This window comes from Saccopteryx bilineata, chromosome X (genome assembly GCF_036850765.1).
Source record: "Saccopteryx bilineata isolate mSacBil1 chromosome X, mSacBil1_pri_phased_curated, whole genome shotgun sequence".
NCBI classification, from domain to species: Eukaryota; Metazoa; Chordata; class Mammalia; order Chiroptera; family Emballonuridae; genus Saccopteryx; species Saccopteryx bilineata.
The window spans coordinates 131,115,279-131,187,367 of record NC_089502.1 but is presented as its reverse complement, the minus strand read 5'-3'; positions in this window follow the sequence as shown (position 1 = coordinate 131,187,367).

Here is a 72,089-nt window from a genome sequence, read left to right as displayed (position 1 = left end):
CAGTGTTTATCCAATCCACTCTTCTCTTCAAATTCATCTTCTGCCTTAGCTCAGGCCCTTATCAGCTCTCATGTGGCCAGTTGCTACCACCTTCCATTTGCCTTCCTGCCTCCATTCATTCTTACCTCTAATCTGTCCAACACTGCTACCAGGCTGGGGCAGTCTTTCTAAAAGGCAAATCTGATTGGTTATTATCCAGCCTAACCTAACCCAACAGATCCCCAAATACTACTATATAAAGCCCCAACTTTTTAATATGGTTTAAGAACCTTTCTGCTCTGTCCCTGCTTAACTTCCCAGCCTCATCTTTTGCCTCATCCTGGATTGCCAGCCATTCTCCCAGCACTCGCCTGTTCCCAAACGTACCGTTAACTTTCACATCTTCATGCCTCTTTGGTGATGTGCTTATTCTTTCTCTGGATTAAGTGTAAATGTTTGTAAGATTATCTTTTATGCGTTTGTGGTTTACTGCTTAGGTATTTTGATCCATGTAACAGCATTCACTGAAAAGTTTAGAAGTTACTAGAATGCAGAATGCAGAAAATCTGCATTCTGACCTACAAAATACTTTGTGGTGATTCTGACATCTTCGATAATGATGAATTATAGCAGTAGGTGTTTACTTGACTCATGGCTCCCTTTCTCTATCTTCAAAGCCAGCAATGGGGGTAGCAGTGGGGGAGGGATAGGAGAAAGGGAGTAGGTCTTTCTCACATCCATCTCTCTGATACCCTTTCAGCCTTCCTCTTACACTTTTAAGGATTCATGAAATTAGATTGGGCCTACCCAGGTCATTCAGAATTAATTTCCCTATTTCAAGGTCCTTAACTTCAATCACATTTGCAGTATACTTTTTCCCATATAAGGTGATATTGACAGGTTCTAGGAATTATGACATGAACATGTTTCTGAGTCCATTATTTTGTCTGCAATCATATCTAATGTTGAATATGAATGTATTTAACATATTATATTCTTATTACTTCCAAAGGAGGAAAAACAGCAAAAAAAATACTATAAAGAGGTTGCTCCTAGGGATGTAACTGTCGTGTGTGCTTGTGGGTGGGGACAGAAGATTTGAAATAATGTAGTTGTCTGTTTTGTTAAAAAGCCTCTAAATACTACTTGCCTTTTAAAAACCATGTGTAAGTACTACTTTGATAAAAATTAAATGAAATTATAAAATAAAGGGAAGGCTTTCCAATTACCATTTTAGGAAAAACTAAAAAGGAAATCAGGTTTGAAAAGAAGGATAGAGTTTTGAAGGAAATACGCAATGCCTCAGTTATATATAATGACCCAGCTAAAATTTAGGAACATGCATGCTTCTATGTTTTTGCTATGGCTTGTAGGGAAAATCTGATTCCTAGCTGTCAGATCTTTCAAATTTATTTATCCACGCTTATGAGTAAAATGGGGTGTTTGTGCCTAGATGCCATATCCTAATGTAGTGTATTGTAAAAACGTATGCTTCTTCCCCTCCCTGCTATCCCCAAAGTCAAGTTTGGAAGCTCTTCCTATCAAGCCATGGAGTTCATTTCTCCTCCCTCTGAATCTGAGTTATCCTTGGGATGACTCATTACGGGGATGGAGCAGAAATGAGATTGGTCATCACTTTTCGGCCTTTTGCCTAAGATCAAGTGAAATGACATTGGTCAGTTCTGAGCCTGGGTCAGAAATGGTGATGCTTTTGATCTCTCTTCTAGACTTTGCCCTGCAATATAAGAGCAAACCTGAGCTACCCTAAAGGAGAATGAGACGAGATGGAACAGAGACAAGGCATGCCAGCTCAGGCTGTCCTAGATCAGCCTTCTTCTAGAGACCTGGTAGCTAACTTCAGACACGAGTAAGCTCAGCTAAGACTGCAAACACTGCTCAGCTGAGCCCAGCCCAAATTGCCAATTGGGAGCTAAACAAATGGTGGTTTTCTAAGTCAATTTATTTTGTGGTAGTTGGTTACACAGCAATAGCTAAGTGATTTGGCAAAGTATCGCCATATTATAATTACAAACTATGTACTAAAGTGAAAATAAAACCCTATTTAGCTTCAGAATGGAAATTTATAAAGCAAAAATGCCATTTTTCCCTCTTGAAATGTTTTATCATCAGTATTTTATTTTTGGTAGCATTCTATTCTTTTGTGAGTTTCTAGAACAATTCAATATTACTTTTATTATAGTACTTTTTCTATCCTCTCAGAAACCAATTTGGCTTTCTAAATCAGAAATTCATATTCAAGAGATAAAGAGGAGCTTTTTACTAGTGTAAACCACAGTATTATGAGAGCAGTAGAAATATGAGAAATGTTTGATTATCGCCATAACCACATAAACTAGCAGTACTAGCTCAAAGAGGAATTTACTTTTCTTTATGACGTGAGGAAGAGTTAAAAATAGAAGACAGAGGGTTTTTCCAGGATTTTTAGTAGCACTTTTTGGATAATAAAATTATTACATTTCTAGAAAAATATAAAGAACATAACAATCACTTATAATTTTGTTTCCCAGAGATAGTTAACATCTTAGCACATTCCTATCCATGCTGTAGTATAATTTCACAGTTTTGAAAACTTTTATGTCTTAAATGATTCTTTTCCCGTAACAATACATAATAGGCAATTCCCCACTGATTTTTTCATTAAAATAATTTTAATAGCTTTATAATATTCTATGCTATTCTATACATAATTATTACTTATTTTAGTTTATAATCCAATAAAATAATGTATAATTTAGGTTCCCATCCATTGCAAATTGACATAAATACTATGTCAATAAACATTATAGTGTGTAAATCTCTATACATACATTCATTTTTCTGGTTATTTTAACAGGGCACACGCCTAGAAGTAGAATTACCAGCAAAGAGGAGATTAATATTTTTAAGGCTCTAGAAACATAAAATTCTTCTCCCCAAATGATAGCATCAATCCCTATTCCTGGCTGTACTGAATAAGAGATTCTTTCAATGCACCTTCACCAGTATTAAGTATATTTTTATTTAAAATCTGGGCTATTTTGATGTTACCTTTTTAGAGTCTGACACTGAATTTGGACTTTCTTCTTCTTAAAATTTTACCAGAGGTTTGTCAATTTTATTAGTCTAATAAAAAACTTTGACTTTGTTGATTCTTTTAAAAAATTAAAATAAAATCTGGGCTATTTTGAAACATAAAAAAAATCTTAGTCATTTATTTTGTATTTTTACTACCAATAGTGTGTCTAGTTTTTCAGGTATTTAATACCAATTTTCATTTTCATTTTGGAAGAATTTTCTGATTATGTATATAATTTCCTTCATTCATTGAAAGCATTTTAATTCCAGTGAGCTCTTTGTAGATTAAGGATTTTAATCTTTGTCTCTTACATTTCTTGAATATAGTATTCCCAGTTTATTATTTGATTTCTAATTTTGATAAGCAGAAGTCTTACATGGCTAAATAGACATATCTATTTCAATATCCACTTGATTTTTGTTTGTTACTTTCCAGTTTAGTATACTTTATGCTGAGATTAGATAAGTATTCATCCATTTTCTTCTTCGCTTTTATGTTATAATTTTTTTTTCTGCTTCTGAATATTTAATCATTGGATCAATCATAGCTTCTAGTTATTATGTATTTAGGAAGAATGAATTACCCCAGGTGAACTGTGGTAGATGATTTTTTTTTATTTCTCTTTTTAGGGAATATACATTTATAAAATTATGATGAAGTAAAAAGATTTAGTTTAAAAAAAAGATTTAGTTTAACTTTGCCAGATGAATTTTCTGTCATACTGTTAGATTTTTTTCTCTCTAATCCACAGAGATACAGCACTATCTCCAAGAGAGATGACCTAGATTCATTCACTGTCTGACGAAAGCCAGTTGAGAGGAGTGAGATCTGTTTCTATATCAGTGATCAGTCTAACCATAGTGATGAGAAATTGGGAACACAAGAACATTAAAGAGAGTGGATGGACAATATAGCATGTGAAAATTGGCCTTGATGTTTTTTTGTTTTAATAAAATCACTCTAAGGCATGAAAATTTTCCTCCTCTTAATTGCTTCTTAATGGCTTCCTAATATAACAAAGGACTTTATTTTCTCAAAATATTAGCTAAGCCTGTTCTTTATTGCAATATGCTTGGATATCACTGCAATACAATTTGAGCTAGAGTAACATAACATTAACAGCATTGGAGGTTGTATAGAAATTATTATGTATTCTCTACCTACTTCCAAACCTAGAGCAGTTTACAAAAATTTAGATACTATATAAATCCAACAAATCTAAATTATTAAAGGGAAAGTACCAAGTAACAAGAACAAGGGTTGGGACGAAGGTGGGAAAGACAAGAGTGGAATAATTAGAGCAGAAAGTGGAGCCAAGGGAGGTTACTGCTTAATGAATCTAAATCTCAACATCTTGGAAGCCAAGGTAAAAAGGAAGATACAAAGGTTATACAGCTATCCAACAAAGGGAGACACACAAAGTCACTAGGAGAGACCAACAATATCAGAACTCTGAGAGAAACAGAACAACACATGAGTTGGGAACTGAACAATATAACGAACAGTATCTTCAATAGCAATGCTACAACTGCCGAGACCTTCTTTATATGCCCATTTTTGTATTGATCCTGTATTTTAAAATGAGGGCATAATGTTAATAGTAGTTTTGTGAAGGCATTCTTGAGAAGGCAATATTTAGCACAGGGACAATTTGGAATGAGAATCTATAGCAAAAAGGAGCTGCAGGTGGGTGGGGCTACTTAGTAGAATTAGGATTTATGAAATCAATTAATTCAGTAGCACATTTACATGTTATCTGGACATCATGGAAAGAGAGATAATGCCAAGTTGGGGGTAGGGGAGGTGAAGAAAAACAGTAAGATTTACAATGGCTGCAGTATCCACCATGTTCTTCCATATAGTGCAATAGTCTGCATTATTAATTAATTAATGACTATCTTTTCTACTCTTCACACCAGGAAGAGCTAGGGTCCCTCTGTCTAGGCAGGCATTAGGAAGGAGAGTTGAATTGAATGAAGAGAAGTGATTTATGAAAGAGAACATCTTTTAATAGAGATGGAATTTTTAGTTTGGGTACCCTCCTAATTTCCCTGGATTACTATCTGAACCCACTTCTCTCCATTTCTCCTTTATTTTATGGCAAAAATAGATACTGTTATTATATATGTAGAAAATGAAAGGAAATATTCATAATTACATGACTTAAATGTAGTTCTATATTCAATTTGGATAATCTCTTTATATTAATTTCTTTTTAACTTTTTATTATGGAAAATTTCAAACATATAGAAAGTAGAGGGAAGGGTATAATGGCTATATTAACTGTCCCCATGCAGTACCAGTCATTGACATTTTTGCCAAGTTTATATCATCTCTTCCATTTCCCACTCTCCCTAATATTTTATTAAAAAATTTTCATATATAAAGTGAAAATTATAAAATTAACCCTCATCTGTCCACTATCTAGATTCTACCATTAATCTTTTCCTACATTTACTTGTTTTATAACAAATCTACCCATCCCTTCATCTATCTATTCACCAATCTCTCTTATATTTTGATATATTTCTAAGTAAACTACAGACATCAGTATGTTTGCTCCAAATACTTCAGCTTACATATTAATAATAGATTTCAGCATTTATTTACAGGTCCTTGTTTTCAAATAAATTGTACTTACATTAAAATTCACAAATCTTAAGTATCCCATTAGAGAAGTTTTGACATATACCTACACCTGTGTAGCCCAAACTCTATTAAGACATAGAACATAACCATCACCCTAGAAAATTCCCTCATACCTCCACCCCAACTCCAAGAAACAACCACTTTTCTGATGTTTTGCACCCTAGATTACAGGGGGCCCTCAGGTTATGACAGTCTTGACATACGATGTTTTGAGTTTATGATGCTGACTCATAAAAACTTAAAAAAATTGAGACATTACTCAGTTTATGCTGTTAGTATCATACTTATGGACTACGTGGGTGGACTAGTTTGGTTGCACGTGGCAGAAGAATATGCGGTAACGTGGTGTATGAGTGAGGGAGTTGACGTCCCCCAGTACGCTTACCTATGCCATTTTGAACTGTTAAAAGCTCAAGTGTTCTGTTTGTGTTAGGCTAGAATATGTTTCGCCTTACATCAAAATTCAGATTACATCACTGTCATAGGCATAGAACTGTGTCATATATGACACAGGACCCCATTTTAGTTTTGCCTCTTTTAGAACTTCATATAAATAAGACTATATAGTATGTGCTCTTCTGGGTAAGGCTTCTTTCACTCAGCATGTTTGTGGGATGTACCCCATGTTATGTATATAAGTAACTTATTTCAATACCCTAATTATAATTTTTGATGCAGTATTTTAAAGAAAATCCCAGAGAATATCCCTTTGCCCAATAATGCTTCTATTTTACCTGTATTCGTATTTGTACAAAAGTGTACTTTGCCTCTAGTTTTTCCCATCATAAGCTTCTCACTTGCTTCCTTTTGGTAAGCCACAAGCACCTAATAGTTTTATGTGTGTGGCCATGCTACTAACACACTTAAGCACCAAATACTTTCCGATAGTAGGATGAATGAAGAAAATTGCACTTGCAATACTCCTTGCAATAAACATTTTTTTGTTATATTATTCTTTTAAATTTTTTCTAGAGAATCATTTCTTTTCCCTCCCTAGGTCTTCCAAGAAACTTTCTGTCCATTGGTTTTCACACCCCAATTTCTGTATGCATCACATCCTAATCACTGTATTACTCCACTCATCTGTGCTCCAGACCTTCTTTTACATGAAGGTCCCTGTTTTCATGGACCATTCGATTCTGTTATCCACAGATGAAGAAAAATCACAGTAGGTAGAGTAGGAAATCACAATGGAGTAAGAGCACAATTTTATTCTACTTGAAAGGTCCTCCTTTTCCTGAATATTTTGGTTAAAAAAACCTTTAAAAAGTTGTTTTATACTTTCTGTCAATTTGAAATTATTTTACTCTCAAAATTCCAGAAATAAGCTTCTGACCTAAACTACCAGCACTTTAATTGTGGGACTAGGAATGAACAAGGTTAGTCTATGTTCTGCTTCACCACAGATGTCAAGTTAATTAGTAAAAAGCCCAGAAGGAACAGTTTGGGGATTTGATTTTCATCACCCACTGGAGGGAAAAACATCAGCTACCAAAAGAGTGTTAGTATGTCTGCACCCTGTTATTCCTCCACTTAAAATTTGACATTTAGAATAAAATGCAACCTCTTGGGGGATCACATGTGGTGCTGAACACATTTACTTCCTCTTTTGTGAGAAGCAGAAAAATGCATGTGACTTGCTTAGTTCTAAAATATATTGGCATCTAAAATTTTAAGCAAGTATACTATAAAATTAAGATTATATTTTAAAATGACTCTTGTATAATTATATACTGCATTACATAGTATAAATAACATGTACTTTAAGCAAAAAAAATTAGTACATTCTATGAAAATACAATAGTTTGAACCAACTCACCATAAAATATGCTAAAATATCTAATCTGGAGACATTTATAAAAATGAGCTTCCCGGGACTTGGTAAGTTTTCCATTCCTCTATATAGAAATGGCCACAACAGGGCATGTAACAGCACAGAATTGTTATGATAATGGCATTCCACTTTTACATAAAAAGAAATGTCTGTTGAATATAAAATCTATCTACTCTTTTCCCATATTTTTGTCTTCTTTTCCCACAGCATTTCTGTTGTGTACTTTAGCAAATTTGTTGAAACAATAAGTATAAATAAGTAAAAATTGTGTAGACTGAATATAAAATGGTCCCAATAACCTGGGACTGTCATTTAGGAGTCCACAGAACATACCTAGGCTCATTGTCACTTTTGATGTGTTCAAAATTCATTTAGTATGTGGAACAGATGAGGCTCAGTGATGTTCAGTGACTCATCAAAGGTCATACAGCCATGAAAATCAGGATTCAAACTTGGTCACCTAAGCTTACATCTAGTTCCCTTCCCCTTATATCAGACATCTCCATTAAAGACAGAGACATACATACACACACATGTGATTACAACATGAGAACATAGACAATGTATGATGTACATGTAATATAAGATTTGACTCATCATGATCAGGTGGGATTATCCGGAAGCATTTCTGGATTATGTTGCATCAGACGTTGCTTATTGACAAAGAAGAGATTGGCTGAATTTCTTTCCCAAAGTACTTATGGCATCTGCATTTGGATTCAAATGAAATGTGCAAATGTTTCAGGTTTGTGTGTCCTTCTTAAACGTAACTTCCTGTTGGATTTTAGGCAAATTCTAAAATGACTTAAATGACTTCCTGGGTATTAAATAGCTTCTGAAGAGCAAGATCTTGATGAATTATGTGTAATCAAAGATAAATCCAAGACATGAATTTTAAAATTCCCCTCAAACACACATGCTTCCAAGCAGCAGAGGGAAGATAAATTCATAGGAAAAAATATTTTGGGGTCTTCCTATTCCTGAAATGGTCATAAATCTGCAAAATAGCAAAAGTCTAACAAACAATATTGCCTGTTTATGCATTTTACCCCCAAGCTCACTTGTGAACAGAATTGTTAATCCTTTCAAGGTTTTAAGCAAAGAATAGCTAGCCCCATCCTAAATGTTATTCCTTTTTTAAAAAAAATTCAGTTAGAGGAGGGGAGGCAGAGACTGACTCTATCCCGCATGTGCCCTGACTGGGATCCACCTGGCAAGCCTACTAAGGGGCAATGCTCTGCCCATCTGGGGTGTTGCTCTGTTGCTCAGCAACCAAGCTCTTCTTAGTACCTGAGCCGGAGGTCATGGATCCATCCTCAGTGCCAGGGGCCAACTTTATCCAATCAAGCCATAGTTGCTGGTGGGGGAGAGAGAGAGAGAGAGAGAGAGAGAGAGAGAGAGAGAGAGAGAGAGAGAGAGATGTGAGAGGGGGAGGTGTAGAGAAGTAGATGTGTGCTTCTCCTGTGTGCCCTGATCAGGAATCGAACCTGGGACATCCACAAGCTAGGCTGACATTCTACCACTGAGCCAACCAGCCAAGGCAATGTTATTGTTTTTTTAAAAAATATATTTTATTTACTGTCTTTAAAGAGAGGAAAGAGAGAGAGAAAGGGGTAGGTAAAAAGCATTATCTCATAGCCTTGATCAGGCAAGCCCTGAGGACCTCAGCATTCCAGGTCAATGTTTTATCTACTGCACCACCACAGGTCAGATCTAAATATTATTCTTGAAATAGGGACTGAGGAGTCACTGCATCAAGTCCTCTTTTCCAGAATTCATAATCGACTCATTATCATGGGATACTGGCCTCTAGGAAGTGAAGTCATTGGGCTTCTGTAGCTGGTACCCTTGTTCTGTAGGTTTCTCTATAGGAGGGCAAACAAAATAAGAGCTCAACACCACTAACAGAGAAACATTGTAGTAAGCCTGGAATTGTGGCCAGAGGTGGTTTGCTTTGATCACCTCTATTGATCCTCCTCAAAGCATTGCTTATGGCCCTTTTTTATTCTCTTAACCCTCCAAGGGGCCACCTAGCACCATGGAAAGTTCCTTTACTGATCATTTTTGCCTCAAAGCCCTCTGAAAAAGCCTTCTTTCCCCTGCACAGCAATGCCCCAGGGGAAACTCAGCCTTCTCAACTCTCCACAACAATTTTATCAGATGTAAATCTAGCTCATTAGCTGCCTCTGTGGACCTCTGTGAACCTCTGTGAAGCTTGTAAGTGCTGGCAGGCACTGTCCTCAAGCCCTTATTCCAAAGCTGGCACAACAAATAGGAAAGGAAAATCAGATAGTTAGGAGAGAGAGAAATAAAACAGTTAAAATGATGTAGGAAAAGTAGTAAGATGAGAAAAACTATCAAGCTGTGAGCAAGAGGTAAAGAAGGACAACAATGAAGCTTATGTGGTGAGGAGATTTCACACTGCCTCCTGGGAAAATGCTTCTCTCTGTATGAGTTCTTCAGAGTCTTTGGGGATGCTCAGGAAACATTTGTTGTGCACATACCTCAATGGAATAAATTTATAAATTTTTTTAAGTGAGAGAAGGGGAGATAGTTAGGCAGACTCCTGCATGCACCCTGACCAGGATCCAGCCAGCAACCCCCTCTGGGGCCGATGCTTGAGTATCAAGTTATTTTTAGTACCTGAATCTTCTCAGACCAACTGAGCTATCCTCAGTGCCCAATCAAGCCACTGGCTGGGGGAGGGGAAGAGGTAGAGAAGGGGGAGCTGGAAGGGAAGAGAAACAGATGTTCACCTCTCCTGTGTGTCCTGACTGGGAATTGAACCTAAAATGTCCATACACCAGGCCAACACTCTATTCACTGAGCCACTGAGCCACCAGCAATGGCTATAATTCATAATTTTTATTCCACTTATATTTGGAAAAAATAATAATCTTGAAGGGTACCAAAGTGATCAAGCTTCTTAAGTCAACAGGCTAGCATTTTACAATAGGCAAGTATATAAGGATACTAAAATATGTACTTTTATGATAATCAACCTCTAGTTGTTGGTTATCATAAAAAAGATAGCCATCTATCTTTTCTTTTTTTATTTACTCATTTTTAGAGAGAGAGAGGAGAGAGGAGAGAGGAGAGAGAGAGAGAGAGAGAGAGAGAGAGAGAGAGAGAGAAAGAGAGAAAGAGAGAAAGGGGGGGGGAGCAGAAAGCATCAACTCCCATATGTGCCTTGACTGGGCAAGCCCAGAATTTTGAACTGGCAACCTCAGTGTTCCAGGTCGACAGTTTATCCCCTGTGCCACCACAGGCCAGGTTATATTTTCTTCTTATAGTAGAAAAAAATCTAATGTGGTTGGCATTTTTCAGACTTTGTATTTTCCATATTTTTAATCATCTTTATTAGGTAGCAATCATCTCATGGCCAATATTATTCTATAGCCATTCTAAAGCTAAAAAGGGGTAAAATGGATATACATTTGCTAATTTTTATAACTGATAGATTTGGTAGGCTGATTTATTTTATTTTGCTGGCATCTGTCTACTTAATGTTTTGTATGACAGTGAAATATTATAATAGAAATGAATACATTCCTGTTTTTCCTTAATATTTACTATAAAATTGATATGTTCCTGGGGAAAACAGCTTGAGGTTTCTTGTAAACCCTACTTAAATCTAATGGAAATCGTGTCTCTATGATGAAAGGACCAAAGAGGATGCTTTCACAAACAATGCACTTAGTTCTTATAGCAATCTCTTCCAGTTAGCTTTATCCTTCTTCTACTATTGAGAAAATGGAGCCTCACATTGCAAAATAGTCACAGAACCAGTATCTGAAGTTTTATGTTTCCAATTCCAAAACATGTGGCTTTTTCACTAGACCCTATGATGTTCTTCTACAAAACAAAATGCGCTGTTTGTTTTTAGAAAAAAACTTACGTACTATGCCAAAATATTTCTACTTTTAGGTCTGTCTAGCAACCTGGAGAGATGCAAATCAACTCCTGTATGTGCTTCTACTCACAGTGGAACGATCATTTAAAGCCCTCAAGCATTAACTATTCCTTCTAAAAGCATTTTTCTTTTGTGGTATTTAACACCCCTGGACAAAACTTCCACAATTATACCTTTATGCAAAATTCACATTAAAAAGTATATTTATACACAATAAACTATTGTGACTAAAGATATTTTATCATTATTTTGATTGTTGTTTGTGGCTCGTTTTGGCACAATGGGGTTTCCTTTAAGGAGAGTAAATTCATATTATTACATTTGTTTGATAGAAAATGAGACACAATTTTGGAGGGGTTGCCTTGTAATAAGATTGCCAGAGAGTTTATGGAAGAAATAAGCTGCAAATAAAGTAGGATACTTGTCAACCCATACATTGCAACCTTAGATATAAATTAAGTTTCTGTAAAAGATGACTATTATGGACAATTTAATATTAATAGTGTTGTAATTTAACTAAAATTCCAGAAATATAAAAATAAGAAATATTGGGACTTAAGTAAAGGAATACATTTAGACAATTTAATGCAGCTGCTCACTCTATACCATTTTCCTCCTGAAATTGCTTTTATAAACATAACAACTCATAGATCTTTTTTTTTCTCCATGGAAACATAGTTTTTTCTAACCATAATTCTACAAAGCTAATTACTTCCACAAAGATATGTAGTGCAGAAAAAGGTTCTGGTCTCGACAATCTTGAGAAAATGAAAGCATTGAAAATGTTTTGTAGAGAGCTGTTGGTCTAGGTTTAATTTGTGTGGGAATGTTTAAATATGCTATATTAATATGATGCAAATAGGTGAGCACTTCCGGACTATTTAGTGTGTCAAATGCTTTGAAATAGCCAGTTGCCCACACTTTTAAGTTGGAAGACATAATATGCCCTTTGTGAGAGAGGCGGTTATTCTTCAAATAAGAAATAATTTCTCAAGTGTTACAGGTGGACATATGGTTGCATTGATCTGAAAATGCTTAACTGACTTAGACATCCAGAAAGTAGGAAAATAATTATTCTGGTCAAAGATTAATTTGTTGTACTGCAATATTTGGCAACAAGAAGTATATTCTAATCAGTTTTTGGTGCCACAATTGTGTATCAAGCCCAGCAGTGTGTGTGCAGTTGATTATATGCCAGTGGCAGGCTGCTGAAATGCTATTTCAGCTGGGGCCAGCTTGCAGTTATTATAATGACTTGAAACCTCTGCCCAAATTTAGTGTCAGGAAAGTTAAAATATCATTTCTGAGGAAGTTTCTGAGATGTGGGGGTTGTACTTTCTGAATTATCACTTGTTAAGTTTAATTTTAGATCAAAAGCTGCATATTTATTCCAGCTGTATCGGTTCGATCCAAATATTTATCAGTGGTCATGATCACACACGTTTCTGGAATTTGGTTGTTGTTGTTGATAAGGGTCTCCCTTTGGAAAGTGATGAAAAAAGGTTATATTACTTTTACATAGAACACAGATTCATTATTGTTTGGTGATTTTGGGGGAGGAGTGCTATTTCATATTATTATATTTTACCTCCTCTTTATAAAATAGTGATAATCCAAGTTCATGAAACCCTATAAATTTTCTAAGACATCACCTTCTCAGCGTAATTTCCATAATGTAAACCAGAACCTATCTTATTGACAATGTTCCTTTTTATTCTTGAACTTCTTTTTTATTATGAGTTGACTGAAAAAATAAGAGCACAATGTATCTGTCCTTTCTCTCTTCCTGTTCCCCCATACCTACTCTTGCACTCCTCCCTATGATCACTTTGCACTCCTATATTCTGATAAAATGCAAATCTGATTATAATTCCCCAACTTCTCAAGCAACAAAGCCCTCCTCTCAAGAAAGAGGCTGGGGAGACTGATGGCCTTTGTCTAATAGCTAATTGGAAAATTTCACAAAGTAATTTCAAGCTTTAACCAGGTCCTAGTGTAGCTGAGTGGTCATTAAGAGGTATATGACTTCGTAATGGGCTATTTCTTATTCTTGGCAGGCTCAAGGAGGTACAATTTGAGAGAAGGGGATAATAGATAGGAACTAACAACTCTTTGCATAATTATGTACTGTACTAACTCCATTGCAAGAGAGGTGACCTTGTACATTATGGAACCTTAGGAAATTATTGTCTTTTCCTTCTTATGAAGCTTGTTTGTGCTGTCTCTGTCAAATAATGTTTGTCCTATGAAGACTATGAGGGTATGTGGATACATGTAAGTATGCATTCCAACAGTTAACCATTGGGCAATCAGAAAAATATAGACTTGTATGCAACTCCTGCTGGTGGAAGGAGCTCGAATTAGAATATAAGAGTGGTGTCAATGCATACATGGATGTTTCTATGGGATTGGGGTGTCAAAGATTAATAGAGACTGTCCTGATAAAGCCTAGGTCACAATTATAGGCTGAATAACTCAGATCTAGGGAAACTTCTGGGACCAGATATATTCTGGGCTGAGAACAAGACCTGTGTGCACTGGAGAGATGTCTTGAAAAGTCAGTGAACATTTACAAGATGATATTCGAAGAAGTTTTTCTTGCAGAGGAAGTGAATCTGAGAACATGGGTATGGAAATTAAATATGCCTACCCACATATTTACTGAATTGTTTTCCTTTGGGTTATGGAGATAAATATATTTGCTATGCTCTTTTAGATTTTGTTCTTTCCTGATCTACTGTAATTCTGAACAATTTGGGGAATACTAATACTCATACAGCTTTAAAGGGTGGAATTATTGAAATAGTGGAAGGACTAAAATACAAAAATGTGCCCTGCTTCATTTCATTGGGGGCATATGAAAATGATACAGCCCATTAGGGAACTCTACCTAATGTCAAAGCTGTAATTGCAGTAAACTGAACAGGAGTGACGCGGCATGGAGAGGTGGGCAGCAATTGACAACACTGAGGAAACGCTTATGTGGACAACTCAGGAGCCAAATCAGACAAGCCCTCCTCTCTTCCCAAAATGTGGAGGAAGTGAACACTTACTGAAAATTTCACTGCCATTTGCATTGATGATTTTACCTTCTGATTAGTGTGGACAAAAAAGGTACCATATACTAAACTCAGGGGAGGTTTGCATGGAGGGCCTTACAAACTCAGAGACCAAAAGTAACCACATAGAATGGTTTGAAATTAAAATTTCTTAACTAAGCCTAACCAGATGGTGGCACAGTGGATGGAATGTTGGCCTGGGATGCTGAGGACCCAGGTTCAAAACCCCAAGGTTGCTGGTTTCAGTGTGGGCTCACCAGCTTGTGTGCGGGGTTGCCAGCTTAAGTGTGGGACCATAGACATGACCCCATGGTTGCTGGCTTAAGCCCAAAGGTCATTGGCTTAAGCAAGGGGTCACTTGCTCATTTGGAGCCCCCCCATCAAGGCACGTATGAGAAAGCAATCAATGAATAACCACAGTTATTCATTGATTGTGCCGCAACAAAGAATTGATGCTCTCATCTCTCTCCCTTCCTGTCTGTCTACCCTTATCTGTCCCTTTATCTGTCTCTCTCTCTCGCCCGCTAAAAAAACAAACAAAAAAACAAACAAAAAAACACCTCTCTCTGACACACACACACTGCAGCTATGTTTCCTCAGTCTTTATTTATTTAATTCCTTCTTTTTCATCCCATGTGTTTTGTTTATCTTTCTGACAGCCTGGTGTTATTTTTTTAATTGACCCCACATTAGGCGCCAGATGTTGCTGTGTTGCTGGTAGAACTTGGGCTCTTTCACAGTGTCCTGAGAAAAGCATTTCTGGAGACCCATGAATGGGAGGATGAGGTCTAGTGGTAAGGTTTCATGCACAAGCGAAATCAAAGGACTGTCCTGGGTTCAGCTCCAGTGTTTCATCTCCGTCCATCTCACTTGGAAAAAAGTCCAACCTTGTCTTCATCAAGCCCAGAACAAAGGTCAGCGTCCAAAAATTCTGTGCCATTCGATTCAGTCTTTGTCCTCATTTGCCTAGTCTGTGCTCTAAGCTGCGCTTTGGCTGGTGCTATGTCCAGGCCCCCACCTGGAGCCCAAGTAGTCTGCCATGGGCTCCAGGCGGCTGCTAGGTCCACATGGCTGCTATGAAGAGAGAACACGCAAGCAAACAGGGCAAGCATGTGTTACAGAGAAAGAAAGCTTTGTTAGCTTATATCAGGAGTAGTCAACCTTCTTATACCTACCGCCCACTTTTGTATCTCTGTTAGTAGTAAAATTTTCTAACCACCCACTGGTTCCACAGTAATGGTGATTTATAAAGTAGAGAAGTAACTTTACTTTATAAAATTTATAAAGCAGAGTTACAGCAAGTTAAAGCATATAATAATAATTACTTATCAAGTAATTTATGTTGGATTTTTGCTAAGTTTGGCAGAATAAATCTTTATAAAACAACTTACTATAGTTAAATCTGTCTTTTTATTTATACTTTGGTTGCTCCGCTACTGCCCATCATGAAAGCCGGAATGCCCACTAGTGGGCGGTAGGGACCAGGTTGACTACCACTAGCTTAGATTATCGGGGGCTTGGGACAGACCGGGTGCTTCTTCACACTAACCAATCCATTTCCCAATCTTTCATAGGTTTGTGTTGGGTCCTTCCCCAACCAATCCATTTTCTAGATCTTCCAGGGTTCTGTGTTCCCTATACAGTACAATCCTTTTCCCAGGCTAGGCTCTGCCCCTTGTGGTCACCTTATTAGTTCCTACTGCACATGCTTCAAAGTGCAAGCACCTCCCACTGTGCATCTTGACTTCTACTAGACATGTGCCCAGCAGAGGAATTTCTCCTGCTGTTTTAATTCCTCCCTCGGTTATGACTAGTAACAATCCTTCCTGCCTCAGGAGTCTCTGACGCAGCAGTCCCCTGGGGAGCCTATGAGTGCTGCAACTTCCTAGTGAAGCAGACTCAGTTGATTCAGCTCCCCAGTTGACAATGCATAATGATGTCTGATTCCTTTTGCTCCCTTCCTTTATTAATATCTAGCTACTTATGCTAACAATACTAAATTTACATACAGAAAAATGCACAAATCTTAAATGTATATGTAATGCCAGTGGCCGAGGTCAGGCAGGTCCGGGTGGATTCGGGCAGAAGGTAGAGAAACTGCGGATCCAGAAAGCATTGGGCCATTCCCATTTAGTAGTCTTGAAACAGCGGACGAGCAAACAGGCAGGGGAAAAGAAACCACTTCTCACAGCAGCAAGTGATCAAACAGCAAAATGGCCCCTCACAATGGCAGATGGGCAATCTACCATTTGCCCTCTGAAATCCACTTCAAACGCAAGCACCCATAGCCTTACATAGGCCATGCACAGGTGCCTCTGCCACGTGCTCAGACACCAAACAAACTGCTTTCAGCCAGTACACCAGCAAGCAAGCCTAACACAGCTATTTTCCCAACAGTATAATTCAATGAGTTTTAACAAATATACATACCTTTATATTGTAAGGTATACATATTTTTCTAAGCAATAGTTTGGCTACATTCCACAAATTCAGATATGTTGTTTTCATTATCACTCAGTTCAAAATATTTTCTAATTTCTCTTGTAAATTCTTTGATTCATAATTATTTTTAAAAACCCTTCAATATTTGAAGAATTTCAACATTTCATATTATTATTTATGCCTAGTTTAATTCCATCATGATCGGAGAATAGAACTCTGTATGATTTCAATCTTTTGAAATGTATTTAAACTTATTTTATGCTCCTGACAACAGTTTATCTTGGTCGTTTGCCCAGTTTTTAGTTGGGTTATTAGTCTTTTATTTTTTACTTGTAAGTATTCTTTATACATTCCTGATAATAGATACTAATTAGACATATATTTACAAATACTTTCTCCTATTCTGTAGGTTGTCTTTTCACTTTCTTGAGAGCCTTTGAAGCATGAAAGTTTTTATTTTGACAAAGTTCAGTTTATATACAGTGTGTCCGTAAAGTCATGGTGCACTTTTGACCGGTCACAGGAAAGCAACAAAAGATGATAGATATGTGAAATCTGCACCAAATAAAAGGAAAACCCTCCCAGTTTCTGTAGGATGATGTGGCAGCATATGCGCATGCGCAGATGATGACGTAACACCGTGTATACAGTGGGACAGCCCATGGCCATGCCAGTCGAGATGTGGATGGTACAGAGGAAAGTTCAGTGTGTTCTGTGGCTCGCTAAATTCTAATCTGTGACCAAGGTGCAACGTGAATATCGGCGCGTTTATAAGGAAGCACCACCACATAGGAATAACATTACTCGGTGGGATAAGCAATTGAAGGAAACCGGCAGTTTGGTGGAGAAACTCCGTTCTGATAGGCCATCAGTCAGTGACGAGTCTGTAGAGGCTATACGGGATAACTACCTAAGGAGCCCTAAAAAATCTGTGTGTGAACCCACATCAAACTGCACTGAATAGGTATGAAACTGGGAGGGTTTTCCTTTTATTTGGTGAAGATTTCACATTTCTATTGTCTTTTGTTGCTTTCCTGTGACCAGTCAAAAGTACACCATGACTTTACGGACACACTGTAGTTCTTCTTTTCTTGCTTATGCTTTTTTATAACTAAGAAACCATTGCCTCATCCATGATCATGAACATTTACCCCCGTGCTTTCTTCTAAAAGTTTTATCATTTGGGCTCTTAACATTTAGGCCTTTAATCCATTTGACTGAATTTTTATATACAGTATGAGGTAAGAAACAAAATTCATTCTTTTGCACATGAATATCCAATTACCCCAGCACCATTTGTTGAAAAGATTATTTCTTCTCCTATTGAATGATCTTGGCACCCTGTTGAAAATCAGTTGAGCACAAATATGAAGGTTTATTCTGAACTTGCAATTCTATTCCACTGATCTATGTCTATCTTTATGCCATTAATACACTTTCTTCATTATTGATGCTTTGTAGTCAGTTTTGAGATCTTGATATGTGAATCATCCAATTTTGTTCTTTTTTCAAGATAGTTTTGGTTATTCCTGGTCCCCTGAATTTCCATATGAACTTTTAGATCAGCTTGCCAATTTCTACAAAGAAGGCTACTGGGATTATGATAAAGATTGTTTTAAATCTGTAGAGAAATTTGAGAAGCATTACCATCTAAACAATGTTATACTTTACAATCCATAAAAATGATATGTCCTTCCATTTGTTTAGATATCCTTTAATTTCTTTCAATAAGTTTCTTGATTTTCAGAGTACTGTATATATTTTACACTTATTTTGTTAAATTTATTTTTATTTTATTATTTTTGATACTATTGTAAATAAAATTGCTTTCTTGATTTTATTTTTGGCTTTTCTCTGCAAGTGTATAAAAATACAATTGATTTTTGTACATTGGCCATGTGCTCTGCAAATTTTCTGAATTCATTTATTAGCTTAATAGTTTTTTAGATATTCTTTAAGAATACCTATATACAAATCATATCCTCTGTGAATAGAAATAATTTCACTTCTTCCTTTCCAACATGGATGCCTTTTATTTAATTTTCTTGTCAAATTTTCCTATCTAGAACCTCCAGTGCAAAGTTAAATAGAAGTGGCAAAAGCAGATAATCTTGTCTTATTCCTGATCTTAGTAGGAAAATATCAAATATTCCATCAATGTGTATTTTGTTAGCTATGGTTTATTGTAGGTGCCCCGTATCAGTATGAAAATGTTTTCTTCTATTCCTAGGGGTTTTCTTTAGTGGTTTTTTGTTTTCATGAAAGTGTGTTTGATTTATCAAATGCTTTTTCTACATCTATTGAGATGATCTTATAGTTTTCCATGTTTATTCCATTGATATGGTATAATACTTTAATTATCTTTTGGATGTTAAACCAAACTTCCATTGCTGGAACATGTCCCACTTAGTCATTGTATATAATTCTTTTTATATGTGGTTCAGTTTGGTTTGCTAGTTGCTGAAGATTTGTGTGTCAATGTGCTTAAGAGATTTTGGTCTGTACTTTTCTGATATCTTTGGATGGTTTGGGAATCAGGGTAATAATGGCCTCATAAAATGAAATGGGAAGTGTTCCTCCCTTTCCTGTTCTTCAGAGAGGAAAGGGGAGAGAGAGAGACAGAGAGAGAGAGAGAGAGAGAGACAAAGGGGGAGAGAGAGAGAGAGAGAGAGAGAGAGAGATCAGAACCATCTACACATTCATGGGTTGTCTCCTGCATGTGCCCTGACCAGGGATTAGACTCACACTCACAACCCCTGGCACATTGGGTTCATCCTCCAACCAACTGAACTACCAGGCCAGGGCCCATTCATTTTTCTTAATTATTTTTATTTATTTATTCATTTTAGAGAAGAGAGAGAGAGAAGAGGTGAGGAGCAGGAAGCATCAACTCCCATAAGTGCCTTGACCAGACAAGTGCAGGATTTTGAACCGGCAATTTCAGCATTCCAGGTCAACCCTTTACCCACTGCACCACCACTGGTCAGGCCTCATTCATTCTTTTTTAAATATTTGGTAGGATTTGCCTATGAAGCCATCTGGGCTTGGACTTCTATTTACAGATTTTTTTTATTTAGAAAATTAAATTTAACAGGGTGACAATGATCAACAAGTGTACATAGAGTTCAGGTAAACATCACTACATCATTTGAATAGTTGATTATGTTGTATATCCATCACCCAAAATCAAATCATCTTACATCACTTTATCTTTGTCCCTCTTTACACCGTTCACCCAATCCCCTCACCTTCACCCTCCCTCACATCTCCCATAGATAATTTGTGATTACTAATTCAGCTCCTTACTTGTTATCCATGTATACTTTTCAAATAATATGTATTATGCTATTGTTAGATGTAGTGTTCTGCAAATATAAATTAGACCAAGTTAACTCGTAGTATTGTTCAAACATTCGGTATTCTTATTGCTTTTTTTGGGGGAGGGGACAATGGGGTGTCTACTTATGCTGAAAATTACTGAAAAAGGCTTGCAAAAATTTCCAATTTTAATGTCTGATTATGACTTTTTCCATTCTCCCCTTTAGTTCTGTAAAGTTTTGTTTTATATATAGTGAAGTTTTGTTATTAGATGGATAACCCATTTGAGATTGCTATGCCTTCTCAATATATAGACGTTTTCCCTCCAGATAAAATGTTCACTTTATCCCTGGCAATACGTGTAGTCTACTTTGTCTTCAAGGAGTCTACTTTGTCTGACATCAGTATAGCTACACCAGGTTTCCTATGCTTCCTATCACTTTTTTCTTTTTTTCTCTTTATGACCAAAAGCCTAGAAGAGATGTTTAGCTTCATGGAATTTGTTAATCAGTTACCCTAGTAGGTCTTATTTTATATAGTACCAGTCAAGTCTTCAAAACACTATAGAATATTTTTGCCCACCATGGAAATGAGCTTTCTGGTTACTGCTTCCCTTAGATTGTGCTAAGCCTGAAGATGGTGACTAGAGATATTTACTTGATGGAATTTGAATGATGTTTCATTTAAATAATGTAATTTTCTGACTAAGATCCAAAGAAAATCTATATGAATAACATACAGAACACTTCTGGTGAGATTCAGCACCACAAAATGAGGGGCTAGAGAAGAGTCCTCCTTGTTTTTAGTTACTTCGAACAAACAACTGTTATCATGATTGGTATCCAAGAAAGTGACTCTAAGGTCCTAGAGGAGAAAAGTTTCAACATATATGTATGTTTTGAATAACGGAGAACAATATTTTTGGTGTTAAGTCACAAACTTGAGTGGTTTCCTTCTGCTTAGGCAAAGATAGCTTGAAGTCAGATTCACTCTAGCATGACTAATGATGTGGCATTGTGATATAGTTTGTTTTCAATTTATATACTTATTGATGTATAGCCACAAATGAAGAACTTTGATTGTAATGATAGCTTTATATCTTAAAAACCTCTCAGGAAGTTAAATGTGAATGCATTGTCTATTCACAAGGCATCAATTGGTACCAAATAACAGTCACAAATCAAATCTGTGAGTCTAGTGACAAGACACAACAGGCCATAGAAGAAATTTTTAAACATGTTCATGATTATATGGATGCAAGAAGAATGGCTAGAAAAATGAACACTGGAGTTAGGAAGAAATGCTTTTCCGTCTAGTTGTGCACTCCTGAGCACAACTTATTCTAAGACTCAGCTTTCTTATCTGTAAAATAGAAATTATCATGATATCTGACAGGTTTTTAGTGAGAATTAAAAAAGACAAACCATTTAAAGCACTTAGTACAGTCCCTAACACATTACTTTTATTATTATTATTATTATTATTATTACTATTATATGCTTAAATGATATAATCACCAATTTCATCATTAAAAGAACTTATAATAGATTTTCTTCTGGGGGAAAGAAACACAGAAATAATATATTAGATGAAAAAAATGCTGAGCATATAAAATTATCAACATGTAGGTAGAACTAAGTATATATTGATATCAATAGTATATAATTTGCAGGGTTAAAATTCAAAATAGAATTATGTGGTTGTATGCTCAATAAAAGCATAGGAGTTATAAGTAGGGAGTTATTGGCATTTAAGTTTTAAGGTCCTTGTCTATTTTGAAAAGAAGATAACATTATTGATCTACTTTAGACTTGATAAGCAAGTATATGAAAAATTCAAGGGTGATCACAAAAGGAATAAAAATAGAGTATATCTTCCAATCTACTAGAAGTAGAAAACTAGAATCTGAGGAAATAAGAGCAAAAGTAAATCTCAATCAATGTATATGAAGATAAGAAAGGTGAGCTCAAGGACATTATACTTATATGTACTACTTTAGCCAAGTGAACAAGACACTTAATAAAGGTTACTTTTTTTTTTAAAGAGTAGGGAATATTGAGTAAAGGTGGTTTGGTTCTGAAGTTCAAGAATTAAAGGTATATATATAATATTACTCAGCCATAAAAAGAATGAGATCTTACCGTTTGTAACAGTATAGATGGACCTAGAGGGTATTATGATAAGTGAAATAAGACAGTTAGAGAAAGTCAAATACCACATTATTTCACTTATATATGGAATCTAAAGAACAAAATGAAAACAAAAACAAAATTGAAACAGTTTCATAGATACCGAGAACAGATGGATGGATGCCAGAGGGAAGAAGCTTGGGGGACTGAGTGAAAAAGGGGAAGAAAGTAAAAAGTACAAATTAATAGTTACAGACTAGTCATAGGGATGTAACATACAGCATAGGAAACATAGTCAGTAATATTGTAATAACTGTATGGGGCCAGGTGGGTACTGGAAATATCATTGAAACCACTATGCTCTACACCTGCAACTAATACAAAATAATATTGAATATAAACAGTAAATGAAAAATAAATGTACTCTTAAGAATTAAATATCTCATATAATTCAGATATCTGGTTCATTTGCAAATTAGAGCCCAGGAAATGATGTCCTGTTCCGCAAGCTGTCCTTCACCTGCCTCTACCAAGTGGACAGATCTTGCTCTAGCTTTTGAGGAAAGCAGACTGAACTAAATTGCATCCAATTGAAACTGAAGCAGTCCAGAAAGTCTGGCTAGGCTTGGGCCAGAAATTCCATCCTCTTAGATACTATATACAATGAAGGCTTAGTTTTAAGATCCTAACTAGAACCAATTCCTAATTCTCCCTTAGAGAAGCTCTAAATTATTTCTTTAGATCCAGATTCCCCAGTCTTTCCAGAACAGCAGATAGTTGGTGAAATGCAATCCCCTAAGCCCCCACTAGAATGTAAGATCCATAAGAATGGGGATTGTTGTCTGTTTCATTCACTGTCATATTCTCAGCCTATAGAATAGGGCCTAACACATAGTAGGTGCTTAATAAATATTTTCTACCTGGCCTGTAGTGGCACAAGAGGTAAAGTATTGACCTGGAACACTGAGGTTGCTGATTTGAAACCCTGGACTTGCTCAGTCAAGGCACATATGAGAAGCACCAAGTTGATGCTTCCCACGCCCCCTCCCTCAAATCAGTAAATAAAATCTTTAAATGCCAGTAGTTTACATTGCCAAGAAGTTGGCCAAAATAGTCTTCCTGAATGAGTTTAATCTATACCATGGTTCTGATGACCACATGGATAATGAGACTTCACTCATGGTTTTCTTTAGCAGACCCATCCCTGGAGCACCAGATCCATGCATAAAAATGTGCTGACATTTCTAGTTAGATGTCCCACAGACACCTAAATACAACATTCCAACTGGTCTCATTAACTGCTGCTTTTGAGGGTAGTGATGAGAAAAATGATATAGAGCATAGTTGATTAACTATAAATCAAATCAGTTTTTGGTTTTCTTTTTTCTCATTTTGGCTGTCAAAATATATATTTCTTGCACAAGCCTTGAAAGGTTGGCCTATTTATGTCTTATTTCTATTCCAGCCCATGTTTCCTAATCCAGTTTGTATTTCCCCTGGTCCTAGTGCTTTATTTATTTTCTTTATTTAACTATTTTTTCCATGTATTTTTTCCAAACCACTTCAAGTCCTTTGTGGAATTAAACACAGTAATTATCTCTTCCTGCAAATTTGTTCCCCTTCTTGTACTTTCTATTTTGGCTTTGACATTCTTCTCCTTTTCTGGCTCAACCATAAGAGCTTTCCCACTGGCCCTCAGGCCTCTCCAGAGTCTATATATACATATGGAGAGAGAGAGAGAGAGAGAGAGAGAGAGAGAGGCAGGAAGAGAGAGAGATGAGAAGCATCAACTCATAGTTGTAGCACCTTAGTTGTTCATTTCTCATATGTGCCTTGACAGGGGGGCTCCAGCAACCTTGGGCTTTAAGCCAGCGACCTCTGGGCCCAAGCCAGTGACCATGGGTCATGTCTATGATACCACACACACTCAAGCCAGTGACACCACGCTCAAGCTGGTGAGTCCATGCTCAAGCCAGCAACCTCAGGGTTTTGAACCTGGGTCCTCTGAGTTCCAAGCCAACATTCTATCTACTGCACCACTGCCTGGTCAGGCACACCTGGTTTATATTTCATAAAATTCCCAGAAAAAACTTCTAGAATATCCTTGGTGATGATTCTTTTCTGTCCTAATTAATGATCCTCTACTCTCTAGGAATGAAATCCAGATTCCATTGTGTGGCAGTTAAGGCCAGTGTCTGAAGATATGCCTCTGAATGGTTCTCTTCCCACAATCCTTATCTAGACTAAATCAAACCTCTTGCACTTTTCTGGAATGCCCCATGATGTTTTATATCCACATGCTTCCAATGAGTTATCCTTTTTACATGCAAACCTTTGACTAATCAAGCTCTACAGCCTTCAGGGTTCAGTTTAAGTATAACTAATATCTCTTGGGAAGCCTTCCCTAAACCCACTTTACCCTATTTTTTTATAGAACCTCTGTATCTTCTATTTTTCTTTCATATAGCCCTTACCCACAGTAGCACAATTATTTATGTCCAGCCTTTTATATTGTTCTATGAGTTCCTCAATCACACTATTCAAAATTTATAGTTTCCCACAGAGTACCTAAGGCATTGCCTGGCACATAGGAAGTGATCAATAAATCAATACTAACCACAATAGCCAATATTTATGAGAATGTACTGTGCACCAAACACTATTCTTCTCATAATAACTCTGGAAGACAGGTATTATTCTTAAACTCGTTTTGTAGAAAAGAAACCAAGGCAAACCTATATTAAGTAACTTCCCTAAGGTTATACAGTCAAAAGCTGCTGGTACTGGGATTCAAACTCCAGAGCCACTGCTTTTAAACAGAAGGAGAGTAAGAGCAATGATCAAGATGAAGAAACTGGAGTTCCAGAGAATTTAAGGGCCATGTTCAAAGCCAATAATGAATCAGTGATAAATATTCTAAGATAAACATAGATTCATTTTAAAGATCAATGATATTGTTGGATGATGGTTGTGATTGTGGGCTCCAAGTTCTGACTCTACCAGGGTATTTAGTAGTTGTGATTATATGTAGACTTCTTCAGGAACTCCATTCAACATGAAATATCAAAGGGATTTTAGTTTAGGTCTAAATAGAACCCTGAAAGGACAACCACAAGGGACAATGGTTTCTTCTGGTTTCAGGTCTGCACCTGAATTTTGGCAAATGTGGTTATACACATCACTTAACCTTCAAACTCTTGGGCACATTATGAACTATTTGCGTTAGTTTGGACCTTTAGAGAAACAGATACCAAGATGGGATTAAATGTTCAAGAAATTTATTAGTGGACATTCCTGTGAGAGAAAATGGAGAGTCAGCTAGGAGAGGCTGGAGGAGTCATTAGACTACAATTCAGGTCTAAACCCAAGTGAAGGACACAGGGAAGAAAGTAAGTTTGGGTGGAAGCATCTTAGTTTGAAATGCAGTTTTAAGAATCTCACAACATTTTAGGGGAGTCCTTAAGCCTAAGTCAGCCATCATAGGACTCCTGCATCTTCTAGGAACGTGCTTGCTTTTTTTTTTTAAGAAGTGAGAAGTTGGGGGGGGCAGACAAACAGACTCCCACATGCGTGGGACCGGGATCCACCAGGCATGCCCACCAGCGGGCGACGCTCGGCCCATCTGGGGCATTGCTCCACTGTAACTGGAGCCATCTTAACGCCCGAGGCAGAGGCCAAGGAGCCATCCCCAGCTCCCGGGCCATCTTTGCTCCCATGGAGCCTTGGCTGCGGGAGGGGAAGAGAGAGACAGAGAGGAAGGAGAGGGGAAAGAGTGGAGAAGCAGATGGGCACTTCTGTGTGCCCTGGCCGGGAATCAAACCCGGGACTTCCACACACCAGGCTGACGCTCTACCACTGAGCCAACTACCCAGGGCCCAAAATGTGCTTGCTTTAATTCCCTTGCCGCAGTCAATCATTAGCTAGCCCTGCCAAGCTGCCATTGCCTGGGAAGTGTGGCTTTGGAGCAAAGCACAAATGGATTTCACAGTGCACCAGCCCAGGCTGCCAGTCAGTTGAGCTCCCTAGAATAGAAGATCCAAGAAATGCATTCTCATGGCCACCACACTAGTTCATTAGCCTACTATTTTAATATCAATAAAAGTTTTTGTTAAGTTTTGCTTTGGAGTTATAAAAGTGACTTACCAGCCCTGTTCTTCCAAGTAACATTTGGTGGGGGGGGCGGAAAAATATTGTAAGGTTGTTTTTATTCATAACACATTAAAATCAATGGAACTGACTGCACCAAAGGAAAAAAAAAACCCACATGATTTCAGAAATTTAATTTGTGTCCCTTTGGGTAAGTTATGTAATATAGTTTTATACTATACTGTTTCATTTTAATTTAAGTCATATTATAAAGTGTGAATTTCCTGTAATAGTTCCTAAAGTAGGGGAGATAGGTGAAAGAATTGGTGGAGTACATTGGGAACCAATACTTCCATAAACACCAATGGAACTGTTGGCATTCTGCTTCTAAACAAGAGCACTTTCTGAGACTTGTCTTCACCTCCTGCTCTCTGATCCCATATTTTATTTCTTTGCTCTCTTATCATGCAAGTGCTAAATGTGGAGAACCTTTATAGAAACACAGATAATTCAATCAAGCAATAGTAAAACAAGATAAAATTTTATGACCTCAAGATAATTACTGTAAATATTTTGATGTGGATCTTCCTAATATTTTCCAATGAAAGTATAGATGTAAAACCAGAATCATAGTATAATTACTATTTTTAGTATAATTTTCACTTTGATTGCATGAACATTTTTCTATTAAGTAAATGTAGTTATAAGTCATTATTTTTTATGGCTGCATGGTATTCATGTTTTATATGTATGTACTGCAATGTATTAGAACAATTCACTGGGGAACAATTTTTTTTCATTTTCTGTTGCATGAGGTTTTAGAAATGTTTTTATATATTTCTGTATCATTGATTCAAAATCTGAAATCCATTTTTTGGTGCATGCTCTAGTTTTTATGCAATTTTAATTTTTTGGTTACAGTTAATGGCATGCATTGGTTTTTAAATTGGAGTTAAAGGGCAACAACTCTTGGATTGAACATAACCACAAGGCAATTAATGTTTTACAAACATCACTTTTATATAATTGTAGTTGTTTTTAAATGTAAAAAATTATTATCTGATAAATACACCCTCAAATTCGAACCCTCATATGTAATGAAGAATTTGCCAGGAAGATGAATAAGAAGGAGAAAGCAGCATGGCAGTCTTTTGTGGCAGTTACAGAGAACTTTCTTGGCAACAAAAAAGCAGAAAACTATGAACTCTTGGTTCAAAGGACGTGACATTGGATGTAACATGAGCGTTAAGATTCACTTCCTGAACAGTTACCTTGATAAATTTCCCGAAAATCTGGGAGCTGTTAGTGATGAGCAGACTACTGCTGGAGCATCAAATGAGATTGTCCTCAACAAGTACACAAACACAAGAGCTACAAATGCAAATTTTTGCCTGAATAGAATTTAAATAAGTTTTGCACAAATTTTATAATTAAAATAAGTTCTATTTTGAAATTGTAGACAAATTCTGATACAATCATATCTTTTAGTGTATTAACTGCATTATATAAATTATTATATTTTCACAAAGATGATGCCCAAGAAGACATTCTACTTCATGTTAAACTAAATGTTGAAAATTTTACAAGATGAAAACCTTAAATCTTGAATTGCAAAAAAAACTGTAGCTTACAGAGAAAAACTAATGTCAGGTTTGAGATCAGCATACTCAAATTAGGTAAGAATAAGTGTTTCTGTGGATGCAACAAAAATTTTGTTCCCCAGTGTTATCTATTTTAAGACCTTCAGATGTTTAGACTGTTTCTAGTTCTTCACAATTTATAAACAATGCAGTCATATCTTTATGTATGTGTATTTTAAAACTTGTCAGGTTACTTCCTTAAGAATGATTCCTCAAAATAGAATTGCTGGATCAAAGATTATAAAATTGTTTAAGGAAATTTACTGGGATATAAAGGACAGTGAAGTTATGCCATGACTGGTGGTAACACTTAGTTTGAACTGTAAATTTCCCATTTTTGAAGGAACTCAAAGGATTTAGAGCCACCTTATTTCATTCTAAATATGGCCTTTCTTTTCCTTTTGGCGTGCCAGGGGAGGATTCTAAAAACCTCAAGTGGGCTTGATCTGTGGTGGTGCAGTGGATAAAGCATCGACCTGGAATGCTGAGGTAACTGGTTCAAAAGCCTAGGCTTGTCTGGTCAAGGCTCATAAAGGAAGCAACTACTATGATTTGATACTTCTTGTTTCTCTTCTTCTTCTTCTCTCTCTCTCCCTAAAAATAAATAAATAAAATTTAAAAAATAATAAAAAAGAAGAACCTCAAGTAGATATACTTCTTCAGTGGTGAGCTAGAATGCTGGAGAAAAAGAGCATTGTAGGAAGTACCAAAGTGATCATAGGAAAAGAGAAAGAAGATTGGGGGAGCAGAAAAAGAGAAGACAAGAAACCATCTCAGAAAAAAAAAAAAAAGAAACCATCTCAGATCCTGTATATACTGAAAGATAATCCAAGGTACGCAAGTAGTTTCCACCTCTGGGACTCTGCACTTGTGACCATGTAACAGTTTTTTCCCCCCCTAGTGATTGTTCCTTAATCAGTTGCCAGACAAAATAAGTGTAACAAAAGTATTAAAGATTGTATAACACACTGGATATTTGTTCATTGTTCACCAGCACTCATGCTTTCTTCCTCCTTGTCACATGATGAAACTACATTTTTCCAAAATCCCTTGCAATTGAATTATGGCCAGTGAAATATGAGCAATAGTGATGTATTCAACCTCCTGCCTGACTCCTAAAAATTCCCATGGTTTTCCATGTTCTATTCTTTTATCTGGTGCTGGAGCCACATGATAGAAGAAGCCCTTAGTCAATTATACTCCCTTCTGTTGAAGATCTGAAAGGTATATTCTCACAGCCACAATAAGAGAGTAAGGACAGTCTTAATAATTTCACCAGGTCAGCAGGGGTAAATGAGAACTGCTCTAGTCAAATAAGGATATTAGGGTACTTTCTCTATGGCCAACACTTTAGAAACATAATGTGTAAGAGCAGAAGCTTTGTTATGACATGATATGTCATGTTATAGATATGCTATGAAGCAGTTTGCAAATTAGCCTCGCTGTCACTGGTTCCTTGGGAAACCTAATTAACCTCACTAAATTTCAGTTTACTCACTGATAAATGGTTACATAACCAATATAACTGCATTGCCAGTATGTTGTGCGGAGAAAATAAATCATATATATATGAAGCAATTAACATAAAAAGGACTCACTCGATGATACTATTAGCATTTTTCCAATTTATCTAGAGAGATGATGTACACTAAAAAAATATGGTGAGGCAAAAGTAGGTTTACAGTTGTGAATACACAAAACACAGAGTTTATTCTTGTATGCTTATTTATTCATTATTGTATTATTTTCCATATGAACAACCGTAAACCTACTTTTGTCCTACCCTGTATATTGTTCATGCCTTCCAGCTCAAAATTGTACCATGCAACCAACCCATGAGGTGCCAGCATTGCAGAATTCAGGACTGAACAATGGCAGACAAACCTCTTAATCAGAAATTACTAGCTAGAAGAGTTAATATATGACAAATGATTAGCAGAGCAACCTTACCTCTATGGAAGTGGAATCATTTTAGGGGTATAATCAGCTTTTTAACAAAACTGACATTGATGGGTTCTCCAAGTTAGGTCAGAATTATTTTCTAACCTGAATCAAAAGTGACTAACCGGCTTTTTAATTAGACTCTCCCCTCCTCTTCCCATGTTTGAGTACAAGAGACAGCACTTTTTGAACCCTCAGAGTATAGACAATGGCTTCAGATAGTAGGCATTTTAAATCCTTCTGTAGCAATACAAGAGAAATAAAATTAATGGAATTATCTATAACTCTGTTCTTTAACTATATGTCTGAGAGATTTTTTATTTTTTGCTAATGTACATGAAATCAGAGAAAAGAGTTAAAACTCTTTTTTTTAAAGTTGGAGGTAGGGAGGTAGAAAGACAGACTCCCGCTTGCACCCCAACTAGGATCCAACTGGCAAGCACTCTATGAGGCAGTGCTCTGCCCATCTGGGGCTTGCTCTGTTGCTCAGCAAACAAGCTATTTTAGTGCCTAAGGCAAGGCCATGGAGCCATACTCAGCACCCAGGGCCAACTTGCTCGAGCCATTCAAGCCATGGCTGTAGGAGGAGAAGAGAGAGAGAAAGAGATAGAGAAGGGGGAGGGGGAGGAGTGGAGAAGCAGATGGTCACTTCTCCTGTGTGCCTTCTTAACCAGCGATTGAACCTGGGACTTCTACATGCTGGGCCAATGTTCTACTGCTGATCCAATAGGCAAGGGCCTTAAAACTCTTATTATTTTTAATTTACAAAAAATTGAATTTTGCCTGGCCTGTGGTGCAGTTGATAGAGTGTTGACCTGGAATGCTGAGGTCGCCAGTTCAAAGCCCTGTGCTTGCCTGGTCAGGGCACATATGCCAAGCAAGCAATGAACAACTAAAGTGAAGCAACTATTAATATTTCTCACTCCCCCTAACCTCTTTCTGTGTAAAATCATTAAATAAAATCTTTAAATTGTTTTAAATTTTGCACTAATGTCATAGTTAAGCCCACTCTGAAAACATATATACACCATGCTACTAAACCTGACAGATTTTTATAATCTTAATTAGCTAAGAATGCCCTTTTTGAACTTGGTTTAATTCCAGCTATTAATTTACCCCCTGGAGAACAAATCTGACAAACATTTTCATTACCTGTTCCTGTGAACAAGTAATTCACCCATCAGCATCCTTGTCACTCTCTCTACCAACTTTTGACTTCTCCTCTACCAATGATCCAGATGTATCTGATAATGGAGGAACTTTTTTTTTTCCTTTATGTAAGGCTTTTTATTAGTCTCTTTTTCAACAGCTTTATTGAGATACAATTCACATACTACACACTTCATCCATGTAAAGCAATAAATGTCTTCTAATATCTTCACAGAATGGTTCACCCATAACCACAATTAATTTTAGAACATTTTTTAAAATTTTATTTTATTTTATTTATTCATTTTAGAGAGGAGAGAGAGATAGGGGGGAGGATCTGGAAGCATCAACTCCCATATGTGCCTTGACCAGGCAAGCCCAGGGTTTCAAACCGGCAACCTCAGCATTTCCAGGTCGATGCTTTATCCACTGCGCCACCACAGGTCAGGCAGAACATTTTTTTATTCTAAAAAGAAACCTTGTATGCCTTAACTGTCACTCCCTATTCCCCCATACCTCCAGCCTTAGGCAACCACCAATCGACTCTATATCTTTATGGACTTGCCTATTCTTGACATTTCATGTACATAGAATCATACAATTTGTGGTCTGTTGTGACTGACTTCTTTCAACTATCATAATGTTTTCAAGGTTCATCCTGGTTTTAGCATGTATTAGTACTATATTTTTATTGTTTAATATTACACTGTATGAATAGACTACATTTCATTTTCCATTTTATTAGTTGATGGGCATTTTGGGTCATTTTTCCTTTTTGGCTTTTAAAAATAATACTGCTATGAACATTCAGATACAAAATTTTATGTTTTCATTTTTTAGCACAGAAGTCAGCCTAAGGGGGCAGACCATCGTGAGGGAATAATGGAGGCATATGTGGTTACAAATGCATTATCATCAGTCCCAGGTATACAGAGGATTTCAATGAGAAGTGAAGTCACACACACAGAGGGAAGATCTAGGAATAAGGTCAAGGAAAAATGGCCATAAACAGGAGTCAAGGCAACAATAGTCAATAGTGCAGGCTTGAAATGTCATCATGGGCATGGGTCAGGGAAGGATCAAATAATAAGACAGTCTGTGGCTTGAATAAAGGACCGAAGTCAGTGATGGAGCCAGGCCTTGAGAAGGCAGCAAGAGAAGTGACATTCAGGTCTAAGCTGCTTCCTTTAGTTACTATCAGTTCAGATCCTTCTCTAAGTTTCTATAGAGTCCAGGCTTCTAGTATCAGTCAAAGTTCAATCAAAAAAGCAGAATCAGTAGAAAATAGAAAAATATCTATTTCTGTCTCTCTCTCTCTCTCTCTATCTATCTATCTATCTTTATTTCTATCTCTATCAGCTTCTCTATCGTTATCTCTATTACTATCTCTTTCCCTATTGTTATCTCTATCTCTAGCTATATTTTTGTATTTCTTTTTTTTTTTTTTTTTTTTGCATTTTTCTGAAGCTGGAAACAGGGAGAGACAGTCAGACAGACTCCCGCATGCGCCCGACCGGGATCCACCCGGCACGCCCACCATGGGGCGATGCTCTGCCCACCAGGGAGCGATGCTCTGCCCATCCTGGGCGTCGCCATGTCGCGACCAGAGCCACTCTAGCGCCTGAGGCAGAGGCCACAGAGCCATCCCCAGCGCCCGGGCCATCTTTGCTCCAATGGAGCCTTGGCTGCGGGAGGGGAAGAGAGAGACAGAGAGGAAGGCGCGGCGGAGGGGTGGAGAAGCAAATGGGCGCTTCTCCTGTGTGCCCTGGCCGGGAATCGAACTCAGGTCCTCCACACGCTCTGCCGACGCTCTACCGTTGAGCCAACCGGCCAGGGCTATTTTTGTATTTCTATCTACATTCACAGACAGCTATATTAGGGATCTATTATAGGAATTTTACCATATGTAATTGTGGAAGCTAATTATACAGACTATGTGAGGCTGTTGCTTCTGAGTCAAGTCTGATTCTGGAGCCCAAACTATCAGGGCTGGCCCTCAAAGAGGGAGGACAAACATGAAGTAGGGGAAACAAAGGTAAATTGGAATCTGCAAGGCTGAGCTGGAATCCATACTGATAAATTGGAACCATGTTGGACACTCACCTTGACATTTAAGCCTCCGGTTTTGGTAATGGGGGTTTCCTACAGAAGTTGGCATCTGTTATCTCAGCGCTAAACACCCAACTATTCCAGGAGGTGGAAAAGCTGTAGGAGGCAGGAGCTAGAGGATCTGGAAGCCCAGCTGTTGCCCCACACCAAAAGGGGGGAGGCAGCAGATAAGAGAACTTGTGTGAGCTGCAATAGCACCTTGTACCTTGTACTGGTATTTCAGGAGTAAGAGAAGATGGCTCTGCTTCATTTGTTATCTTCCTAATCCAATATTAAACATCTCTGAGGCCTACCCTAACCCAGAACTATGCAGGGAAGGAAACTATGGAGCAATGTAGGTCCAGTTTAGTTACATTGACACTGAATGTATTTATCTATAATGTGTGTCAACGCAGATCACGTTTTCTCAGAGAAAAAACACCTCCTTATTCTTCCAAGATCATCTTAAGGAAAAAACCATCACTCTGTGGGGTTCATGTTTTCAGTGGATGAGTAGGAATTACTTCAAGACCTTCTGGAGTGAGACTCTTGATATTTGGGATCTCAACTGGAGCCCTAAGAAGCATTCTTTTTTTCACTTAATGAGCTACCTTGAAAGGCTACAGAAATAGAACTAAAAGGATGAAATTTCTTAGTTCAACTACATCAAATAGGTCTATAACTCATAGGGTACAATCTCACACGCATTTTAACCACAAGCTGTCTTCCTGGGAAATTTATTCTTATCATCCATCTCAGACGGGGCTCACTGGGTAGATCCTAGTCAGCGTACATGTAGGAGTCTGTCTCTCTATTTCTCCTCCTCTCACTTGGAAAAAGAATAAGAAAAAAAAGAAAGAAATTTGCCTTTAGGTAATGGGGAATGAAGCAAATAAAGAGGGAGAAGGTTGCTTGATATTTATAACTGGCTTTCTTTAATGGATGTGACCACAACTCTCTAAATAGGACTAAGAGTGTCTTGTTGAAGAGCAAACAGATGTAAAATGGTAGGACTACCCATACTCCCCTGAAAGCAAATGAATTATCTTCCTTCAGGCATTGAGTTAGAATATGTTTACACTGCAACAATGAATGTGCCCAGCATTACCCATTTTTTTCTTTCTTGTTTTGCCTGTGATCATTGTTAATGAATGAAGTTAGAAAAGCACAATAAAAAGAAAACAAAAATACTGGCTTTGGATGGTTACATAAAACTAGTCTAGAGTTTAAAGAGATTTCAAGAATGAAAAGAATTATAGGTTAGCCTTGGAAACTGTCAGCTGCCCTGGGCCAAACATGATTTATGTACGCAGTAAAGGTTTCAGTTTGTTTCTTGTTCTGCTCTAGGATTCCATCTTTCTTCTAGTAAATATGACATCCTTCCTTTACACACATAAACCCTCATCACCAGCGACTTTGAAACAGAAGAGTTTGGCAATGTTTGGATGTTGTTAAATTTTCTGTTTATTTTTACCGAATGGCCTGGATGTGTTTTCCCACTGAACTAAAAACCAAACATATTTTGATTTCTTCAAGAGGTAAGCTTCTCTTAAACACAGTGAACAAGATATGATTTATTTATCACAAATGGAAAATATATTTTTCATCAAAATCTATAACTGGTATCATTCTCTGGAGTAAGTAGCTATGATAACTGAATGCCTGCATTTTTTTTTTTACTCCTTTGCTACATAATTCTCTTTGTTAGGAAAATCTTTGGAACCAGAATGCCCTATATTCTTAATGATTTAGACAGCCAGAAGTATCTCTTTAGTTTTATCCTTGTTGAAATCCCATTAGAAAAGATGCTCTATTAATACATTTCCAGTGAAAATTGCACACCTGATATTTCAGGACATTTAATAATTAAATGAGCAGCATGACTCCCAAGTAACTGCAAAATTACTTGATGGCAACTGACAAAGGCCTATTTGTTAGATCCGATAGCTTCCAGTCTAAGAGAAAAAAAGGTACCAACATCCAGTCAAAGAATTAAATGGAAGGGGACACTACTGAAATTACTACAGATTGAAGAAAACCAGGCAGTCTCTAAAGGCCTTCTCTAAAGCTCTCTTATCATTGGCAACTGAGAATATGTTACACTGATTTGAAATGCTACTCCTGTCTTTTTGACATGTGCCATGTATTAATATCCTAGCCCAATACCTTTTTTGACCTATTTGGGGTGGAAGAGGGATATGTTTGTCTGTTTGTTTTATTTTGTTTTGTTTTTTATTAAAAATCAGTTTCTGGTGAGAAAATATGGTTCTTAATTTTAGAAAATACACATTCTAAATACTGGGCTAATGGAAAGTCAAGGATGGTTAGAATTAGCAACCGGGCTACTATCCTTTCTAAACTGATGCTAAATCCATACCGACTTTTCTTTATTGTATCTACAGTATCTTCTTTTTACCCTCCATTTGGAAAAAAATACTTATGACTTTATTTTCTTTACATCTCAAGTAAATGAGCATTGGCTGGTTTGTGGATTTTGCCTAAAAAGGCAAAACTTGACCTTATCTACATTTCAGTAGTTAGTAGCAATAGTTACCACAGTTGTAACCTTTTCAGCTATACATGTTATACACATTAGGACATCGCTCCATTGAAATTCAAAATAATAGATAATCTTTCCTACCTACAGAGAAACCAGCAGTTTTATTATACCCAACACAATGTATTGTGATAGGAGTTGGATTTTAGTGAGGGGAGGACAGTTGGATCAAAGCCTTTTCCAAGAACCATTGTTATCTTATTTTTTAATATAATTTAGGAATTTTGCTTTTCAATTTTAATAGTTTATAAAAACCAAGAATAAAATTAGTCTAATAATCACTTAGCTCTGGAATAACATTCTTAACATCCATCCATATAAATTCCACTTACCATTAAGATCAGCAGTGACTAGTTTTTCATTTTCTTTTGCCAGAAAATCAGTGGTTGGGAAAGTGGCAATTCAAAAAAAATTAAGCCAATGGAGTGGAAATTCTTTAAAGGAAGTAAAAAAATTAATATGGGCTCACAGGGTCCTCTTCTTTCTTGATACCCAAAGGAAGAAAAAATATACTAAAAAGTATCTGGGTACAAAATTGAGTACTGGGCTTAAAAGTTTGCAGACTCAGCTGTGCTGTTAACTATATAGTTAAAACCTTGGATTATCCCAAATTATGCCTATGTGTATAAGTTTTCTCTTTTGAAAAAGGGGGATGATCTTTGCTTGGCCTGCTTCTCTGTGTTTTGACAGTCCAATGATAAAGGACAAAGTACTTTGCCAGCAGCAGAGCATCATATGAAGCTAAGATGTTACAATGTGAGGCTGCCTGTACATGACAAGGCCGTTGTGAAACAGGAACACCTCATGACAAACAAATCATTGGCCATGGTTTTCAAAATCAATAATTCTCTGCCCTGGCCAGTTTGCTCAGTGGCAGAGTGTCGCCCAGTGTGGAAGTCCTGGGTTCAATTGCCGGTCAGGGCACACAGGAGAAGCAACTATCTGTTTCTCCACGCCTTCCCCTTTTCTATCTCTCTCTCTACCTCCTGCAGCCATGGCTCGAATGAGCATGTTGGCCCCAGGTGCTGAGGATGGCTCCAAGGCTTTGCCTCAGGTGCAAAAATAGCTCGGTTGCCAAGCAATGGAGCAGCAGGCCCAGATGGACAGCACATCAACCCCAGACAGGGATTGCTGGGTGGATCCTAATAAGGGCATACGCAGAAGTCTGTTTCTCTGCCTCCCTGCCTCTTACTTGATAAAAAATAATAAATAAATAAATAAATAAATAAATAAATAAATAAATAAATCTCAACTGTAGCTTCAGAGTAGAGAACTCTAAAAAAGAACTAATGCTGGCCCTGGCTGGTTGGCTCTGTGGTAGAGCATCGGCCTGGCATGTGGATGTCTCAAACTTGATTCCTGGGCAGGGCAAAGAGGATAAGCACCCATCTGCTTCTCCACCCTTTTCCCTCTCCTTTCTCTCTATCTCTCTCTTCCTGTTCCACAGGCTCCATTGGAGCAAAGTTGGCCCGGGCACTGAAGATGGCTCCATGGCCTCCACCTCAGGTGCTAGAATGGCTCCAGTTGCAGTGGAGCAATGCCTCAGATGGGTAGAGCATCACCCCCTGGTGGGCATGCCAGGTGAATCCTGGTTGGGCACATGTGGGAGTCTTTCTGCCTCCCCACTTCTCACTTCAGAAAAATAAAATTAAAAACGACTAATGTCTGGGCCCCACTACCAGTGACTATGATATCATTTGTCTGGGGTTTGGCCTTGGTATCTGGACTTCTAAAAACTCCCAGGTTATTCTAATGTATATCTAAGCTCAGGAAACAATTGCAGAGTAAGGACTTTTGGATGCCTGATTCCTGCCTACACCTTGAGCTGCATGTCTGGCTTAAATACAGAGCTGTAGTGATATCCTACTGAAGATCCACTGGACTCAGCCATAGGAGGTAAGTCATTGGGATAGGCCCAGAAAATTTACATGTGAGTCCTGCATGCGTTACCTTTAAGAAATCAATGATTTCACTGATATTAATAGTATCAGAGCTAGTATCTATTGTACACTGGCTATGGACTACTAACTAGTCTTGGTAATCATGCCTAGTCCCCAATAGCAACACAAAATAGACATTATTATACTATTTTATAGCAGAGGAAATAGGGGCTTACACACATTTAATGACTTAAGGGATACATTTTTCCTTATTTACAAAATGGTTATAATAATAACCTGTCATACATAACAATCATATAAAATAATATACACAAAATCCTTTGTGCATTAAATTACTGTACGTAAAGTTGGCAAACATATAGTCGTGTGGAAAAATATGAGTTTCAGCTTCAGACAGACTAAAGTTTCTATCTCAGTTCTTTCCATGTAAGAACACTGTAACCTTAAGCAGTTTACTTAAGATTGTTTTGACTGTGTTTTCAAAATGATATAATAGAAATAACATTACTTTTTTAGGGTTGTTGTGGATTACAGATAATGTCCTTAAAGAAAAAAGCATAATTTTTGGCTCTACAGCTCAATCAAAGCAGCTATTGTCCTTTCAAACTGTTTGCATATCTAAGATCAGGTTGTTCCTGCTCTCAAACTGAAGATTAATAGCTATTGAATCTTGAAATCATTTTTTTGCCTTTGTTGTTAGTATTATTGAAATTCAATATTTTGGTTATTCCATTCTAAATTTTGAATCATTTGGGTTGAGTTTATGACTTTGTATAAATTCCATCTAAAAACCTTACTATTTCTATAGTTAAACAGAACCTATTGTTTGGTCAATGTCAAGTCAGTAAAAGAGGACTGATGATGCATCTCTACCTCTCTGTGGCCTGGAAAATCAGTTCTCCTGGAAAATTAGCCACCACAGTCCTTATTGTCCTGGTCAGAGTGTCCCCAGGGGATTCAGGACTCACACCGAAATTTGCAGACCCCAAATCTTAGCCCCATTTGGCATAGGGGGATTCAAACCATGTCTAACAGTCATTAGAGAGAAGTCTAAGCCCTTGTCCCATTCCTTGCTCCTTAAAAAATAAATAAGTTTTTTAAACATTTCAACCAACTGAGGCAGATTACTTCTCTCTAAAAAACAAAACAAAACAAAAAATCATTTAAAGGCCAAAAGGTCAAAGGTCAACATTATAGGTTAAACTAGCCATTGGACAAGCAATCATCCCCTTATGTGCTATGGGGTAGGTAGGTGACTCACTGTGGCACTCCTGAATGATTAAAATATTTTCTAACATATATGGCAAAAGAGAAAGCAAGGAAAATGGTGTATATTTACTCCTCTCTATGTCTCTCCCTTTTCCCCGTATTTTTTCTCTCTCACAGAACAAGGCCAATTGCTAAACCAAGTAGAACTCTGAAGAGAATCAAAACATTAACTGTTGGCTACCATAGGAACTTGCCCTGCTCTGAAGAGATGCACTAGCCTTCTACCAGGTATACCCAGCATTATCTGCCTCATATCCAAGGCAGATAATGGATAGCACCCATGCTACAGGTCAAACTTCCCTCATCATGGTGTTATATAAAACTACTCACAATGTGGGGTCTCTTAATGCCATACCTTCATATCTTGATTGTATCACTGTGCTCCCCCCCAATACTCAGACTTGTAACTGTTCCTACATCCATAGAATGGAGGCCTATAGAGTGACCATCAGCCTCGGCCCTGTCTGTGTTTAATTTTGGCTTTGGACTGACTGCATGTCTTTCTGTTCCTTCCAGCTTGGCCTGAGCACATGGCCTGTGACTGGCTTTGCTTCTGTGTCCAGACTATACGTACTTTCCCTTCTTTCTACATTTATTGACTTCCATGAGCCTCCAGTTATGAGTCTTTTCTTGGCTACCCACTTTTCACTCACAATAGCACCGATGGCTCTTATTACCACTTCCACATTGGCCATTTGTAACTTTGGGTCTCCATCCCAAGTCTCTCTCCTTGTTCCAGATCTACAGAGCTACCTGCTGGCTCGATAGCTCCATCTGGAAGTTCCACACAATTCAACATCAACCTACCCCAAAATATTTCTTCCCTCTCCTCCCTCTCCCAAATTTGTTCTTTTCATTCGCTTTCTCAGTCCATAGTGCCAAAATATACCTGCCTAACTTTGTTAAGATTTGTTGTGGCTGTGACTAACAGAAACCTAGAATAACAGTGGCTAAGACAAAAATGAAAGTTCATTTATTTTTCGCATGTAAATGAGAGTACTTCAGGACTGATTTGGCAGCTCTTCAATTATCAGGTAACCAAGTCTTTTCTTTTTTATTTTTTTAATAATTTTTAAAATTTATTTATTTGAGAGAGAGAGAGAGAGAGAGAGAGAGAGAGAGAGAGAGAGAGAAACATTGGTCTGTTCCTATATGTGCCCTGACTTGGGATTGAACCAACAACCTCTGCACTTCAGGACAATGATCTAACCAACCAAGTCATCCCGCATGGGCGCATGTAAAGCCAGGAGGCAGAGCCAGGGCCACCATCACAGCCGCCATGCCCATGCAGGTTCGCACTGGATTCGGACAGTTGGTAAAGAAACAATGGAGCCAAGAACTGATGGGCTGTCATCTTTAATTCTAGCTTGCACCCGGCGGGCAAGTAAAAAACACACACTGGGCTTCAAAACCCACTCACATTCAGTGCTCACAAAGCTACTGACTTATCCGAGTTTCCTAGAATCAAAGGTTTCTAGCTCACCAGCCTTATTCTCCTCAGTTCCCCATCTCCTTCCTTCTCCAGCGTCAAACTGCACAAACTGGCCTCTCACTCAATACTCCGCCATCTTGGCTGCTTCTCCTGGCCACATGGCCTCTTTCTGCTCTCTGCTCTGCTCCCTCTGCTCTCTCATGCTAATCATCCCAGGAACCAAGAGAACAAGCTCTCGTTCTGCCCCCATTTTATAGTGTAGATTCAAAAACCTTTAATCCAACATACAAAATAGGGAAGTCTCTAATACAAAGTCACTTCTCTGAGGCATGATTGGATTGTACCACCCCACATCAAAACAGGTGGGAAAGGCTTAATCCCAAAACCAAGCCCCAGGCTACAACGATCCTGCCTGCCCCCCAACACACATTAATATCACCTGGGCAATGGCCTCCACGTGGGCAGCGTTATCTTTTACAAAGTGAGCATAATACATTTTATCTGCCCAACAGCGCAAGTCCTTTCAATCTGGCTGTTTTGCCCTCCTCAATATGCCGTTTCTATCTTGTGTTCCAAAATGGCTGCTCCACCTTCAGCCATCATGGTTGCATTCCAGTCACAAAAAAAGGAGGAAAGCGAAGGAAAAGGGTATAATCATTTTCATTGAGGACTCATCATAGAAGTTTCACATACTATGTTCATTTACAACCACTGGCCAGAACTTATAGTCACTTGGCTACAAAGGAAGCTGGGAAATATGGGTTTTATCCATTCCCCTTAAAATTCCAGGCTTCTATTACTAGGAAAGAAGGGTATAATGTATTTCTTGGAGACAATGAGCTAGAAATATGGGAGTCATTCTTATCTCCTGCCTTTCCTCATCTGCTGCCTCCAAGATCAACATTTCCTAAAATTCCATCTCCTAAATTGCTCTCAAGTGTATTCAAGCCCCATCATTCACACAGACTATTATGAAAACCATCTGAAGGGGTTCTCTGAGTTCAGTCTCACAGTCCCCTAGATATTTAATCCATTCGCCACAGGTCATTAAAGTTTTCTTTCAGACATGCAACTTTAATGATCACTTTTGTTTGATCCTCTATTGCCTTCAGGACAAAGTCAAAGCTCTCACTAGTGGTGTAAAGCCCAACTCTCCTTGAATTTACCCTATCTTCCAGTTGTAGAAAACTTGTACTTCCTGGAAGACAGGACACTGTTTCATGGCTGTAAAGCCAGAATCCACGGACTGGGCCACCATCAGAGCAGCCTGGCCCATGCAGGTTCGCATTGGATTCGGACAGTCGGTAAAGAAACAGTGGAGCCAAAAACTGATGGGCCATAGTCTTTAATTCTAGCTTGCACCCGGCAGGCAAGTAAAAATACACACTGGGCTCCAAAACCCAGTCACATTCAGTGCTCACAAAGCCACTGACTTATCCGAGTTTCCTAGAATCAAAGGTTTCTAGCTCACCAGACTTATTCACCTCTGTTCCCCATCTCCTTCCTTATCCCAAATACAAACTCTACACAAACTGGCATCTCACTCAGCACTCCACCATCTTGGCTGCTTCTCCTGGCCTCCTCCACGGGGCCTTTCTCTGCTTTCCTCTGCTCTCTCTTCTAATGATAATCTCAGGAACAAAGAGCGCAAGCTCCCTCTCCGACCCCATTTTATAGTGTAGAAATCCAAACCCTTAATCCAATATACATAATAGGAAAGTCTCTAATACAAAGTCACTTCTCTGAGGCATGATAGGATTGTACCACCTCACACCAAAAAGGGTGGGAAAGGCTTAATCCCAAAACCAAGCCCCAGGCTACAAGGATTCTCAACACACATTAATATCACCTGGGCGATGGCCTCACGTGGGCAGGGCCATCTTTAACAAAGTGAGGATAATACATTTTATCTGCCCAACAATGGCCCTTAGCTTTTTCATGCTGTTCCTTTAGCCTAGAATGTCCCTCTTCCCTTGTCTTGACAAATAAACACCTACTTCTCCTACCAGACCCAGCGCAGACTCCACTGCTTTGTGAGGTCTCCTCTGACTCCCCCAGGCTAGACTGCATGGGCCCATGGCACATGCATCAACCTCCATAAAGCACCTACCTTGCCATTTTAGCTTTACAATTCTAGAATGTCAACTCCAAGGCTGTGCCTTATTTATCTTTGAGCTCTTAACTTCCAAGAATAGTGTCTAGTCCATAGCAGGGGTTCAATGAAGGTTTATTGAGCAAATGAAAGAAGAAAATAAAATACTGAAACTTGTTAGAGTAAACAGGCTTTGAGAGAAGGTTTTAGGACATTTCCTGTACGTGAAGTGAAAAACTTAGTATATAAACTTAAACCATTTATTTGGAGTTTTTGATCCTTTTTGCTGTCTGATTGCCAAGCATGCTATGGGTAGTTAATATCATTAGATATGTGACTTCTCAGTTTGGAGTTATTTTTATAATACACTCAAAATTCAATGTATAGCATATACCACAAAAAAAGAAATATAATTCTCACCTGGAAGTCTATTGATGCACATCTTGGGCAGGAGTCAGGCAACCTTCCTCCTAGTACTGGCTCAGCAACTAGCTTCAACAGGCCAGTGAAATTTTCAGGGTTTTGGTTTTCTGCAAATGAGAAATTTGAAAAAGATGATGTCTAGTTTCTCCTCCAGCTCAAACATGCTCTAATTGTGTAAAACCATGCTCTGAAAAGATGGTTGATGTGTTTTGCATTACAGGGTATCTTCTGTCTTGGATATTTTATTCTGACTTGGGAAAATAAACTCAGGATCTCTTAAAAGAAAGATCATGAATGCAGGGGAGTTAGGTCAAGGTAAGGATGATCTTAAAACAGGAGAGCAACAGAGTTGTGGTGAAAATGAGGTTTGTGAACCAGCCTGTCTTTTCTCCCTCTATCCACACACTGTCCTATTTATTTTTTAGGGCAAGAGATGAAAGTAGGTTGGACTGGGAGGGGGATGGGCAAAGGGGCATCCTGCAGCTGCTGTTTCCTTTTATGTCTCCTTAAACCTGGTGACAGGGTGGAGGAAAAGCTAATTGAGGTGAGATGACTTCCGATGTGCCTGAGGGTCCCAACTCCTTTCACCTCCCCTTTCCCTCTGAACATTTCAAATATGCATAATGACAAACACTAAGACTGCAAGCCTGACTGGGCTGGGCTGTGAATTTTTTTGTGGATAAAATGTGCTTTCTAGTCTCTGGGGCCTGGGGGCGTTTGTGAGGGGAGACTGAGGACTCTGACTTCCTCTCTGTCTTCTACATGAAAAGGCGGCTGCCTTTGGAATTTCCATGTTGGTGGTTTGACAGACATGAAGGTGGAAATCCTGTAATTGAGAAAGCAAATGAGAGGCTGATTTCTCCTAAAAGAGATGGGAACTTCGCTCTCTGAGGAATGCAGTGTGACGTGGGAGTGTGTGTACTAGTCCCCCAGAAGGTTCTAATGGGATTCTATTCTTCAATAACTTTCTTAAGCCTTGAGGCTCTGTCATACAAGGCTACATTTTGCTGACTGAGTGTGCTCCTGAGAAGGTTAACAAGTAACTATTCTTAGCTCTTAACAGTCAGGAGTTTTCAGTTGTTTCCACACTCCCCTTACTCTCTGCTTCCTTTCACTCCTCTCCAGGGTGTTTGGGTTCTTGGTTGTGTTTTGTTTTGTTGTTGATAGTTTATATGGTAAGTGGATGGTCTTTGAAAAAGACCTCCCAAACTTCCAGTTTCCTCATTACGTTCGGGAAATTTTTCCAAAGAGGAGCGATTTGCTCTACTAAATCAGTGGTTGCAGTCCTTTGTAATGGTCTTCCCTGCAAATGATTACCTATGACCTGTTCACCCCAGACTGGATCGGGTGCTATATTGTTCACGGAGTACTTCTTTTTCAAGTCCTAATTTCTCTGAACTTGCAAACTGGGCATCTGGACAAATCCTGCAGTGAGGAGCAGGGCCAGTGCGTGCATGATTAGCACCCCCAGTACCAGGCCCCTCTGTGGGACTCCTAAGACATGTGGGTTACCCTCCCAACACCTTTGACATTCACCTGGCCATTTCTCCCCTAACTTTTATATTTTATTTTATTAATTATTGAAAATTTTTTAATGTTTATTTTATTGATTTTAGAGAGAGACAGGAACATTCATCTGCCCCTGTATGTGCCCTAACCTCTGCACTTTGGGACAATGTTCTAACCAACCAAGCCACCCAACTAGAAATATTTATTTATTTTTTAGATGAGTACAAATTTCACATGGCACAAAAGGAAAAGATACAAGAGTATTTGGTGAAAGGTCTCCCTCTTACCACTATAACGCAGCCTACCTGTCCTCCTCTCTGTAGGTAACCAATGTAACTGGCTTTTCTGAATCCTTTCAAAGATAGTCCATATTTATTAAACAACTATGTAGACAGGATCTTTTTATTCCTTTTTAAAGCAAAATTGTAGCACACTATTCACAGCTGGCCCCTTGCTTGACTGACTTATATGTCTTTGAGCTTTTTCCATCATGAGTTCATATACACATGCCTCATTCTTTTCTTATGCCTGCACAGTATTACATGGTATGGATGTGCATAATATGTTTTGCTAATTATAAGGCCATTTTTAACTTCTGGAAATACATGTACAGAAGGCCTTGCCACAGGAAGCAGCATCATTACACAGTTTCCTCCTCTCCTCTTAGGATAAATGTGGTATCTAAGCCTCCTCCCAGGGTCACTAAATTCCTCACAGGCAGAAGCCTGAGCAGCCCTCATCCCTCTGCCATCAGACCCCTGGGAATTATTACTTTTTTCCTCTAGAGACAAAGCTGGATTTCTAACCTCTCAACCTATATTATTTTATTAGCAATGCTACTTTTATGTAATTCCTATTATTATGCTCTGGGCATGAGAAAGATTTGTTTCACTATTTCCAGACCACATAAGACTCTGACATGTTGAGATGTCACAGCAAGTAACTGCCATGTTACCCTGTGCCCTAGGATAATATACATGTGTCATCGGGCATCTCTACTTACCTAGACACACATCACAGATTCCAGAGAAATCACTAGAGCACCTCAGCTTGTTCTAGGAGTTGGGTAATAACATTCATTATATTGAATGGTGGTTATCATTTCCCTTACATAACTCAGCGATATATATGGGGCCAAGACTGAGATTCCTAGAGCACAAATCATTTGTCTCATTCATCTTGTTTCCTTCAGTGCCTATCACAGTGCCTGACATCTGGTAAGTATGTAAAATAAGCTAACTTTGGTATTTAGAAAACATATTACAAAAGATAAATCATGTTGAATTTTACAGAAAGTCTTTGTATCTTTCAAGGTTTGATCAGAGAAGGAAAACCATAAACAATTATGTTATTGTTTCTTACAGGAATGTGACCTGACACGATCAAGGAAGCTGATTAAATAGTTTTGTCTGACTGTTGCTTCTGCAGCAGGCACTGTATCTGAAGTCAACAGAACAGGCAATTGCAAAAGACAGATGAGGTGAGGACAAGCCTGTACTTGTGCGAGTCTCCAACTGTCCCCAGCATCCAGTTCAGTGATGCAACAACCTGAAAGAGAACCTGGTGGCCCTCATCACAAAGGTGAAAATGGACTCAGCACAGGAGTCAGACAAGCTGAAGACAAAGCTGGAGCTAGAGAAACTACAGACCTTACTGTTGTCCCAGAGGCTGCATGCACTGGCCCGTTAGTGGCGGAAGCTGTGAAGGATCTGGCAGAACTGGCAGAGCTGTGGGCCCAGGGGCTGCCCCACATGGGCAGGGGGAGCTAACAGATCAGTGACAATATGTGGGAATTGCAACTTAACCTGCAGTGTAACTCATCAATAGTGTTTGCTTTCTTCTGATATTACCCAAAATCAGGTTCTCTAAAGAAAATATTCACAGACTATAAATTAGCTTCCCAATTTAATCTTGAATGTCTATAGAGAGGCAAAGAAGAATGTAATATCTTTCCATTTCTCCCCAAAGATGGTATTTTCAGGCTCATGGGAAACCCATGATTTTACTGGGAACATGATAAACACTTCCCCTGAAACAAAATAATTTTTTTCCAGATTATATCATAGAGTGCAGTTTAGGCAGGATAAAGAGACAGTCGTGTTTTTCCTGTAGTTATTTTTTTCTTTCTTTTTAATTTTTATTTATTTATTTATTTTAGAGAGAGAGAGAAAGGGACAGACTGGAAGAAAGAGAGATGAGAAGCATCATTCTTTATTGTGGCACCTTAGTTGTTCATTGATTGCTTCTTATATGTGCCTTGACCAGGGATCGAACCCACAACCTCAGCTTTGGGACAATGCTCCAACCAACCATTCTTTAATTTTCTAAAAGCAGTAAAAAACATCCTGATAGTAGATCTCAGAGAACTGACTAATGCTTTTAAAAGGAGATATTTTTAGCCCATTCTGAAGTTACTCAGTTCTTTTCAGACACTGTGGTAGACTGCACAATTGGTCCCAATTTTTAACTTCTACCCCAGCTTTGTTGTATGAGTTTCCAGTACCTATGATTACAGATAAAGAACATTTCCTCAGCACTTGATTTTGGGCTTGGTCATGTGACTTGCTTTAGCCAATGGCATATATGTTGACAGAAGCAACAGTGGCCAGTTCTGAGCCTGGACCTTCAGTGACCTTGTGTCTTTTGCTTGTCCTCTTGTACTTCTGACATCCCATTTTAGAGATGAAGAAATTAAGAGAAGAGCTTAATTCACATGAGAAGAGATTGTCCCAGGGAGTAAAACCCACCATACTGGTCCCCAAAATGAGCAAACATGGAGTGGAGCTACTATAAGTGACCTGAGATTTGTGAGAAGATATGACCCCTATTTGAAGACAATGAGTGGGGGGGGGGAGGTTGTTACATAGCGTTTTTGTGAAAATACCTATTTCAGTTATCTTTCTATGAAATCCCCCCCCCACACACACACATTACCAAAAAACAAAACAAAATTAAGTGGCTTGCAACAGCAACAACCATTTCTTTGCCCACAAACCAGCCACTTGGGTGGAGTTCTTCAGAGAAGGTTCATCTCTCTTCCACATGGGGACAGCTCTAATGGGGCTGGAACACCCCCTCCCAAGAGCCTTGCTCAAGTAACTGTCAAGTGGGTGCTGGCTGCCAGCTTCAGCTCACTGGGGCCTTGCTACATACACCTCTCCTTGGGTTGCTGTCTTCCTCACAAACGGAGCCTGCATTCCAAGTGTGAGCATCTCAAGAGACCGAAAGTAAAAGCTACCTGTTTCTTAAGGCTTGAGCCAGAAACTGGCACAACCTCCCTTCTGCCTTATTTAAGCTGTTAAGCATTCACAGAGCCCACATTCAAGGGCATGGGTATATAGACTTTGCTTCTTGAGGAGTGTCAAAGAATTTCAAGACCATGTTCTAAAACTGCCACAATACATAACTGATACGGACACCTTTAGGCATAAACACTTCTACCAGCAATGGAAAACATGTTTTGGGGGTAAGAAATGAAAAGGAAGAAACTAGGCAAATACAGAAGAGGCACATGAGAAATACCACCCATCTTATACCCTTCTTCTTAGAAATTTTCCAGTTTCTAATCTAGCAACAAAGCAACGAAAAAAACAAATATTTGTGTGGCCCAACTGGCAACTAGAAATATTAGAGAGAACTTTGGATTTGAGGAGTAGAGTAGGAATTTGATAAAACAAATTTGGGCCACTGTGTTGTTATGGATTAAGAAAAAAATGACTTTAATCAGGTGATCTGGTTTTGTCTCTATTCTGCACTCCTTTCGTGTTCTCTGGAACATTACTTAACCTCTCAGGGTCTCAGGTCTTTTATCTGTAAATGAAGCGAACAGGGTGGTATTTGAGATCTCTTCCTGTTCTGACACTGTATGAATCATTGTCATTTGCTTTATGACTCTGACATCTAGATGATGGCCTGGACGTTCTATATTTAATGCTTCAGAATCTATTTTTGCTACATGCCCTCAATAATGAATGGGATTCCTTAGTAAAACCAAACCTTACAAGGTCTGAGCAATAATGAGCTTCAGAATAATGATGGCTAGGCTGAGTGGGACAGCTACACTAGTGGCTGAGCACTCACTTTTCCTTGTTATTGCAATAAAATGAAAACACCTTCTCTTCCTCCACTTTGGCATAGAAGACGCAAACATGTTTTCAAAGGGAAGTTTACTAAAAGCTAGGAGAATAAAAAAGAAATAAGTGTTTCCAAAAATAAATGTAGTATTAAAGTATTCATTTCTAAATACAGGAAGTAAAAGCAATAAAGAGTTTGTCTGAGCTGAAAACTTATGCTAAATATGTCCCTGTGGTGCTATGGATTAAGCCTACTAAGAGATGGGTTAAAATCCCAGTTCTGCCATTTAAGTCTATTACCCTGGTAAATTACATAAGCACACTGAGTCTTAATTTCTTCATCTCTAAAATGAGGATAATCATATCTGCTATGGTCTGAATATCTGTGCCCTCCCAAGTCCATGTATTGAAATCCTAGCCCCCAAGTTATGGTATTTGGAGGTGGGGCCTTCGGGAGATGATTAGGTCATAAACATAATTCATGCTCTTATAAAAGAGATCCCACAGAGGTCCCTAACCCATTCAACAATGTAAGGACACAGCAAGAAGTTGGCAGACTGTAACCAGGAAGAGGGCCTTCACCAGAAACTGGTCATGTTAGCACTCTGGTCTCAGACTTCTGGTCTCTAGAATTGTGAGAGGCAAAAAACTCTGTTGTTTATAAGCTATCCAGCCTATGGTATTTTGTTAAAGGAGCTCAGACTAAGATAATACCTACCACTCACAGTTGTTTTTAGGATTAAATTAGATAATAAAGGCAGAGCAAAAGGCTCATAGAAGGTTGACTTGGGTTGGGTCCATGAAAAGCAAACCCAAAGACAAGGGTTTGAGTGAACGTGGTTTAATAGGGAGGTGGAAGGAAAACATCCTGGCAAGTGGGAGAGTGAGGAAAGAAAAGGGAGTCGATAAAGAACATGATTATTTAAAGATAACTACCAGAGTGGGTGACTAAATCCCTCTGCAGAAACTCTAGGAACTGGTATAAACACATGCTCTAGATAACCCCGCTCAGAAATCAAGAAAGCTGTGGTATCTATATACCCTCTTCTGTCAGTCTAGGTTGAGGGCTTCTCCTGGGGTTGAGAATCCCCCAGTAATCATGGCTTGCTGTGAAGGGTAGAGTGGTTCCCGGAGAAAGCCCTCAGTCAGAGATGGTAACACTGGCAGGTGAAAGTTGTCCAGAGCACACTGATATGTAAGGTAAGAAGCATGGGCAGTGCACAAGTTATAGTATTTGGAGGTGGGGCCTTCGAGCCATCCTTTCCTACCTTAACAAAAATTTTGCTATCTAATCCTGCCTGCTACATCCAATCTTGAAGCTCTTCAATACCAATCAACAATCAAACATACCCAAGCTTAATTCATCCAAACAAGACTAAATGCAAAAATGAAAATCCTCATTCAATTGGTGCAACCAAGCTCAATTTCCTTTCTTCTAGATTCTTAATTTTACTTTCTGATCAGAGAGCCATTCCTGTTTCACCACTTAAAACAGTGACTAACATCAGTTCATTGAACTTGGGTATAGAAGCTGCTATTATAGGTCCCTTTCCCCCTTTCCAAGTCCCAGGGCCATAAACTAGAAACAGCTGAATGTCTATCTGAAGACTGACACATATAAACCCCAATAGAGCAGTGTTAATGGAGAGTCCCGGGGAATGTCATTCACTTGGCCCAAGAGTTTCATTTTCTTTTCTTTCTTTTTTAGAGAGATTGAGAGAGAGAGAGAGAGAGAGAGAGAGAGAGAGAGAGAGAGAGAGAGAGAGAGAGAGAGATTGAAGCAGGAAGCATCAACTTGTAGTATATAGTTGCTTATCATATGTGCCTTGACTGGGCAAGCCCAGGGTTTTGAAAGCTGACCTCACCATTCCAGGTGTACGCTTTATCCACTGCGCCACCACAGGTCAGGCAAAAATTTCATGTTCTATTTTTGTTTTTTTAAAACAACTGAGACAGAGAGAGGAACTGATAGGGACAGACAGGCAGGGAGAGAGATGGGAAGCATCAATTTGTTGTTGAGTTACCTTAGTTGTTCATTGATTGTTTCTCATATGTGCCTTGACCGAAGGGTTCCAGCAGACCCAGTGACCCCTTGCTCAAGCCAGCGACCTTGGGGTCAAGTCAGGGACCTTGAGCTTCAAGTCAGCAACAAGAGTTTCATTTTCAATGCCAATGTTATGAAGTCCGCCATGCCTCTCATACTGCCCACATTAACACTGAAATGCAAATCTCTCTGGCCGTTCATTCTCTCTTGTACTCTGTTATGTGTACTGTCCTGCTCTTCCTTCCCTGTTCTAGCTGCAACCCTTCCTTCTAAATCATTTAGCTGTACCATTTGGAAGTGCCCAGTATCCTCTAACTTGTCACCATTTTCTCCACATCTTTGCTTTACTAGAAACTTCATTCTTCTTGTCCTATAATTGGAAGCATTGAAGGTTTCATTTCTGATTCTCTTTCTCAGAATTCTCTAAGCTTGAACTACATCATTGAACTTTCTCATGAAACCATGCAGACTGGAACAACTATCAATTTCTGGTGAGCAATATTAAAATATCAAATAAATCCTTAGTTCACCCTCCTGGCTTGCTGGGTTTTCCTTCTCCATGGTAACTATTTCTAATATTGTCCACTTTGCTTATATTCTTGACTCTTTTCTGGACCATCATTCTCAGCAAATAATTTTGTTTTTGCCTTCACAGATAAATGAAAGGCCATTAGTTAAGACTTTCTTGTATGTTTGTCATCAAAATAGTGCTCATCTTTTTTTTTTCCCCTGCTGTTAGGTTGGAGAAAGCCAGTGTCTTGGTTCTCCTATTGTCTCGAGCCATCCTTTCCTACCTTAACAAAAATTTTGCTATCTAATCCTGCCTGCTACATCCAATCTTGAAGCTCTTCAATACCAATCAACAATCAAACATACCCAAGCCTAATTCATCCAAACAAGACTAAATGCAAAAATGAAAATCCTCATTCAATTCAATTGTGCAGTAAAAAATTTGGCCTTCCCAAAGAGAAGTCTGGCTTTTAGACCCGGCTCCTGGGAAGTAACTTTGGAACCCTTGGGATTTTCTGAAGGGACAGGTGTACCTCAGCTCTTCAAGGTGGGCCCCTAGGATCATGCAATAGCAGTCCAATCTCCAGAGAACGGGGTGCTGGAGACAGTCCAACTATATGGCATATCAATCAATCAATCAATCAATCATTCTATATAATGAAGCCCCAATAAAAATCTCTGAGCACCACATATTGGGTGAGTAATATCCTGAGTATATTTTCTTGAGTTGGTACTACTCTGAGTATATTTTCACACATCAATAATAGGAGGGTCATACACCCTGAGGACAATGGAAGCTCCACATTTTGAACCCTTCCAAACTCTGCCCTATATGCCTCTTACTTTGGCTGTTTCTAATCTGTATCCTTTCCCTGTATTAAACCATAACTGTGTATATAATAGGTTTCAATGAGTTCTGTGAGTCTTTCCAGTGAATTTTTGAAACTGAGGGTTGTTTGGGGAAATAGTCAAATGTACAATGGTGCCAGAAATAAAGTTGATCTCTGTGGACTCATCCCTTTAGCTTTGTAGCTAAATCTTAACTCTTTATAATTAGGCTCAGAAGTCTTGGCCAGACTTGGCAGTCTGAAGGACTGTGTCCTTAATGTTGCAGTGTGCCCACATTCCTCCTCTAGCCACTATTGATGTTTTTTCCTCTTCAATAGCTAAATTAAAAAAAATATATATATATATATTTTGCCAATTCCTTTCTTATTCATTCCTAAAACCACTGCACTTGGTTTCTGCCCATACCATTCCAATGATACTTTCTCACAGCTCACCAATGCCCAACTTGTCACTAAATCCAATAACAGTGACTTTCTCATCTGACCTTTCAGTAACATCCACCACCACATCCTTGCAATCTTATTTCTTGGATTCTGTAATAGCACATCTCCTTATTTCTTTCCTACCTCTGGTCACTACTTCTTAGGCTTCTTTTTGGTACCTCTTCCTGACCTTGTCCCATATATATTGATGTTTTCTAGAAACTCCCTAATGATTTCATGCACTGGTGATTCCTAGTACTTTGTCTTAGCCTTAAACTCTTTCCCTAGCTTCACTCAGATATCAACATAGCTATTTGAATTTAAGCTAGACTCTATTCATTACCCTGTTCCCAGGACATAGCATAATGCCTGGCATATACTAGGCACTCAGTAAATACTTGTTGAGGAAATAAAAAAAATGAATTAGTATATTACAGCTTTGGGAAAAAGTAGATTACGTTTTATTTATTTATTTATTTATTTATTTATTTATTTATTTTACAGAGAGAGGGATAGATAGGAACAGACAGGAATGGTGAGAGATGAGAAGCATCAATCATTTGTTTTTTGTTGCGACACCTTAGTTGTTCATTGATTGCTTTCTCATATGTGCCTTGCCCAGGGGCTACAGCAGACCAAGTAACCCCTTGCTCAAGCCAGCAACCTTGGGTCCAAGCTGGTGAGCTCTGCTCAAACCAGACAAGCCCATGCTCAAGCTGGCAACCTCGGGGTCTCGAACCAGGGTCCTCTGCATCCCAGTCCAATGCTCTATCTACTGTGTCACCACCTGGTCAGGCTAGATCAATAGTTTTAATACAAATAAATAATAGAAGAGCCAGTAAATAATAGCACAAGAATAAATCCTGTGTTTCACATACCCGCAACTATAAATCTACTTTTTGCCCAACCCTGTATGTTTCACAGGTACCTGAAGCTCAATATGTATATAATTGAACTTATCAATAGACCCAGAATTCCAATCCTTTCCTGGAGTTCCCTGTCTCAAATAAATGGTGCCACCATACTCTTAGTTACCTAAATTAGAAACTTTGGGAGTTATCCATGACTTTTCGCTCTCCCTCACCTCACCATCCCATCCATCAACAAGACCTGTCAATTCTTACTTCCTAAAAATCTTTCAAATCTATCTACTTTTCTCTACCTCACAGACAATACATTAGACCAGTCACTATCATCCATCACTAGGACTGCTCCAGCAGCCTTCATATTCTCTTTGTCTTAGGCCTTACCCACCCCTAACCATTCTTCAAAATGCAGCCAGAGTCATGCTTCCAAATACAATGCTGATAATATCACTCCAAAGCCTTTATAGACTTTCTTCCATCCATGAAGTAAAGCTCAAATCTACTAATGTTGCTTGAAAGGGACTACCCAGGTACCACCTCGGGCTCAGTTTTAACCCTTCCTCTTACTTCTCACCTCAATTTTTTTCCCAGTCTTACTGAAGTTACTCGAACCAATCACACTCTCTCCATCTCTTACTGCAGGTCTTTACATATACAGTTCTCTCTCTCTCTCTCTCTCTCTCTCTCTCTCTCACTCTGCATCACTTAGGAATGAACTTCTCTTGCTGATCCCACTGACAGACTTACTTCTGCATCCATCTTCCCTCTTCCCATTGAGTTTTAAGTGACTAGTCTCCCTTTCCATTCAAAGTCAGCATTTCCACATCTACTCTTGATTTTACTTATTTCTATTTATTTCAATATCTTGTTTAATCAAACATTTCCTCTGTCTTATATCTTCAATTTCTCCCTCTCTGGTGGCTCTTTCTCTCCTGCCTAGAAAAAAAGGTTAGGTTCCTTCTAACTTTAAAAAGTTCTGTTGACCCTAGATTCCCTCTCTGAAAACTGTATTACTTTTCTCTGTCTTTTTGAACCAAGCTTCTTGAAAGATCACTATACATTCATTGTATATATTTCTCACCTTCAACTCACTCTTCAACCTACTGCTGCCTCACTACACCTCTGAAATGACTTATGTAAAAGCCTTTGGTGACACTCATGTTGCCCAAACCAACATCCATTCCTCTATGGTGTTATCCTGGGCCTCTCTTCTATAGTTAACCTGTTGAGCACTGATTCTTTGCAACTCTTCCTTCCTTGATTTTCATGCACTTATTTTTTCTCCATTAGCCCCAACATTGAATCAATGATCTACTCCTGTCAAATTGACATCCAGAATAATTTTGAGCTTTTCCTTTCCCCTCCATTACTCCACACTGCCACTGCCCCGATTTAAGTTTTTACCATTTCTCAGTTGGATATTACAAAAGCCTCTGATCTCTTTGCTTCTAGTCTTGACTTGTTAAAAATTTATCCATTCTTTCTCCACTCAAACAGGTTATCTGTTGTGACATCTGACTGCCTCCCTCTTTCTAAAACCTCAAATCTTTCTCCACTGCTTATCAAATAAAGTTTAAGCTTCTTAGTATGGCATGTAAAGCCTTCCATGCCCTAGCCTCTGACTCCCCTGCAAGCTTATACCATTCCCTATTTCACACTTTATCCTTTAATAACTCTTAATGGTTTATAGACACACACAGTGCATACCATCCATACATCATACCTTTGATAATGCTGTTTCCTTTGTCTGCAATGTTTTCCCCATTATTCTCTGCTTAAGGGCCTCTCCTTTGAGATCCCATAATATCCTAGCAACATCTCAATATTACTTACCATTATATTGAAATTACCTATTCAATTGCTGTCTCTCCACTAGACTATAAGCTCTTTGAGGACAGGAACCATAGTCTCCAAAGCTAGTATAGTTAGTGCCTAAGGTGAGCTTAGAACTCAACTTCTTGGAAAGCTGATTATTAGATAGCCAGTTCTCTAAGACCAGTTCAGTTATTTTAAATTAGTGACTCTTGTAGTAGGTAGGGACTTTTTAGGTCACTCAGTACAGCTTTTCCGCACAAGAGACTCCTCTATTATAGGGACCAAGATAACTCAGTTAAATGTGAAAGGCCATCCCAACCTTGGACAGCTTTTATTTCCATACATATGGTCATATCTAGTGAGACTAGAAATTGAGCCTGACCAGGTGGTGGTGCAGTAGATAAAGCATCAGACTGTGATGCAGAAGACCCAGGTTTAAAACCCCAAGGTGGCCCTGGCCGGTTGGCTCAGCGGTAGAGCGTCGACCTAGCGTGCGGAGGACCCGGGTTCGATTCCCGGCCGGGGCACACAGGAGAAGCGCCCATTTGCTTCTCCACCCCTCCGCCGCGCTTTCCTCTCTGTCTCTCTCGTCCCCTCCCGCAGCCAAGGCTCCATTGGAGCAAAGATGGCCCGGGCGCTGGGGATGGCTCTGTGGCCTCTGCCTCAGGCGCTAGAGTGGCTCTGATCGCAACATGGCGACGCCCAGGATGGGCAGATTATCGCCCCCTGGTGGGCAGAGCGTCGCCCCTGGTGGGCGTGCCGGGTGGATCCCGGTCGGGCGCATGCGGGAGTCTGTCTGACTGTCTCTCCCCATTTCCAGCTTCAGAAAAAATGAAAAAAAAAAAAAATAAAAAAAAATAAAAAATAAAATAAAACCCCAAGGTCCCCAGCTTGAACCCAAGGTTGATGGCTTGAGCAAGGGGTCACTTGGTCTGCTATAGCCCCCTGGTCAAGGCACATATGAGAAAGCATTCAATGAACAACTAAGGTACCACGATGAAAAATTAATGCTTCTCATCTCTCTCCTTTCCTGTCTGTCTGTCCCTATCTGTCCCTCTCTGTCTCTCTCTCTGTCTCTGTCACACACACACATACACACACACACACACACACACACACACACACACAGAAATTGATACCACTTTCTTAGGAAGAAATTTAGTAACATATATATATATATATGTTTATATGTGTTTATATTTTTATTAGGTTTTATATTTTTATTCCTTAAATATTTATATTTTTATTCCTAGTACTGTCTCTTTCAGAAATCTTTTCTCATAAAATTATCTAAATATATGGAGAAATTTTATTACATAATAATATTCATCATGGAAATACTCATAATGAGGAAATTATAAATAGGCAAAAGTAGGTAAATTGTTAAATAAATTATGGTGCATTCATAAAATAAAATTTAGATTATGTCATTTTAAGTGAAAAGTCAAGATATAAAGTTATTTACTCAATATAATCTTAGCTATAAAAAGGTTTAGACAAAAACACTGAAAAGAAATGATTGTTGGTTATGGTTGGTTATGGCTGACATTCTCATCATTTCAATTTTCAAATTTGCTACAGTAAGCATGGATTATTTTTATAAAAGAAAAATTGCAGGTTTTTCTCTTTTTAGGTTTTGTTGTTGTTTTAAGGAACTATTACTCTTCTGTTAAGAAGCAAATCTCATCTCTGAATTCTGCTGAGTCCCCACATTCTTGCTACTGTGTTTCCACAATTTATCTCCTGAGCACAGCACAGCACAGCACACCTGAGTAGTTCATCTCTTAAGCTCAGCACAATATACATATTCCCTTCTTACTCCTTTTTGTTCATTCCTTTGTTACTCTTGCCTCACAGCAATTCAGAGTGCACCCATTTCTTCTTCCATAAGCAAGCCTATGGTTTGATGCTACCTCCACTCCCCACAAGAGAGTTGAGTAAGTTCCTGACTTGCAGGGTCTCATATACTGGGTAAGAGAACTATGCATGATAAATAGAGCAATAAGGGCATGCCCAAGATAGGAAAAAGGAAGAGATGGATGCTCTCTGAAGGTATCAAAAAGGCTTCTCTGTATAAACAGATGCAGGATGCCTCTGTGATAAGATTTTTTTCCTTTAGAATCTCAGTTTTACATCTAATAAAGAGCTATTGAGAATTTAAGACAACACTCTCCAGTCAATATCTTCTTTTACAGATGGAAACACTGAGGTACTCTAAATTCAAGTAATGTGATCAAGGTTTCAGAATGAATTCGTAACAGGCTGGGGACTAGACCTCAGGCCTTATAGCTACCATGACCAGTGTTCTGCAACTCAGTTTGCTCAAGGGAGGAGAGCTGCTTTCTTAAGCTTTTCTGAATACGAGCCCTTAAACCAAAGCAAAACAGAAACAAAACAAAATAAAAACAGCAACAAAAATAAAGAAGGATCTGCAGGAACTAATAAAAACAGAAACACAGTAGCTTCTGTTTTGGAGAAAGATTTAGGGACTCTGAGAACTACTTTGACCTTGAGGTTATTCCCAGAAGGCATATTGGAAAAACAAACAAGAGTCAATTACTATTTTGACTCCAATTATTTGGGGAAAAAATTTGAAACCATTGCCTCCTTTCATCTCTTGAACACTGTTGACTGAAGGAGTTTCTGATTAGAGCTGTTAGTGGGGAATGCTGAGCAGCTCTGGGCAAGTACCCCCGCATTCCAAACTGACCCTGCTCCACCAGGAACAACAGGGTGAAAAGAGTCATTCAGCATACATTCCAACTCTTTGCTACCCCCTGGCAAACAGTGCGTTTACTAAGATTGCTATAAAAGGTATTTATCTAATTAGAGAGTGTTTCCCCCCTTTTACTAGTAAGCAATTAGACCACACTTTAGTACATTAAGGAGGTTTTGTAAATCCAACTGCAAGCATATAAATTCTGTAATTGTGTAATTATATATTGGACAAAAAACCACGGATTTTCTTCTATTTTGACTTGACCATGTTTAAAAGCAATTTAGGGTATTCTAAACTAATGCTTAAGTGGTGAGTGTTTTTTAAAGTCTAGGATAATATATATAATTTAGACATTCTTTGGTCTTAAAAACCAAACAAGAAAATGACACAAATTCTACACAAACATATATTAACTTTTAGTCTGTCCCTTTTCTTCATCTTAAAGCCTGGGGATAATTCTTTTGTTTCACAATGTACAGTGGTAGCATAATATTATTCTCCAGCATAGAAACCATAAAACTCTTATAGCTAAATAATTACACAGACTTTCATTTAAACATCTGTAGCTCATATGTATGTAACTGAAGTGATCTTAATTAAAATATCCTTGCAAGACAGGAGTAGGAAAGAAAAGTTCATTTTGAATATTAGCTTTGTTAGGTTAAATATAATATTAACATTGAACTATATAATATTATCAACATTGGACCATTTTTTTTACTTACAAAAATGGTAATTTTTATGCGAATTCTATTATATATGTTGTCCCTAGTTTTCACAAGGACATCATAAATACCAAAAATGAAAACTGTCATTGATTTGTACCCTTAAAAAGCTTATCCACTTATAAAAGGAGTCAAGAAGACTTTATAAGATACATAGATAACATATATTACTACCAGTTTTACTACTAGATGCTTGTGGAACCTTGGATAAAACCCTAGGCCAGGGGTCCCCAAACTTTTTACACAGGGGGCTAGTTCACTGTCCCTCAGACCGTTGGAGGGCCGGACTATAAAAAAAACTATTAAAAAATCCCTATGCACACTGCAAATATCTTATTTTAAAGTAAAAAAAACAAAACGGGAACAAATACATTATTTAAAATAAAGAACAAGTAAATTTAAATCAACAAACTGACCAGTATTTCAATGGGAACTATGCTCCTCTCACTGACCACCAATGAAAGAGGTGCCCCTTCCAGAAGTGCGGCGGGGCCGGATAAATGGCCTCAGGGGGCCACATGCAGCCCGCGGGCTGTAGTTTGGAGACCCCTGCCCTAGGCTTTTGGAACCCTGTTTCCTTCTCTGACAAGTGGGTGGATTACACTGGAGCTCAGATTTAAAAAAGTTTCAGAAAAGCTGTATCACTAATCAAAATTAGGACAAACTGTAGATAACAAGGCTACCAAGTTAAGCAAGTTGCGATCTGTCATTATGGAAACAGATCATAGTATTGCATTTTTACATGCTCTAAGAAAACTTTCAGTGCATTGACTTAGACAATAAAGAACCAATTTACCTATTGATTGAATGATAAGTAACAATACTAATGAGAAAAACTATTGTTTATCGATACATATTCTGAGTCACACACTTAAGCACCCTTTACACACTATATTAATTCTTTTTTTTTTTTTTTTTTTTTTTTCTGAAGTTGGAAACCGGGAGGCAGTCAGACAGACTCCTGCATGCACCCGACCAGGATCCACCCAGCATGCCCACCAGGGGGCGATGCTCTGCCCATCGGGGGCATTGCTCTGTTGCAACCAGAGCCATTCTAACGCCTGAGGCAGAGGCCATAGAGCCATCCCCAATGCCCAGGCCAACTTTGCTCCAATGGAGCCTTGGCTGCGGGAGGAGAAGGAGAGACAGAGAGGAAGGAGAGGGGGAGGGGTGGGGAGGGGTGGAGAAGCAGATGGGCACTTCTCCTCTGTGCCCTGGCCAGGAATCGAACCTGGGACTCCTGCACGCCAGGCCAACGCTCTACCACTGAGCCAACCGGCCAGGGCTATATTAATTCTTATATCACATACATACCTAAGCAGTGGTGTGCATGTAAATTCTTAAATAACAGTCCTAGGGGACAACAAGCCCTGATATGTGGTGTTTGTTAATTTTCATAGTGTAAATATTTTCACCTTGGTTGATTTTTGGGTACCAATCTGACTTCACTGAACATGGGGGTGGAAAAGACATGTGTAGCACAGCACATTATTATATAGTATTGCCACCAAATAACCTCAAGAGCACAATAATACAATGTCATAAGATAATTAGGAAGTGATAAGTTTTGAGTATTATTTTTTATTTAATATCATTTTAAGTGTAAGTTTATATAGTTTAATTTTTTAATAATGGCTCTGCTTAATAAGCAAATCATGAAATTCCCAAACATGTAGCAGTTTTCATGAACTGAGGCCACTACTGTATGTGAGGTTGATTTTATCACCCAATTTCACTGAAAATAGGGAACAGTGATATATAAAGGATTAAGTAACTTGCCAAGGTCATTCACTCATAAATTCAAATTCTGTTTTGCCAGACTATTAACTTTAATTTCTTGATTCTGAAGAAGTTTCTACAATGAGTTTTAAGAACATAGCTTTTATATAAACCCAGAAATGTGTTTTTGATTATAGATAAACAGGCTCTAAGCAAGGCAAAAGTAAAAGGAGAAAGCTAGATGAAAATTTAAAAGAAGGTCTTCTAGAAGGGGCCTGTTGACAGAAAAGATGCAGGTCATTGGTGCCAGGTTTCTGTTTTATGACATTCTCTAAGGTTAGTCAGAAAGAACTAGTAATTGAAAAAAAGAGAAGTGAGAACAGCACACAAGCCAATCTATTCTAAGACATCAACAAGGAGTACTGAGGTGTGAAATCCCCGGGAGAGGGGCCTCACCAGTCTGAAATGCTTCAAGGAATGCTGTCTCGTTTATATGCCTGACCTGTGGTCCCTATAGACTATGACAGACACTGTCACACTTTTTCCCAATTATTTAAGCCTATTTTCTCCAGATAAGAGAAGGAAAATTCTATATTCATGTTGATAACTTTTTGAACCCGGGGTAATTTCCAGTATTGTTTATAAAATAATTTAAACACATTTTGTTGTTATAGCATTTTATTTACTCATAAGTTTTAAGTCTTTTGATTAGAAAGTGTTTGACTGGTAGGTATCACTGGGTAAGTATTCTGTGTTGAGTTGTAAATGGGGCAAACGTTCATGCCTTTCATGAAGACTCAGGTACCAGAAGCATCTCTGATACCAGATGCTCAGATCAGTGTCTGACCATAGTAAGTGCTATATAATTATTAGCTGTTATTATTATTATTTAGAACTGCTGGGTTTCTGGTGAGTCCCAGGTTCAGGCTGTGGGCAAGGTTTTCTCAGAATGCTGCCACTCAGATTGTACAGTTCTCTTCATAGGCAATATATTAGCCACAGGCTGTCCAAATTTGCTCTTTCCTGGGGCTGGTGTTGCAATGTTTGTGGTTGGTCTTTGGTGCACTTGGAGTTTTGGTGCGGGAAATGTTTCATTTAATCACTTTTGGAGGCCCTTTGTGAAAGCACCTTTTTTTCCTCCAGAAGTGGTTTATCTCTAGGTTGTCTTATGATTTGGGCTTATAATGTGTCCAGTTTGATGTTCAGTGATATTCACTGAGGCGAAAACTGTGTGGCCCTGGCTGGCTGGCTCAGTGGATAGAGCATTAACCCGACATATGGACGTTCTGGGTTTGATCCCTGGTCAGAGCACACAAGTAAAGCAACCATCTGCTTTTCTCTCCCTCCCTCTACCCCTTCTCTCTGCCTTCTGCAACCAATGGCTCGATTGGTCTGATCTTTGGACCCAGGCACTGAGGATAGCTTGCTTGATTGGAGCATTGGCCCCAGATGTGGGTTGCCAGGTGGATCCCAGTTTGGGATTTTGTGGGAGTCTGTCTTTCTATCTCCTCTCCTCTCCCTTTAAAAAATAGTAAAATAAAATAAATTTAAAATATTTTTAAATATGAAAACAGTGCTCTTCATAGCACAGCCACATGTGTCCTTTCATTGGGGCCGAGATTAAAGTAAATTCCTCATGAGAGCTGAGAAATTATTTCTTTGATGGTCAACTCTTGCTTTTCAGTGGGTTTCTAAAATTTATTGAAGGGCTATGTGAACAAATTCAAAGTAAAACATCTTTTAGTGTTACAACAAACTGTAAGTTAAACTTATGAGCTTCATTGGAATTGATTAATGGAAATGGTCTTTTTGTATAATGGATAATGAGAACACTGAAGAATCTAAAGAAAATCCTCCTTTTCAGACTTTCTGCCTCAAAGCTAAACCCTTCAGATTTATCTTGAACTTTACTATAATGTCTCCCTACAATTATCTTAAATTCATGTTTATTACTAAACTTGTAATAACCTTATCAGAAAATTCAGCCACCTCCATAATTATTTCCTTGAACATACATAATTTTTTCACCATCATAGCCATCATTTCAAATCATATCTTTTTAGAGCTAGTAAAGGACTTCAGGTTCATTTAGTATAAACTCCTTATTTTACAGTTGAGGAATCCAAGGTCCAGTGAGGTTAAATGCTTTGCCCCAAAACTTAACACATCAGCATCTTACTAGTTTTGAACTTGCATTTTTGAATGATGTATAAGCTTTGTGTGGAATACCATCCATTTGTAAGATGAATAAACTTTTCTTTAGAATTTTAACTTCTTGGAAATAATTTTTCAAGAGGCCATAATATAACATTTTCTCACCAGTCATATTGTCTGGACAGGTAATAAAGCCTTGGATGCTGTTTACTAAAGACATACGATGAGAGAGAGAAAGAGACAATGCCTAAGCTGTGCTGTCTAACACAGTAGCCACTAACCACATGTGGATATTTTACATTTTAAACTAATTAAAAGTAAATAAAATTAAAATTTTATTCCCTCAGTCCTACAAGTCACAGTTCAAGGGTTCAATAACCACAGGTAGCTGGTAGCTATAATAGTAGGCAGCACAAAACAGAACATTTCTATTATTCCAGAAAGTCCTGTTGGACAACACTGGTTTGGATTTCCATTGAGCTTTCAAATTTGTTGGGGCCTTCCCCTCTTGAAAGGACCTTCCTCCTTGAGGTAGGCGTCAATTCACACACCAGGTGAATTTAGGGGACAGACAAGGCTTTCTGAAGTGACAATATACTCAGCTTCTGAACTGCACCACCACTCTCTGACAAAAGAACAAAACTCCAGATCTTACACTCCTGGCCCATCTCACTCCTTCCCTGTGTTGGGAGTAAGGATGCAGGAAAAAGCACAAAGAAAGGAGTGAAGGTCTAGCATTTTGTAGGTATATCACAAACATTCAGACCTTGTTTAAGTTCCCTAGCCTCTCTTTACCCCCAGTTTCCAATCCTGCCAATCTCAGAAGATGATACAGGTGTGACTTTGATGAGGTCCAACTACTTTCTGCCCCTTCAAAGGTAGAGGAGTGCTTAAACACATTCTGGGGAAAGAGATGAGTGAAGGAAGGAGCATCAATCAATCCCTCAGGGTGTTTGCTGAGGGTTCTCAGCATGCTTAGCCCAATTAGCTCCACTGAGGGTACAATGATGGCAAAACCCACTTTATTGGGACTCCTTGTTTCAGAACCCATTTTCATTTTCAGCTCTCCCAGCCCAAAGGCCTGAGTCTGGGCCCGGCTGTCAAGAGCCTTCACTACCCACCTTGGTAGTGCCTTGGTCCAAACCAGACAATGGATCTTTCCCTTCCCTACATTAGAAACACCAGAGTAATTCACACTAACGGATTAATGATTTAATAGGCCTCCCTTCTCAGAAGAATTTACATTTCAGAAGTCACCTCCATACCCTTCCTCTCCTGCTCCTCCCATTCCCTGTTTATTGCTCAATAAAAATGAGAACTTAAACCTAACTGATTTGAAGTTTCTTCCAGGCCTGGAAGTTGTTAGACCTGCTGTTTCTAGGGAATGCTCATGCCTTGGCCTAAAGTAATGCTTGCCTCTGGGAGCAAGCACTACTTCCTAGCAATGAAAAGTGTTTTCTTTCCTCCATCCACATTTTTCATCAAACTGTACTCTTATTTATTCTCTCTTCCTCCACGTTTAGGTAGATTCCCAAGTCAGCAGAGGAAGAGTCCCCAAAATACTCTCATGATTTGGAGTGCTAAAACTAGGATCTTGAAAGCACCTGACAGGAGTCATAAAAGATGGAGAGCTCGTCCCTTTGGCCATCACCACACCCAAAGTAAACCATGGTTTTGAACAGTGCAATTCTTCAGAAACACCCAGCACAGAGCGCTTTCAGAACAACATTGAAAACTTAAGTGTTTCCACAACATAATAACAATAGCTTCCATTTATTGACCAACTATTATCTGCCAGGCATGCCTTCTTGACTTTATAGAAGCTATCTTGTTCATTCTAGTATAATCTCCATTCCACGCTGTTAGATGAGTGTAAGACTTATCAGAATTGTATAATGTCTAATCACTGAGCTCTACACGTGAAACTGTATTGTATGTCAACTGTAACTGAAAAATGAAAAACGTGACTTAAGAAAAGTTCGGAGAGTCCTGGTGATTTGTGCTGATTCACACAGCTAATAGTTTGGAGCCAGGATTAGATTAAGACTTCATCGATTGCTACAGTCCATCTGTTTTACACTCTGCCATTAATTTTCAAATTATGTTCCAAGGAATCCTAAATGTCCTTTAAAGATATTCAAAACTGTTGAGGGGCTCGGGGATAGGTGGGAGAGAAGAAAGAGAGGCCACAAGATCACCTCTATCACCTCCATCCAACCTCCCCCTCCCCATTTAACCCCAGCAGACATTCTTTTAACTGTTTTAAGTACTGGGATTGCACATACTCTTTGTCAGTTTTATAAAAAAGCTCAAAACACATTGTGTTTTCTTCAATTATACTTTCTTCTGACACCATTCCAGCATTCCAGCAATAGGTTTGTCCATTTAGAACCAGTTAACATTTACATATTAATTTGTCCCACAATTGAAGAATGATTAATAAAAACAATCATTGTACATCTTTAACTACATTGTCTTAGTTACATATTTGAAAATGCTCTGGTAGAAATTGATTATTCATAGACATGTGAGGCTGATTCATCAGAAAGGAAAGATGTTTAGGCCACTGCTGCTTCCCTTCTCTCTTAAAGTGAATTCAGCTTTGACAAGATGATCATTTGTTGTGTGTTGACCATTGGCCAAACAAAATATCTATATTCACTTTCACTTTCTTCCAAAAGGATCATTTTCTCAATCAAAGGTATTGGGATTGACTTTCAAAGAAAGGATTCTTCACACTTTCTACTCATTTTTTTAATCTGCTTTCAGAATTTATAGCTTCATTTTTTTTTCCCTATTAGGTATAAGTGCTTGGAAGCCTGAATAGAGATAAGTTTCAATTCGTTTTTTACTTCCGTGTTCCTTTAAAAAATAAAACCAAAAATGTTCCCCAAAAGATTTCTTGTTTTGCTTATGGTGTATTTGGAGGTTAATCTTTGCATTTTCAAATGTGTGTGTATACTCACACATGGGCCAAGAGGTGCCTGTGTGTATTAGGCAGTCACAATGAGATAGTACTCTCCAGGTATCTTAGACAGTATTACCTTGGAACAAAGAACATTGCAAGTCACTTGGTACAAGAGGAAGCTGCCCTTTGCCAACTTATTTGTTTAGTCTACTCATGAAACAGCAATAAAAATAATGTTTCTTATGAGTAACCAGTGAAGGGAATCAGAGATGTTCAGATAGGGTTGAATAACTGCTGTTATTGGTGAAGAGATTGCAAATGGGTTCCATCACAGACTATGAAATCATAATTTTAGAGATTTAGAGTCCCTCCCATCTTTGAATTCTGTGTTTGTGACTTATAGATTTGGATCCAAAGGGATGATGAGGCATTTAGCTCATGATGATGGTTGGATGTCTCTGTTTGCCTGGAATGACTGGTTCTTGCATTGAAGAACTAATCTTTATTTTGAGGGGAAATTTTCCAAAAAAGGTTGAAGGGGACTGTGAAATACTTGGTCATAAAATAAAACTGAGAAAATATACTTTGGGGGTGGGGTGGGGAGGACATTTTATGTTCCTGGGAATAATGACATGTTTTTTCATAGTGACGTATGTATTTTTTTTCCTTGGTTATTTTCAGTGATCTTCAGGGGAAAGAGGAAAGAAAAATGGTAATGCCCTGGAAAGGAAAAGAAGGTTCACTGAGAAAGGATACACCCAATGCCTGGGAGAACCATAACAGAATCCTTCCAAGAGGCAGCCCAGTAGTACCTATGTCAGTGAACAGAGAGCCTATCCAGGCTCAAAGAAACTGCCAGCACAGGGTGATACCAGAGAACTGAAAGAGGATGATGGCAGTGACAGGAGGTATTCAACACCAAGTGGAGCATGAAACTCCCCCAAAATAACTAGGGAAATCCCTATCATTTGTCTCTTCAATAGAAGGCTTATCATGTAATCAAAATAACGTTAATTACCAAAGTCAATGAATGAGGCACCTAGTGGGCATAGCATGCAGGTTCTCTCCTTTCACTGTGGACTGTCATATAAACTCGTTTGACACTCAATACACTCTCATAATGAAAAGAAAATTAAAGTTCTTAGAGGTTTAGTAACTTGCCCAAAGTCACACAGCTAGGTGATGGTACTACAATTGAACCCAATATATGTCTAGATCCAAACCCAGGACTCTTCAAACATTTTCTACAACCCATTCAAATAGGAAGTTAGGAAGACATAGGAAAGTTTAAGGAGATAGCTAAATTCATGGTGGAAATAAAACTATATTACAGAATTTCCTTCTCTTTGCAATTACAAGGATTATTTTTTTCTTTCTTTCTTTTCTTTTTTTTCTTTTTCTTTTTTTTTTTTTACAGAGACAGAGAGAGAGTCAGAGAGAGGGATAGACAGGGACAGACAGACAGGAACGGAGAGATGAGAAGCATCAATCATTAGTTTTTCGTTGCGCATTGCAACATCTTAGTTGTTCATTGATTGCTTTCTCATATGTGTCTTGACCGCGGGCCTTCAGCAGACTGAGTAACCCCTTGCTCAAGCCAGCGACCTTGGGTCCAAGCTGGTGAGCTTCTGCTCAAACCAGATGAGCCCACGCTGAAGCTGGAGACATTGGGGTATTGAACCTGAGTCCTCGGCATCCCAATCCAATGCTCTATCCACTGTACCACCGCCTGGTCAGACGGATTATTTTCTAATGTTCTAAGAAAATATTTACACATTAGCCAGGAGAAAGGAAAATATGTCTTGTTTTTTGGTATTAACTTCTTTTAAAGTTTATTAAAAATAAGATTAACAAGCACAATTTATAATGAATATTTGACTTTCACATAATTTTTCTTTGTTTAACCTTCAATAGAGAATCAATATTTTTCCTGAGAAAAGGTGAAAAAAGGCCAAATTAATCAACAACCAACAGCAACTTAATTTAATGTGGTTTCCATTAGAGTGTAAAACACTCATATTGCTCACTTTTAAATTTAAGTGCTGAGAACAGAACATTTTTTCATAAGAACAAATAATATCAAGTACTTTACGTTCTTATGGAGGCTGGATAAGTATAAGATGTGGTAGGAAAAATATTTGAAGAAAGGCAGAGCTGTTTAAGAAGCCCTGTCTCTGACAAGCTTTCAGTGGGCTGTGCTCTAAGTTCTTGAGTACAGTGGTCCCCATTTACTCATGGTTTCACTTTTTAGAGTTTCCTGCAGTCAACCACAATCTGAAAATATTAAATGGAAAACTAAAGAAATAAACAATATATACATTTTAAGTCACATGCCATTCTGAGTAGTATGATGAAATCTAACACCACCTACCCTGTCTTGCCTGGGACTTTGTCCAGCGTCTCTATACTGTGTATGCTCCATGCCCATTAATCACTTAGTAGCTGTCTCAGTTAGCAGATTTACTGTCATGGTATTTCAGTGTTTGTGTTCAAGTAACCCTTATTTTAAAAAAATATGGAAGACAATTCTCAGATGGAATGCAGCATTAAAATCAACTGTATGATCACTAAAGAAATACAACCTCTGCAGCAACCCTTTAATGAGTAAAAAAATAAAGAGAGACATCTCTGATTATAATGTCTTCATAAAGGTTTCAGCAAAAATCTTTTAACTATTAAGGATCTCAAACTATGGCCATCATCTGCTCCTGACATCCAACCATTGGCAGTTTCATTGCTCAATGATCCAGGACCACACGAAGAACATGATCCTCCTACTTATATATTGTCAGAAGGCCAACAGTAGCCTAACACTATGCCACAGTACCTATGTCATTCACCTCAGTTCATCTCATCATGTAGGCATTTTTATTATCTCATATCATCACAAGAAAAAGAAGGGTGAGTAGAGTACAATAACGTATTTTGAGAGAAAAATCACATTCACATAGCTTTTATTACAGTACATAGTTGTAAGTGTTCTACTTTATTAGTTATTATTGTTAATCTCTTACTATGCTTAAATTTATAAATTAAACTTTATCACAGGTATGTATGCATAGGAAAAACCTAGTACATATAGAATTTGGCATTATCTGCGGTTTCAGGCATCCACTGGGAGTCTTGGAATGTATCCCCACTCGATAAGGGGGAACTTATCCAGTGTGGAACTAGAGTATTTAGCTGCCAAAAATTGGGCAAACTACAGAGAGTTAGAAACTTCATAAAACTGAGGTTTTGCACTCTGAGAGATTCATATTATAGATGAGGAAATGAATTCTCATCCATATTAAAAGACTTGCTGACCATTAAACTAGTGGTGGAGGACTAGGACCCTCCAGTGCATTACTCATTTAACTTCCAGGTGCCTCAGTGTCCTACTCTCTAAAATAAAGACATAAGAATAGGAAGCAACTGGATCTCATGGAAGGAGCCCTTGGCCTAGAGATCAATATCCTGGGTTTGAGCTCTGTTCTCCAATACCCAGGCATTGACCTGGAGCAATCCACATCTCCTGTTCAGTTTTCACAAATGTGGAATCTGAAATGAAAATTTCTGTCCAAGTTTTATCACAGAGACATTGAGAGAAACTAGTAAGACAATGTACATGCAAGTATTTTGAAAACAGTGAAACACTGCAGAGGAGCAAAGGACTCACAATAATGGTGATAATGGGAGGATGATGATGAAGTCCTTCTGCTCTCAAATTCTAGCTGTGATGGAGAGCTTGCATTGGGAAGACGTGGAAGAGATTATTTTGGTGGGATAGGGGGCAAATTTGTAGACTCATAAATGACAAGATGTAAGTTTAAATGGCTTTTTAAAGATAGAGAGCTATTGGTGGGATTGCCAAGTAAAATATAGTATTTCTAGTTAAATTTTAATTTCTTTATATGTTGTTTATCTGAAATTAAAATTTGGGTATCTTCTATTTTGCTTACTAAAACAAGCAACCCTGACAACTGAGGGAGATCTGCAAAGGTTAGCCTGTGGTTCGGGTTCCCCTAAAAACACAGCCTAAGAAAGAATTTAATGACAGTAATTTATATGGCAGGCACGGCCAGTAAACTCAGTGGGGAAGAGAGGAAAATTAGAGCCCTCTTAGGGTGCATTATGTAAGTCATTACTTCAGGCAGTGGGGCTGGATTCTACTGTTTTCAATGAAAAGGCTACATGGTGCTTCTTAAGGGAGAGGTTAGGACATTTGGTCACCAGCTCTTTGCCCTTTATTGATTAAAAATAGCCCCAGCAACTGAAGAGGATCAGAATATGCCACACCAAAATATTTCAATTTGGCATAAGTATTATTTTGAACTGAAGGTGACTGAAAAACAGCAGACAAAAACAACAGTAACAACAACAAAAAAGACTCCCTACCCTCCTGTATTTGCCTAAAAGTAGGAAATAAATTCCTCTTTGTGAAGGCTTTTTACCCTTCCTTTCCAGATAATGGAGGGGTCAGAACTACCCTTAATAACTGGAGACAACTCTAGATTCTTATCATCTCAGAGACAATACCAAGAGGAATCTCCAATAATAACCCTTATCTTAATAATACTGATCTTCCATTAGTTCCCCCCCCCCATATATTTACCTTCTCATAATTTTCTACCCCTAGAAGCTCAAAACCCTTTTCTTTTGTCTTGTCTCTTCTCCACAAATTTACTGCCCTTTAGTTACAATGGTATATAAGCCTCCAGGTCCGAGTGCCTCTTTAATTCATTTTCTGTGAGAACCCCATACCATATAAAATATTAATATCAAATAAAATGTGTATGTCTTTCCTGCCATTAATATGTCTTGTGTCAATTTAATTTGCAAGGTCCTGTGCACCGAACTAAGAGGGTAGAAAATTTTTTTTCCACTTCTACAGGAATGATAACACCCTTACATATCTAGACTGCATATCCCCTTAGGAGGAACAGTTTCCAAAAACTTTCAAAAAAATCAGAGACAGTATGGCTTGGAACAGTTCAAGGTGGGTTATGTTGGTAGTAGTCAGATCCTACAATAACTGTCCAGCACAGCTGCAGCTGAAATAAGAGGAGGATAAAGGAGATGTGATGCAGGATACCCAAAACCTCCACAGAGATTACAAAGAGGCTGTAGTGCAGAAGTGATGAAGTCTTGTCAAGAATAAGTCATTAATTTGTTCTAAGAACATTTATTGAGTAGCCAGTATGTGGTAAGCACATTCTAAACACTGGGAATCCTAAAAAGAATGATACAGTTTGTTTCCAAGGAACTTTTGATCTTGTAGGAAATAGAGTAAAAAAATAAATACAGTAAATAGAATGTAATATGCTAATTATTATCACAGAGATATATTAGAATATTATCAAAATAAGAGCAAATGTCCAGAAAAAAGGGGAGCATAAAACAAGAGATTTTAAAGACTAACTAGTCAAATTAGGTAAATGAATAACTCTCTTCTATCTCTCACATCTAGCATTCAAATGTGAATCCAAGATTTTGGACCAGGGTGACTGAGAACTGATAGAATCAGTAGAACTCGGAAGATGGGAAAACAAGCTTGCTTTATGGTGAATGATAACAAGTTATTTCTAGACTGAATTAAGTTAAAAGTAGTTGAGACCTGAAAAGATTCTAGGATGTCTTTGAAGATAAAGGGTTGATTGATTTAAAGACCAGGGCTTGAAATTATCTAAGAATTTAGTAAGCTTGGAAGAAAATGAGAGCCATGGGCAGGGCATGCACGATAAATGAAATATTGATGAGAGAATCAAATTGGTGCCATGGGTGGCACCTCATAAAGCATCTCTCTGAATAGAAATCAAGAGGAGAAAGAGATGAGTCTGAGATCCAAGATGGCAGTGCAGTAGGTGGAAGCTACACTTACCACTTCCTAGGACCAAACTGGAATTACAGCTAAGATATAGAGCCATCAACCCAAATAACTAACTGAAGACTAGCTGAAAAGGAATCTTGTAACCAAGGATTTACAGAAGAACCACATCAAGACTGGCAGGAAGGATGGAGACATGAATAGGTCTACCTTGCTTCCACAGGCCACCACTGAGAAGCTGGGATCTCAACCCCAAGCTAGACTCCCAAGCCCCGAGCACCAGAGCCAGAAAGAGACACCCACATAACATCTGGCTGTGAAAATCAGCAGGAATTCTGTCTGTCAGGGAGAGAGGAGTCAGCTAGAGAACAGGTGCCGGTTTAAAGGGCCCACAAAAATCTCATTTGTAGCTACTCACCCTGGGCTCCAGCAGAGGAAGGGTGAAGCAGATTAGAGTTGCATGAGGAAAGATTGGGTTTTGTGACTCTAGAGAGATACCTGAAGGAACAGCCATCAGTATCCCTGTACTGAGTCATTCTCCCACACTGCAGATGCCATATTCTTGGGTGGATCATGCTACTTCATATGGCATCAATCTGGATGAATACAATAGCCCTACCCTCTGGACTCCCTCCTACCCCACCCTGCAAAGTTTGTGCCCTCCAGAGGAGCTTGTACCTGGGCTAAGATGTAGAGGTCTAAGCAGACTCAGGTAGTGTCAGTGGCTGAGTGGGGTGGCTATGTGTCAAGAGCTATTCTTCCCACTTTCCCACAAACCTGGCTGGTGCTTCCCTGCCATGGGAGATCTACTAGATGCATTCTCCTGGCTCCAGGCAACTCCACATCCTAGTTACTGCTCTGTTGAGGTCTGGGCAGAATCTGGGACAGACTGAGTTGTAAGGCACCCATTTTTCTCCAAGCCTGACCAGCACCTCCCCTCACAGGAGATCCACTAGCCCCATTCTTTAATGTCTGGCAGCCCTTCCCTGGTGA